This window comes from Centrocercus urophasianus, unplaced genomic scaffold, assembly GCF_019232065.1.
Source record: "Centrocercus urophasianus isolate 14NV4802_14NV808 unplaced genomic scaffold, USGS_Curo_1.0 seq_17, whole genome shotgun sequence".
Taxonomy (NCBI): domain Eukaryota; kingdom Metazoa; phylum Chordata; class Aves; order Galliformes; family Phasianidae; genus Centrocercus; species Centrocercus urophasianus.
This window is the reverse complement of record NW_024884722.1, coordinates 31,581,718-31,653,049: the sequence shown is the minus strand read 5'-3', so window position 1 is coordinate 31,653,049 and position 71,332 is coordinate 31,581,718. Positions and strand designations below refer to the sequence as shown.

The following is a 71,332-nucleotide window of genomic DNA, read 5'->3' as shown; positions in this document are numbered from 1 at the left end:
GACTTATTCTTCAGGTTACTATCGTACAGAAAGAGATAAAGGGACACAATATGAGCTGTTCTATAAGAAGATGGATGGCATGGAATACAGACATGTCACGTTGTTCCGACCGTTTGGACCCCTCATGAAAGTGAAGAGTGAGACTGTCGATATTTCTAGATCAGTCATTAACATTATTGTCCCTCTTGCTGGAAGAACTGAAGCATTTGCACAGTTTATGCAAAACTTCAGGTGGGTGCATGAGATTATGTCGTGAGCTATGTTGCTGACTTCAAGTATTTCATTTTCAGAATGATTTTCTATTCTGATAGATTTGTGACAAAACTAATGATTCCGACATTGCGTGCAGCTGCCTGGGGATGTTTGTTAATTGATCCTGTTGTATGGAGAAAATGTTCTTTCCAAAAGGAATTGAGAAATTGACAAGCATACACTCTTGGAGTGTATGACAGGGCTGTTGTGAGCCTGGGCACATGTGTTATTGAACATCATTGTGTTGACGTCAACTTTTGAGCTCCTGTGTATTGGATCTTTCTGGTTCAAACATAAAAATGGGGGAAGACTTGGGAAAAATTCTTTCTTCAGTCTGACCAGAATACATACATCTAGTAATACATCTAAACACAATAGTTTTAAAGCATCTGAGACATCTGTAACAGGGCAAGCCATAATTAACATCAGCTTATCTTCCTGCTTCTAGGGATGTATGCATTCATCAGGATAAGCGTGTCCACCTCACAGTGGTGTATTTTGGACAAGATGGTCTATCAGAAGTAAAAACCATTCTAGAGTCTGTATCTAGGTAAGTGTGTCAATACAAACATGTCAAATCTTTTAGTTTGAGATGGAAACAATACAAAGAAGAAGCTTGCTGTCAGTTACAGGCTAATAGGAAAATAACTTCGTTTCAGTGGACATTTTACAGCTGAAGTTGCAAAATTCTCCTGAAGACTACTAAAAATCAAGTTTAACAAATCAAGACTAGCAGCAGTGGCTTTGAAGTTTCACTCAGTCTGAAAAACTACAGGGCTGAGTCTTGCTGTGAATATTCAGTCATAACAACAGACTCATAAGAATTGAAACTTTTTTTGAAGTGAACTCTGTCTGGATAGTTGTTTCATTGGAAAATGGGTTTTTATTTAATGACAAGAAAGAAGAATGATTGGCGTCAGTAGTCAAGGGAGGCTGGTCAGCTGCAGACTCTTAGGAGTTGAGCTTTGCTCTCGGTCCTCCAGGTAATATGTAGTGAGTCCCTTTTCCTTTGCTGTAAAACAACTCTAAATGAAGTATTTTGTCATGACTATCAGAGGAAATAGCTGTATTATAAAATTGCTATACGTTGATTTGTTTTGGTTCCAAGAGTAAGTAAAATCAGTGAAATAACAGACCTGCCTCACCTTTGGGTTGGTTAGTAGTGTCTGTAATGTCTAACTAAGGAGCCCCTGCTCTGGCCTGAGCTGCTCTTCTTTGTTCTGAGCCCATGACAAATGTTATGAGCCCATAAAGTTTGTGAACTTAGAATGGGCATAGACAGCATTGTTACTGGCTTAAAATGTCATGGTCACTCGATCTGGCATGCATGGAAATTTTTTAGGAAGCAAGGAATGCTTCTGTCTTACTCCCATAAAGCCTGCGTGACACACAGCCTGTGGAGTGCTGGCAGTTTCTGTTTCTGGGGCACTTTCTGTCACCTGCTGTGTTCCCTATGAGACTTGCTGTTCCTCTGACAACAACCAGTCAGGCTCTGAGTGGCAAACTCACAAAGCAGGTCATTACCTGATATCTTTTCCATAGTGTTACTGTTTGAGTGTTTTCACTCTCTTCAGGAATTTTCCTCTGAATCAGACACACGCTTTGCCTGAAAGCATTTGTTCCTCAGATGTATTTCCAACCCCTCACTGCTATTCCTTTGCTCTCATACAAAGAGCTTAAGCATGCACACTGCTGGTCTTGAAAAAGCAATGAAAAGCCAATTGACTGGGTCATGGTGGCATTGGTATATAGATAACTTTTTGTCACATGAGTTTGGTGGGAGGCTTTGTCCTTCTCTCAGACTTGGTGAGGATGTTAGAGGAATAGACAGAGCTGTTGCCTTATGAATTTGAAGTAATATCAGTTACCAGAAGGCCTTTTAAATCTGTTTGAATGATTGTTGTGAAGTTACAGAATAAGACTTGTTGCACAGTGTGCAGTCTGCTACTTGAAACACGCAGCTACATGGAACTGATATTTTTTTTCTCATCCTGATGATATAATTAGGTTTTTAAAACAGCTTCCGGAGCGGCGTTACTGTGAAATGCTCACAAAGTATAAATAGGCCCTTCTGACCCACATAAGGATTAATTTTGGGTTTGGCTTTATTTTCCTTCTAGAGAAACTAACTTCCACAATTACACGCTCGTCTCTTTGAATGAGGAATTTAACCGTGGCCGGGGACTGGACATGGGTGCCAGAGCCTGGGAAAAGGGCGAGGTCCTGATGTTCTTCTGTGATGTTGATGTTTACTTCACAGCTGAGTTCCTCAACAGTTGCCGCTTAAACGCTGAGCCTGGTAAGTTCCTTTGTCTTGGTTAGCTTTGACTGATCTGAATTGCATGCGCAGAAGACAAACTTGAATGATGGACCTTAATAATACTATGCACCTAGGAAAATGAAAAATATTCTATGCACAAAAGAGAAAACGATATTTGAGGGAGAACTTCTTTACATTGAGGGTAATGGAGAACTGGAACAGGCTGCCCACAGAGGTTGTAGCATCTCCTTCTCTGGAGATACTCAAGTGCCATCTGGACACCTTCCTTCCTGTGTGACCTCATGCAGGGAACCCGCTTTAGCAGGGCGGGTTGCCCTCAATGGTCTTCAGAGGTTCCTCCCAACCCTTATGATTTGGTGCGTATTTAGACTGAGAAATAACTTTTGCCTTAGGGTAGCTTGTCTTCAGAACGCATTGTACTTTTTTGTACAATGTGAGCAGTTTTCACATTCTTTCAAGATTTGGCAATCTAAAAGAAAGCTGGACAATTGTTTTAGCAATCAAACTGCATGTAAACTTGTGACAAAATGCAGTGCAGGGCTTATTGTGGAAAGTGATTTTTTTTTGTTGTTGTTGTTGTTGTTGTTGTTGTTGTTGAACTAAAGTTTCAAACAAGCTTTTCTCACGTCAGTTGTATTGCTGAGACACATCGTGAGTGCTTTACAGTAGAGCCAAATAACATGCTCCTTGCAGGAACTGAGCTAGGGCTCTGCATTTGCCTCCTAAGTTCTGAATTCTTCTGACCGCTTTACCCGACTTAGAGACTTATTCTACAAGCTTTTACAAAGACAGATAAAGCTTTCTTGAGTTAAGAAGCATGTTAGTTAAGGCCTTCTCATGTCAAATATTGGTTTTGTTTCTTAATGCTTAACCTTGTTCCAGATTTCTTGTGGCCAGAAAACTTTCTCCAAATGTCAATTTGGAGTGAACTGGTATCTTTTTCGCATAATTCACAGACAACAGACTGCTCTAAGGCAGATGCTTAAGTTCTAATTGTTCTTTTCCTCCTGTTTCTGTACTTCATTAACTGAATTGTATTTGTAATTGGAAAAACTTGGGAATGCCTCGTGAGCTTTCTCATGGAAGGGATTTTGAAGGACTGTTTACCAATTTGTGCTGACGGTTTGTCCTCTCTGCTTCAAGTGAGATCTGAAAACATTTTGTCCACATTCGGAGCTAATACTCAAACCAGGGTTCTGAAAATTCCCGTGGGCTGTCACTGTTAACCTTTAGATGACTGGCTTAGCAAGAGATTTGTGAAGAACTTTATCAGGCTTCTGGAAAAAGCACAGAACTGCTGTCATAGTGTATTCAAGATATTCAAAATGTTTATGTTCTTACAAAGAGCATCCTGGAAATATGTGCCTTTATTTGCATACCCTGCATTTTATGACCTTGCGTCTTCGCAGATGTTACAATGTGATTTGGGCTTCAGTGCTTTTGTAGATTTAACCATTGTTGCAGGGATTTTTTTTTTTTACGGTCTTCCGATGTGTTGATGTATACATGCACAGTCGTCATGTGGAGACTATATATAGTTGTACATAAAGATGTGCATCTAAGTATAGATGTGTACATGTTTTCCTTAGCCAACCCCTCTGCCTCTTGCTCACAAGATGCCAGACTTCCTGAATGGAAAATCCTAGCAGTTTGACCTTAGTTATATTTGTTTTCATGTGGTGGATAATAACTAATTTTCCTGTTTCTTCCTGCCTTCAGAAAGGGTGCTCACAGTGAGTAACAGTTACCTTTTGACTTTTAGGAAAAAAGGTTTTTTATCCTGTGGTATTCAGCCTCTATAATCCTGCTATTGTCTATGCTAACCAAGATATACCACCCCCTGTGGAACAACAGTTGGTAAGTAGCATGATTTATTCTGAATGGGATCAATTGTGCTTTGTATTAAAACAGAATTAAATGGAGCCTAATGGTCTGTTTGGAATATCTTGTAACTTTGAGCAGAGTATATGTATCAGCATTGTTCTCCATTATGGGCAAAGCATTTTGGAAGATAAGCTTATCAAACAGTACAAAACTCATTCTTAATTGAGCTTGGAGTTCTATTTAAATCTTAAATGTATAATTAATCAAGTGAAGTTGGTAGCTCTTGACCTGCTTCTTATTACTGGGTTTGAAAGTCAATACTGCAGGGGGTGGGAGCATAACATGGCAGTAACTTTCCTCCTGTGCTCCAGCAGATAGTTTAACTGAAAGGAGGAAATGATAAATACTGCTTTATAAGCTTCTCTTGCTTCTTAACTGCAGTGTCAGGAAGTGTGCCGTGTAATTCACGGTAGGAAAGGTGTCAGTGGCTTCTTCTCATGCTGTGTGAAGCTATATTCACTACAACTTGTTTCTTTTCTGTTGTTATCCAATTCTGCCGGAATCATTGGATGTTATACCACTAATTTCATCTTGCTTTTGGTATGCGAAACCTTATTTCTAGGGAATTTTTAGTGTAAATAATACACAAAGCTCACAAATACTCGGTAGAACAGATTTAAGAATAATGTGTACAAGTGTTGTCTGAATCTTTGTTGCCTAACAGTGGAATGGCTGTAGAAAATGTCTGTGCTTAATCTATTTAAAGAGGATACACAAGAGGAAATGGGGTTTAGCAGCTGGGACTTCAGAGGTTTAAAAAAAAAAAAAAAATTCAAAGAGGGAAAGTGAAGAGCAACACATCTTTACTGAATGTAATTAGTCCTCCTCAGTGTTCTGGGAAGGTAAGTGTTTTCTGGAAGCCTTCAGAAAGTAGAAGGAAAGTTTTTGGCCTCAAGTAGTCACAGCTGAAAGTGCATTTCTTGCTTGAAAGCTGTTTTATTTGCTTATTCCAATCCAAAACTTTATGGTAACTGAATTCAGTAATCTTAGTTGTCTTATCTGAAGGGATAAATCTAGCATAAGAAACTGAACAGGAATTGCAGTCCCAGGAACAGACAGTTTGGTTATGGGCTATCAAAAATTTACTGCTTGGTCTGACTAGATGCATAGAAAACAGGTGTGCTAACACTGAGAAGTACAAGTGACAACTGCAAGGGAATAAGTGCTTGGAATTGCATGGGAAGAGGTTAAGTAATGAGAAAAGTCACGTGCTCAGTATGTGAAAAGACAGAAGCACTAGAAGCATGACGTGCTGTATCCTGCAGCGAACAAACAATCAGAAGAATTTAGGGTTCTGCTAAACCAGGTGTAGCGTACATCCTTTGGTGCATGTTGCATTTCAGAAAGCTGTTGTGTTAAAATTGTAGGTACACAAGAAGGATTCTGGTTTCTGGCGAGACTTTGGCTTTGGGATGACTTGTCAATACCGGACAGACTTCCTAACTGTTGGTAAGAAAAAATGGGGGGAGGTGTTCAAAAACTGATTTTCTGTTCTTATCTAACTGCAGGAAATTAATGCAATCTTTCCCAAATCCAGCATTCCAATCTACTGACTCTCAAACTAGACAGAAATCAGATGTTTCTAGATTTTCTGTTCCATCTGACTTGTGTGCTGGGAGCTACAATATTTGTTATTATCAATAGTGTTTCACTCAACTCACACTTTTTTGTACTGCATGTCTGTCTGAATCAAAATCACAGTTTAAGAAACACATCTCAAGTTAACCTATAGCAGAAAAATATTGAAATTCTTTCTTTTAAATAAGCTTGATTAGTTAAATATTCAAGACTTTACAGATGTGCTTTGGCACCCTCTTGTGGCACTCTGTTAAAACTGAGAACAGCCTGACATGATTAAAGGCTCTTGATAATCTGCTAGGAGGTATAATGATACAGACCTATTGGCTGTATGATGATTTGCATGCAGGCTAATCTCTGAGAACAGGCACACTGTGTATAAATTTAATGAAGACTTGATGAGTTTCGATGATTTGTATGCAAGTGTGAGCTGGTTTTCACTGTGGTCCTGGAAAAGCAAGAGAAATGTTGAAAAGGTGGAGTAGATTGCTTTTTTAAAACAAACATTCTGTGTTGTGACCTGTGGAGTAATTGCTGGCTTTTTTAGAGAGGGCTTTTGCTATGATGCATGACTGCCTCAATTTCCAGCTGCTGAAATCCGTTATGATTGCTAAAAATAACAAACAAAGCATGTCCAGCATGGTTTGCCTACGATTTTCTGCAGCTGTCACATGGGTGTCATGGTTAATGTGATTTGGGTGCTCTCTTGGAAGGGGCTCTCTGAAGCCAGCAGTGCATGATCTATGTCCTGGGCAATACCACCACAAAGAATGTTGTATGTTTGAAGCTTTCAGCTCTCAATTTGGCATGGAGTGGTTGTAGTTAATTGCTCCAGAATGTCTGGCATGTCACATAAGATTGCATAATACGTTATGTGGGGAGTGTTGCTCTTTTTACCTTGGGAACAGTTTGTGTGTATAACGTTTTCTGATACTGTTTTTTTAGGGGGTTTTGACTTGGAAGTGAAAGGTTGGGGCGGTGAGGATGTTCACCTTTACAGAAAATACTTGCATGGTGACCTTATTGTGATCAGGACACCGGTCCCTGGTCTCTTTCACCTCTGGCATGAGAAACATTGTGCAGATGAACTCACTCCAGAGCAGTATCGCATGTGTATCCAGTCCAAAGCCATGAACGAAGCCTCTCACTCGCACCTTGGGATGCTGGTCTTCAGGGAGGAGATTGAAACTCACCTCCGTAAGCAGGCTTACAGGACTAACAGCGAAGCAGTGGGTTAATTGGAGCCCTGAGACAGGGTGAAAGCGATGACTTCGAATGAACCAGCATCGTTTTACAGCCTTAATTCAGCTTAAAAATGCAGTGCCTCTCTTTTTCAGTGAAGAAGAGTTTAGGGTTTTTTTGGTTCTTGTATTTGTTTTCTGAGCAATTGTTTGACTGATACTATTTCCCGCATATCTTGCAAGTTCAAGCACCTCAAATAAGAAATTGGAAAGTGTATGTAGTTCAAAGACAGCATCTTCAGTATCGACCGGAGAAATGTGTGGAACATACTACTCAACACTTCACCACATGGTACATTTTGGTTCTTACGTTTGTGTTATTTTAAGAATTAAATTAAATCTTTTGTGTTATCTGAGTATTTTCAGTCTGTGTGGCTCGCTGCGCTGTGTCTTTGGAAGGATATTATACTTACACTCCGTTGTAGAAATGAGAGGTGTGAAAAAGAATCTCAGTAAAAAAGATACACAGCGTAGGCTAATTGGTCTGCTAACTGTTCCAGTTGCTGATTTGACAGCAATACCAGCATACTGCATTTTCTGTATTAACCAATGTTCACGTTGTTGAACACAAAATACTCCACGTGAAAGGGCATGGAAACGCAAGCCTTTTAAAGTGGAATTCTGGTGTTTAGTGGAATTTCACATTGCTGAAGACACCACCACCTTATCTTGATGATGGATCAAAGAAGTTGGGAAGGCTCCAGTCATGCGTTTCTGGCTCCAGTCGTTTCCCACAGTAGTTAATGCATCATAAAGTCCCTTCTGTTAACCAGCTATGCTATGAAATGTGTATTTTAAAGATTATTTTTTTTTTTTTTGCTCCATTCCTTATTCAGCGGCCTTGCTTCCTCATTTCAGCCTTCAAGCTGAGGAACCATCATTTCATTGCCGTGTGTATTTATTAGAGACCTATTTGCTGTTACATCAATGTTGTCCCTTTCTTTCTCTTCGCTCTGGCATTTTCCTGACGTTTTCAGAAGGCAATCATATACTCTTAAGCTATTACTCAGACTGGAAAAGCAAGTGCTGTTTCACAGGATACTTCCTGTTCTGCTGATTATCCCACATAGCCTTATTCTTTTTCAATTGAAGGTGAGGGAGGGAGTTGTTTTCTCTTTAGTTTGTTTGTTTGGATTTTTTTGGAGGAAATGGAAGGGGTCAAGCATGCATGAACAGAATTATGCCTCATCTGTGTCTTGTACAATGGCGCTACAACTTTACTGCTTCCCCTTCAGGTATTCTGGGATGTATAATCAGTTTAAACACAGGGAGGTCACTTTTTTCCATGTTGTCTTATATGCTACCATATGGCATGCCTCATTTTTCAATATATTTCTTTTCAAAATTAGTGCTGAGAATGCTAATTCAGTGGTTAAGCTATTTGCTTGGTCTCAGTTTAGAAATTAGGTGAAAACCCTTCTCAAACCAGGTGTTTAAGTTCTGTTAATGAATTTGATTGAATTCAGTTTGCTCTAAGAATTCTGAAAGCAATTAAAGATCTAAATGGATTATGTTTCTGAATAGCAGATGCTGTGCAAACAGTTCTGGGCACTGATCCTTTTTTTATGTACATAACATTTGCCTTTATGTAACTTATTGTGGAGAACAGTGTACTGTATTGTACTTAGAGTGAAGAGAACACATTGCAAGGCTTCTTGCAGTTGATATTCTCTGTATAATAAACGGAATAACTGCATTTTAGAAATGGTTTTAAGCTGTTTATTTGAAATAAGGTGTTTTGCAATAATATCTTCCCTGGTAGATGATGCGCCAAATTCAAGTATGTTTATTGAGAAGTTCAGTGATCTCATTTTTGCATCTCAAATGGGCATGTATCAGATAAGATATGAAACTTAAATTTAAAGTAGAAGCTGTTGTACTTCAAGATAATCTGGTGGTGGGTCCTAACAAAATAAGATGGCAGTAAGGAAAGGATCAAGTATTGACATGTGAGTTTTAGGAAGATGTATATGGGAACTTCTGTTGAGACTCTGGCCCTTAAAACTTGGGCTGCTGCTGCTGTCCTAGCTCTCCTGTCACAAAAGTAAGCATCAAAAATGCCTCTCACGTGGCATGCACTGGCATGAATACTGAGGTTGTATGGAGGTGTTAAGCATTGCTGTTGATCAGCAACGATTCTATAATCAGCATCCAGCTGAGTTTTCCTGTTTTGCCCACTGCAGAGTGTTGATACTGATAGCCAGATCTGAGTGATTGTACTTAATCTAAATGGCTGAAATGGGAAAGGAAGAACTGTTAGTAATGGCTTACGGCAAAGCTGGATGTAGACATAAGTAGTGTCCAAATGACTGAGGATTTGTGAACTTCCTGGAGACCTTTCAGCCTGCACTTTTTTCTGTCTCTTTGACATCATTACTTCTGCTCTGTTCAGTAACTGTTGGTGTGAAGATGTGCTACGGTGTATTAGCTCACAAAGAGCACTCTCATGCTTAGTTACAGAAGCCAGAGATGCTAGGATGGGATGTATGCTGTGTCAAGTCAGTGCGAGGTACTTACGGTACAAGGGTAGCAACAGGAGTAATTTTCAGCATGGAGTCTTCTCAGGTTCTTTTTGCTACTCATTGGTACTGGATTTGGTACACACATCTCATGGTCTGCTAATGCCTGCTCTTCTGTAAGGTGATGATCTTCCTGCTCACAGTGTAGAACATGCACAGCAGGAAAATGTTTTATTTCAGTGGTGTTTTACAGTTCTTAGGGTAGCTTATTAATAACTACGATAGCAGAAATTAAATCAGTTACTTAAATTAAAAGCTCATAAGATTTAAAATTTGCTCTTCCAGGGAGGGAGTCGTTAACTAATCATCTGCACCTCACGTTCCCTAATGATTTATCACTTACTATTTTTTTTCTTTATTAGTGGAATTAAATTCAGAATGATGAATTAACTACCAGCTTTTCATGAGATCCTACAGTTGGTCTTTATTTTATTCTCAAGAGTTTTTGAATTTTGCTCTAGGGCTTGAATAGGGCTTTGACTTACAATAAGTAAAACAATCCAAATTAAGATTGTACCTCAGTGATTTAATGGATATTCTTTCCAAAATACACTGCAGTGGTTTTCTGTGAGCAGGGGCTTCACTGAAGAGAATCAATTGATTGAGTATTGCACAGATGGTTTTGTTTATTTTAACAAAATTATTTCTGGATTCTCCAGAAGAGGATGAGATGCTTTTTTTTTGTATCCCTAGTATACCAAAACAGAAAGAGAAAAGGTTAAGACTTACAAGTTGCAGGGAGTCTGATTCTGCAGCAACACAGTAAACAGAAGTTACTCAGATGTGTAGCATCCGAAAGTCCTAAAGTGCCTGCTGCTTCCCTGGGTCTGCTCTCCTGCTTTTCACCATTCCTTTGGACTTTTTCTGTTTCCCCAGAAGCCTGCTGGCTACACATTCTTGGGAAGTGCTTAACTTTTTCTTCCTTCTCTACCTTAGTCTTGGGAAAGGGTATAGGCAGAGGCCATTTCAGGGCTCAGATTTCGCAGTGAAGCATAGTCACTTGACTAATAGGTCAAGCAGCTTCTGTCTGGCTGTGGATGATAGTGATATGTGAGTTATACACGTGTGCAGTTAACACAGAGCTAAGTCACTGCCCAATATCTGGCAGGTATATGTGCAAATCTGGAGAGCAACTCCTTAGTAACATAAATAATTGTGTGTTATAAATATATCCTGAAACTTTGGATGACTTACTACTTGATCACTCAGTGCTGCATTATGTTACCCTGTTTTTTTCTTCCTTCACAAGGTTTTTGTTTGTTTTTCATCTATCCCTAGTTATTGTCTTTCTTGTTGACCCATCCCATTTATTTCCCTTTTTATGCAGCTCCTGTAGTTTTTTCTGCTTCTCTGCCACAAAGATGATGGCTTTTCACCAGCTTCTGTCTTGGCTCTTCAGAAACACTGAGAGTTGGAGCCACTGAGCTACTGTGAGGAGGAGTAGTGATGAGTGCTAGGAAAAGCCAAATGCTAGGATGCTGGGAGCAGGACAGGAACTCCAAGGGTGTACAAAACTACTTTCTGCTATTTACTGGCTTTGAAATAGGGCTTTAGTCCACTGTTTTTTCTAATTATTCCTGTATTTGTCGTAGTGTTTCACACTGAAATACAGTAAACTCTTTCAACAATGTATGGTTCACAACAAAGAGCAGAAGTTGAAGACAATTGCCTATAACTGGTGTTTGTGCAGCACTGATTCTGTTCTGTAATGAAGGAAGTGGTAGAACATCCCTTCATTACCAAGTGAATTCCAGATTGTGTTCACTGACCTGAGCATGGTGAACTGGCTGCTTTCTGCACACACCAGTCTGTGATACAAGAGCATTGTTTACATTCAGCTTGCAGCTGAGAGAGATTTGTTCTTTCCCAATGAAATTGTGACTTTTCAAAGGTGTTTCCTAACCTCATCCACAAAAGGGAGGAAATTAACCATGTTTCAAGCACAAAGTCTCTCTGCATGTTGCTCTAGGCCTGCATTTGGTTAAAAGGCTGGAAAACGTTAGCTAAGGGTTTAAGCCTCAGCCTCCTGACTCTACTACAAGACTTAGGAGATAATGTTATACAGGGTTTAGCAGTTCCATTTTGAGCATGTGAAGTGCAGCAGCTGTAGTGCTACAGGAGCATTTTCATCCCTTTGCCCAGCCATGCCCCAGCTCTGCTCACCTCCATGTCCTCTCCCTTAAGATGTAGCTGTGAGCAGGCTGTGCTGGTAGCAGGGAGTGTTGCAGTACTACCAGGTTAGGCTGAGCTCCCCATTCTGGCCACAAACACCCTCTGCTATTAGCCAGGGCCAGGCATTGGCTCAGGGCTGTGGTCTGAGTCTGCTGCATATGATGTGGGTGAGGTGTGATGTGAGTGGGGTGGTTTAACACTGCTAGCCTGCAATTCTCATCTCTATTGATAAGAAGCTGCTTGCTGCACTGCTGTTTCCTCAGCCTGCTCTGGGAGACTCTTGTTTTGGCCAATCTTTGCTTTAGCACTGAAGGTAAACGTCAGATGGGCTTCCTTCTACAGAGCAAGCTCAGCACCTTGATTATCATAAGCGTCAGTGTGGATAATGAGGTCACACAACCATTAGCCCAATCCTGCACAAAAGCAGAAATCCTTCAGCAGCCAGGGCCAAGTGCCTCAGGCAGTGCTGCAGGGAGTCTGAGGAGCAAAGCAGAACAAGCGGGGCTGATTCCATTTGTCACAAGCACAGGGAAGCAGTGGTGCATGGTTTGGTGCCAGCCCTGTGCCGTTGCAGGTGCTGTTTATGTGACACACTGGTTCCCGTTTCTAAGCTGCACGTGTGGAAAGCCAGCTGTGTTTTCCTGGAGGAGTCATTGTGTTTTAGTATCAGAGCTGTAAATATAGTAACATTTGTTTAAATACGAACATGCTTCATAGAAATGAGAAGTAATGTTTGTTGGCTTTTCCAGCCATTGCATGTTATATGCATTAATTGTCATATTTCCAAGAAACTAACATCTGTGGAAGGAGGGGGAAGTGTTCGTGATTAGGGATGTCCAACTGAGATTAGTGTGATACACTTTCATGTTAGATGTTGTACAAAATGAAGTCAGGCTTTTCTTCTCAGTTCAGGCCTTGCTGCATGCTGGTGTATTGCATTTATGAATGAAGTGGCCTTTTCCATGGTTAGATTGGTAGATTAGAAAATAGCTGCTTGAAAACCCTGCCGTGAGGGGTAGTCCTTGCCACAGCTGTGGTGATTGCTTTAACGATGGCAGCTGTGTGCTTAATTAGGGCTGCGTGCAGTAACTGCCTGATCTCGGTAGGAGTCTGAAGCTGGTAGAGGAGGTTTCTTCTGGATGATGTGGTCTATGTCTTGTGTTAAAGTAGAGTAAACCTTTGCTTGTTTTACTGGGATGGATTGCTTTGAGTTTGAAGTTAAAGATGGGAATGGTCCTGGTTAGAATAGGGAGACTGGGGTGCTTCTGTGGAGGGTTTGTGCTGGGTTTGTAGCTGAGATCTGTAGGCTGTTACTGTAAAGCAAACCGTACTTCTGAAATTAAGACTGTTAAATAGAGCTATTCTATGTTTGAGTCTGATGGCACAGGATTGCCTTAACACACAGCCCTGTCTGGGGAGTGTAGCTGTGCTCTGTGGTAAGTAAAGCATGTTTGTCTTCGCTGGGAAGAAAACGCTTAACTTGGTGTTGTCAGTGACCTGGCTGGTTTGTCCCCACCTTCATTTGTAGGCTTCGTTTTCTCCCAATTGAAGGGATAACTTGAAGGAAAAAATAAAATCACTGGGGTTACTTTGTGCTCAGGTAAATTCTGAAGAGGAGGTCAGGCACAGATGGAGCTTAGGCTCCTCAGTGCATGTGGGCAGCACCTGTCCTCACCAGGCAGTTATCAGGAACAGCTGTGTGCTATTGTGGCCTACAAACGCTTGGAGTTGCTGTGTAATTGGTTTGGTTTGGTTGTTCTTCTGGTTTCTAAATCTCTTTGGATTAGGCTTCTTGGCTGCTGAGTTCTTGTGAAGTTCTCTGTGGATGCTGTGGAATTTCTGAGAGGGGAATTGAGAAATGCAGGGAAAAGTTTGTGAGTTATTGATTATTATTATTGATTCGTATTGTTCATTTGTTTGAATTTTATGCTTAAAAAGCATTTTAGGAGAGACTTCTCAAACTGGGACTAATTATTTAGCACTGAGTACTTAAGACTTCAGACATGAATAGTTCAGTATTTTCAGTATTTTGAGTGCTGTAAATGTTAAAAGGCTTCCATCAAATACGTGACTCACAACTGCATGCAAGCAGAAGAGTTAAAGGAATGAATGCATTTGTAGTAGACAAGTTGGCAGAGCTCAATTTCCAGTAATCTGGGTTTCAACTGCAGTCCACTTATCATCCCTAATGTAAGTCTGAAGCTGATGGCTCAGTGGGTTGTTTCTGTTATTGGTTTGGTTGTTGTTTCTATGTGAGAGAAATTTCCTTTTCTCATTTGGATTGGTTTACCATGCTGGTATACCCTTGGATTCTTACTTTGGGGGATATTAGCAATAATACCACCTTGGAATTGAATATAAACAGGGATATTGTTTAAATATTAAAAGGGAACTTTCAGTGTTGGATGTTGATGGAAAGCAACTCTTTCCTATTTAACACACCCTGGATTCAGGAGAGGCCTCAGGATGCTCACATGCCAGATGTTATCAACTACTTTGATGTTTGTCAGTATTGATTTTCAGATTAATTAAAGCAAGTATCTTAATTTGTTAGGCAAAATTAAAAAACATCAGGTTACTTGCAAAGAGACCTCCTTTGCATCCTGCTTTATTGGCTTGGATTTGTGGTTTTTTTTTGTTTGTTTGTTTGTTTTTTTGTAGTTAGTACTGATAGTTTCAAGTAATCGTATACTGGAATCAACAAATACTGCTTTCTACAGCCAAAGTGCCCTTTGTTATGTGTTAGAAGCCTAATGCCACAAGTTGTGTATTCTATTGGGTTGGAAGCAGTACAGTTACTGGCTTGTTATTTTGAATTTCATGTCGCGTTTTCTGCTGGTTTGAATTTCTTTCTTATCACATCTGAGGAGAAGGCAGGACACATCTCAGGCTGTGTAAGCACTTCCTGCATGACATGTACCTCGATCATATTTCCTTATGGAAACATGCCAAAACCTTAAAGGCTGTTTTGCAGCTGCTAAACGTGTCCGTTTTCTGCACAGAAGCTGAAAGTGGTGTCAAGGAGCCTTAAAAGTGGTGGCATGAGAAATTTCAGGACTACTTAAATCCTTTTGCATTCCAAGCGAGGTGTTGGAGATAACTATGCTTCAAATGCACTGCCAAACTGATCCAGAATGTACCTTTATTTCATACTCACCTTGGGGTGTACCTGTGTGTGTAGTGCCAAGAGATGATGCTGTTGGGGAAGCAGTGGAATGTTCTGCAGGATCACTGAGCATCTGTTGGAGATGTGCTGAGACTTCAAAGCGTGCCCAGTTATCTCTGCCTTTCAAGGGACAGGCATTGAAGGGAGAACTTGGAAGTAGCAATTGTTAATACTTGCATGCTCACTGGTCTGGGGATTTCCTCTACAGTTGTACTAGTTTAGGATAAGTGTTTCTGACTTTTTAATTCTCTCATTGTCCACACAGGCTTATATGATGGCTGCAGAGAGCTTTAAGACAAAACATTTTCCATACATTGTTTTCAGGCTTTTCCAATTAGATGGGAGGCTGGAGTGGCCTTGGTGAACTTCATTACACTGCAGACTGAATAAGATCTTTCTTACTATTTTCAGAAAAATTATGTTTTATATCCCCCAAGTATGTTTGAATATGTTTGAATATCTGTTATCAGCTGAATTTCGCTGCCTGAGAATTATTTGCTGAAAGAAAGCTGTTTTTTTTAGCTTGGCTTTGAACTATTAACTTGATAAATGAGGTTGCTACTACTATTGCTAGAAACATCTTGCTGGCAATCAGTTGCTGTTTACTGTAGTTGTGTTGTTCTCTAATGGAAGTAAAGCACCTGGAAAACCATTTTATTGTTTCCTCCTATGCCTGTGTAAATAGCTAACTTATCCCAATGATATCCCAAAAAGTTTTACGGAAAGGGTTGTTAAGCACTGAAATAGGCTTCCCAAGGCAGGTGGTTGAGTCACCATCCCTGTGTGTGTTTAAAAACCGTTTGATGTGGTGCTCAGGGATGTGATTTAGTAGAGGGTTGTTAGAGTAGTATGGTTAAGCTGGGGTTGGACTTGATGATCTTTAAAATCTTTTCCAACCTGAGCAGTTCTATGACTGGATGGGAAGTAGCTGGAAATGAGTTTTCAAGGCTGTAATGGGCGAATTAAGAGTGTGAACTGGTCATCAGGAATCCTGTCTGCTTGATCCTCTGAACATTGGTAAACATTATCTTTTCTAATGAGCCACGATGACTGAAAGTAGTGCTGTTCTGCTCTGTCAGTCTGTCAGCTGTGGATGTCTGGTTACCAAAACAATTTCCACAGTGTTTTTTAAACAGATGAAAAATGCTTAGGGGATCTCCAGAGCTCCTATAATTGTGAGGTCAAACAATTTTTTTAAGGCTTATATCCTTGGGGTAGGAGGTAGTGTGGTAGGACTGTGGCGAAGCATTAGGAAGGCTGGATTTCCTTTGCAGATCGGGGCTTAATAAGTCAGGATTTAAATTGCAGTAAAAAAAAAAATTCTTTGCAATGATATTATCTTCCACAGTTGGTTCACCACGTTCACACACTGGTTTGTTGTGTCGGTTTGCAAGTGGAAAAACAGCCACAGAAAAAGTTGGGTCTTGTTGAAGCAACTCTTTTTTATTAATGCAAGCACATCCAGTCAAACACAGAATATCCTGCTTTATGGTACAGCTTTATATTTAGCATTTCAGCTCAGAATAGCAAAACACAGTATTTAAGGAATGTATCAAACTGAGGGAAGAAAAAGAAAAAGGAACCAATGTGGATACTGCATTGATTTCAAGTATATACTAGGACTGATTGACCAGTGAAGTGCACATTCATGTGAAAGCTTTTTTTTTTTTTTAATACATTTACAGGAAGTGTTCTAAAATTGCATTTCAAATATATATTTTTTTCTTAAATTTTAAGCATCCCTTTTAAATCTCAATTACATAAACAAAGCTGATATACAATCCCTTTTATAGTGTCCAACAATGTTACTAGCTAGAACATCTCTGAAAGTGCAAAACACTGTAATAATACAGTATAAATATTCTTACTCTAGTCCAGGACTGAAGGTCAGTACTTCAGCACAGGAAAAATAGCAGCAGATCATAAGAATTATCCCTTCTCCTTTTCTGGGCTGTTCCTGGCAACAGTTCTACTTTTTCCTACTTCTGCAAGGCATAACTTGCTTTTCTTCCTCTTTAATCCCAATGCTATGGGAATAGCAAAATGTTAATTTCTCTCTGCTACTACCCCAACTCACTGTTGTAATTTTAAGTATTTAGCAGGGGGCAGGAGGGAGAATAGGGAGAGAGGGGGAAGGCTCTTGAATATTTCACTGTAGTGCAGGGCCAACACAGCAAACATTTTCTGTTAAGTGTGTACTGATGCTACGTGAAACAGTGGCGCTGCTCGAGGCTGTAGGCACTCAGCAAGAAGAGGCAACTGGACTGGAATAAACTTGACCCTCGCTCCAGCAAGTCTTGTACCTGCTTCAACGCAGAACAGAATAGGATACTACTCAAAATGGACCATTTTTAACTGAAGTGGTGCAGAGATCCTCTGTGATGATCTATGACAGAAGTCTGTAACCACAGCACTTTAAAGGGCTTGTGAAGAAAGAAAAGTTCTAATACAACAGCCCAGCTCAGTCTTCGTTTAAGAATACCTGGCCCTCATGCGAGGGCAGAGAACAATTACTGGAAAGGGTAGTAGATATTCACAGGTAATAATTCACAAAGCAAAGTAGTTTTCAATCTGAGCCTATTTTCTTTTTTTTCTTAACTTGACGTTTGGGGAGAAGGGGAAAAAAAAAATATTGAAATATGTAACATTTTTTCTGAAATGGATAGCTTAGTCTTAAGCTTCTCATGCTCATCTGGATAGATAAATAGGTATAAACTTAGGGTGAAAAGGAGAAGTTGGACGTGATGGGCATTACTTCTAGCTATCAATGAGTTTATAGATCATCTCTAACCTTGACGTAGATCCAAAGGCTTGATTAGTTCCTTATATTGTTTTCCTATAGATTTCAGTGGGTCCTGCCCCAGACTGTCATGGCTTGCAAAACACTAGAACAAGTTCATGATGTAAGTCAGTCTTTGCTTTGGTCTTGAAGTCCAGACTAGCATTTTTGAAGGAACCAAGGGGTTTAAATGCCCAAGTCAGTAGAGATGAGCTCTTGACCCTCTTTGGCAATTTTAGCCTTAGTTGGACATCTGAGTTAACTTCCCTCTCCTTTATTTGTGCATGATTATTTTTTTTCTGTAAACTGTTGGCAGAAATACATATTGAATCTGTTTTGCAGAGATAATCTAGGTTAGACATCATTCTCTTTTAAAAAAAAAAAAAAAAAAAAATTAAAATCCCTGATTTTGGAAAGGAAAACACAAACTATTCTGACAATCAGAATTTGAAGGATTGTTCCCAGAAGACGTGTGCGAAGTCACACATGCACACACATACGCACACACAGACACACAACCCTCAGTAGTTACCCCGTCTTCTCTTTAAATCGTGTAACAAAAATACGTTTGCTGCACCATCAATGTCACAGGCAGGTATACTCTACCTCACGTGTCATATTCTTCATTTTAATTAAAAAGTACGTTGTGGCTGGTTTTGAGACATCCATATTTTTATTTTCCTTGCTTCCAATCCAGCGTAATAGAAGGTACACTACACAATGTCAGTACCTTGTAAGGCACTATTTTCTGATGTAGGAGAGGAACAGGCTTACTGCAGATGTCTAAGGCCTTGACTCTACAAACACTCGTATGTACGATCGCTCTCGCCAATTGGAATGAAACCACAGGTAGACACACAGAGTGTTGTGTAGGCTATTGGTCCAATGGAGTATTTAACACCGGCTCTAGCTGAGATGTGTGTTTTAACTTTTGTTTGTTTTGGTGGAAGTAATAAAAAATAAAAATTTGGATGCTGATAGAATAAGGTCTCCCCAGGGATCCCACCTCCCATGATACGCTTCATCTCTGAGAACAGGGCCCTGCCCTTTTTTTTTTTTTTTTCTTAAATAAAAAAACAAAACCCTTCACTTAAGTGCCTTAAGGTTGACATGTGAAATATTTACCACATTTTGTTTCATAAAAGGTACTGTATATACAAAACAGACCTCAACCAGTGAGGTCATCTTAACTCAGTCCAAGTCTTTCAGGTTGTAAAAACACATTCATTCTGTGTGCTTTGTAGTCTGCAGATCAGATCCAAAAATCTCAGGCCCTGTTAAGCAGAGTAGTCCTAGAGAAAGAAGTAATAGAAATAAAAAAGCTTTGTATTGTGATAGTCCTTACAGTTTTGGTAAAGGTTGGCAATGGACCTGTCTTTCTTCCATAACTGGAAGCCTTTCTTCAAAGGCTGTTTATGGGGGAGGAGTGATAAGAAAAGGGGGAATGGTTTTAAACTGAGACAGAGGAGGTTTAGGTTAGATCTTAGGAGAAAGATTTTCACCCAGAGGGTGGTGAGGCACTGGAACAGGTTGCCCAAGGAGGTTGTGGATGCCCCATCCATGGAGGCATTCAAGGCCAGGCTGGATGTGGCTCTGGGCAGCCTGGTCTGCTGGTTGGTGACCCTGCACATAGCAGGGGTTTGGAACCAGATGGTCATTGTGGTGTTTTTCAACCCACGCCGTTCTAGGATTATATGAAAGGGTTGATTTTTCAACAATTACAAATTAGTTTATCTCTCTAAATTCCAAAATAATACTGACTTGAAATAAAGATATAACCTTTGTAGCCTTCAGAATGTGCTCAGGCAAGTGACATAAGTTCCCTCCTCGTCTTCAACTATTGCTTGCAGTACAATAGAGACTCAAATACAGACTCTAAGACTATGTTTGATAGCCTGAACTGAGTATGTTCTCTCATGGTCTCAAGCAGTGCTCTTGGAGCCTGAGTTGACTAGAGAAGTTTTATCAGAATTCTATATAATTTTTAATCGGATTTGAATTTTGAAAGAAATGAAGTACATTTAGGCCAAAATGGAATTATTTACTGGATGGACATGCAAATAGGCAGGAATCTTTTCACTTTTTCAAAAAAGTTTCTTTTCACTTTTTTTTTTTTTTCCAAAAAAGCTCACTCTTTTGTACCTGTTTTTTGATGTTCTCAGGCTGCAGATAAAGCTGAGTTGAATGTGCGACAGTGCTTATGAAGAGTTCACAAGCATGTATGTGTGTCTGTAAAAATCTCATGCTGAGGAAGAAATTTTCTTACCTGAGTGTTTTCCAGCTGTCTTTTTCCATGTGGTTTTCTGGACCTTCACTTTCAAAAGATGCAATAAACAGAGCTGGTAAATAAGAAAAAGAACAATTGGATTCTTTAAATGAAACCAATATAAAATAATATAACATATTGCATATAACATATTTCATATGTTATATGAAATATATATATAACATAACATATTTCATATAACAGTTGTAATTTAAGACTTTACTAGTGAGGTTTACTCCTATCAGGAGCCAATGTGGAACTGATAATACATGCTTATGAAATACTGTTCTTGTCTGCTAACTGTTCACTCTGTACTTTAAATAGGAAGACGATATAATGTTCAGTAAGGGTTTTTACCTTCTTCACTGTAAATGGGTGCAGTGAGTAGATAACTCTGGATCTTCTTGTCCTTTTCAAAAGGACACTCGACCTGCTTCCATGTCAGGAAATCATGAATCTGTCTTGATATTTCCCAGAATTTCTGCATGAGGTAATTTAAAAAACTTTACAATCACTTTTCCTTCAAATACTGATTTCTCTCTGTAACTTCAGAGCCTCTGTCTCATTCTCATTCACGTTTCTGCTCTTACTATCCTTTATTCCACCTCTTTCCTTGTTATTCTTTCCTATTACATTTTTAAGAAGAAGAAATTTCTCTGTACTGTGGCCTTTACATAGCTTTCAAAGTTTGGGGTTCTGAACGTATTTCAGGAGCACAGCTGGGGAGTGACAAATGTTTACTGTTCCAAACAATTTTCTTGTATTTGCCTTTGCATTTTTTATTTAATTTTAAAACTTGCACGGGTGTAACCGTCCTTGAAGACATCTCCCTTCTCAGTTGGCAAAGATAAGATTATTTAAGTTCAGTTTTTAATTGATTAACTTTTTAACATTTGAGTTTTGGCTTCAAAATTCTTATTTTTCTTATCCATCTTCATCTATCAGTTCTTTCGTTACAAATATGATTTCACCTCCTTTTGTATTCATGCAGTTCATGGTTTGCAGTGTGCTTTTTTCATTTCATAACTAACAGAAGTTAATCTCTCTTTAACTCTGTTTTAAAACCCTACCTCTTAACTGAAGGCAATTAAATGCCAGCAGTCCTGTGGATTCTCTTCTACACATGCAATTGTGTGTGGTTCTGCTGGACACAGAATACAAACGTAGCAACTGCAATCACTGGTCTTTCACAGAAACTTGGTATTGAGACCTTAATATCACTTCCCCTGGATGGTGGTATCATTTAGTCTAGTTGACAGCAATGCTTAAACATCTTGACACTTGAAAACTGTAATGCACAGTGTTTGCCTAAGCATTATAGATCTTACAAAAAACCAAACCCTACCTTGAAGTTTATCTGCCCATTGGGTAAGCGGTTTGTATGTATTTTGTGCAGGAAGTAGATATCTTTGATAAACAGGTTGAAAACTGGGATGACTATTTTCTCTCGATTGCTGTTGGCAGTCTGAGATCGCTGTGCTGCTCCTTGCAGGGCCGTGCGGTAATTGCAGAAGTTGCTGGATGGATCCATGTGATGCTGTTTTTATGGGGGGAAAGGCAGTCGTGTCACAAAAATGACTTAAATATTATTAAAAAAAAAAAAAAAAAAAAATCACCAACCCTGATATTATCGGAGTACATGCTGTATGATTTCACTGGGTACCTTTTAAGCTTATAAAATATAGTACCTTATGTTGTAATCAGGTCTGGATTATCACAGAAATCACAGGATGGCCGGGGTTGGAAGGGACCTCAAGGATCATGAAGCTCCAGCCCCCCTGCCACATGCACGGCCACCAACCTCCACACTTAATGCTAGACCAGGCTGCCCAGGGCCCCATTCAACCTGGCCTTGAACACCTCCAGGGATGGGGCATCCACAGCCTCTCTGGGCAGCTGTTCCAGCACCTCACTACTCTCTCTCTCTCTCTCAAGGAATTTCCCTGGATTCAGAAGTTTTGTTTCCTAATTCTTGTCTTGTTTGAAAGGAGGGTTACATAATAGCTTTACTCTGTGTTTTCATTCCATTGCTAACACAAAGATGAAAAGAAATAATAAATGACTACTGGGGGGTAAGAAGAGGCAATTATTTCGACTTGCTGTCGTTAATCTAACGATTGCAATTAAATTTAGTTTTCATTCAGATTCAGGCCACTAGATGGAGTACTCTAATCAGTTTTATGGGATGCAAAAAAGCATTCACTTGCATGAAGAATGTAAGGTACTTTGATGCTGGGGGGGTAAAGATATGATAGGTAGCCTGCAGAAGATATGATAGCCTACAGAAAACATACGTTAACTCTTTTGCAGTTAAGCAAGAGTTTTGGAATTCAGGAAACGCTCTCCCTGATGTTTATATGCAGGTGACCATTGACAGATGTCACAGATCTGTGAGCCTCTGTGATCTCTGACTTGATTTAATGCAGACCATCACTGTGAAATTACTATCTAACGGATTTCTAAATCAAGTCTGACCTTTACACATACCTCTAACACGTCGAATTTGGCAGTTTTGACCTTGGACCAAGTTTTCTTTAGCCGTGCCACAGGACTCAAGTTCATGCCAGCTGAATGGGGAGAAAAGACACAAGCAACTGAGTTGAAGGAACATAGGGTTAATACATACTTTTATGGCAGCACTTTGCTTATACTTTGGAAGGCAGTTCAGCTTGACAAACAGAAGAGGTAGGTAACACCCTACCACCACACACAAGCTTTCCTCTGTCACTGATGCGTACTGTGCCTGTAGAAGGGCTGGTGTGGTGTAGTCAGCCAGCTTAAGGCAAGTATAAGCGTGGTCCTGACAGTTGGTTGCAAAATGTGGTGCCTTTTGTCATCTGTGTTCAGGTTACTTACAGATAATAGCCATCATTGAGTTGAAGTTTCCAATGTTGAAGCACTCTCTTGCCACATCAATGAAAAATTCCACCATTCTTGTACGCTGTTTTTTCTTTACAACCTGGAAAAATCAAGATCTGTTAAGAAGGAAGGGGTGGTCTGAATTTTGGTTGGCATTTTTGGTTGAAGGCATTATTACAAGCTGATTGAAGAGAGGCTTCAAGGCTTTATCTAGTTAAGCAATCTGAGTATGTAGGCCTGAGGATATTTTATGAAGATATTTTTTTATTAAAATAGTATGTGAGGCCATTACCAATTATTTGCCCAGTTGTGGAAGAGTGTAATTCAGTTCCATGTCCTAGTGAACTTGTATGAACAAGCCGGACACCTCTCAGCTGCTTCCTATTTCTGGGAAAGGGGCACAACATCAAGCTGCTATCAGAAGTATCTATGTCAAAACGCTTAAACCTAAGGAGGCAGCAGCAGACAGACTTAAGAACAGGGTGTGTAGCCTGGATGTAAAGAGGAATAATGGCCATGTCTTGATATTCTTTTCCCCTTATATTCTGTATAGATGCCTATCATAGAAATTCATGCATGCATTTGAAAATAAATATATAACAATTTTAAACTTCCAACTCAAACTCCATGCAACTTCCATCTTGCTACGTGTCTGTTACTATGGGAGCTACCCAAAACTGGAGAACACTTGCAAGGACAAATATAGCTGTGAACTCTTAATCTTCTGCTCTTAAACAAAAGCATGCAAATAATTTAATGCTTGAATGATGCAATTATCTTTAATTACATTGCTTCTGTTTGAATCTCTTTTAGACCACTACCTAAAACTTGTGCTTAAGGACAAGATTATTTTTCAAGTTTATCTTCTGCTCGTACCTACCCTGCAAATTTCAGTGGCCACCAGCATGCTAAGACAGTTGAACCAGTTGTCATAGGCCTCCAAATTGTAGGTTTTGGTAACATCGCCTCGGCACTGCAAGAGAAAAGACCATGTATTTATTAATCTTCATTGTGATGAGGTTGGTATACCAAGGGATACGCTTTGTCTTGTTCAAAATCTTATTGGTTTTTGTTTAAGGCACGAGCTTAAAGAAGGTTAGAAAATGAAAACCCTTCATGCACAAAGCATACAGGAATCCTGATTAGTCTTTACTTCTGTTTTTCCCTGTACCCCTTCGTGTACCTTGTGATTATCCAGAGAGTCCATGTGGCTGACAATCTGCATCAGATCTTCTGGGTAAATGTTGCTCACCCGTTCCTGAGTCAGAAAGATTAGAGATTGTCACTGTACAGGCAGACAGAGTTCAGTGCACCAATAAGACCTAAGTTATTAGGCAGTTTTATAACTTTAATATTCTTTAAGCTTTCTTTACTCATAAATACCAAGTGTTTATATGGAAGTTATCTAGATGTTCTCATTCATCACTTGGTGTATTATTTAATGAACGCATTAGGGGCTTTCACTGAACCCTGCAGCAAAATACAGCGAGTAGATAAATACTTAATAAATGGAAAACAAAATAACTCTCGCAAACTTATGTCTCACCAGTTCAATATGGGTTAGCTGTTGTGCCAAGATCAGAGGGTCACAGCACACACTCAGAATGTCCTTTTGAGTAGACTGTGGCTTGGTTTTGAGGATGGTGCCTTTGTCCATAGCAGGTTGCCGGAATTTCTCTTTGATTTCCTGGTACTGGCTCCGTGCAGAGAGAGCCATCAGGAGATTCTGTGTCATCTGGCTAATGATCTTTTTCACTGTGCCATTTTCCTATAAGAAAGCCAGACACAACTTCTTATACCATATAACTTTTGCATACATTTATATGCTTAGGAGGGATATAAACAGGAGGGGGATTGACTGTTTACGAGGGTGGATACTGATAGGACAAGGGGGAATGGTTTTAAACTGAGACAGGGGAGGTTTAGGTTAGATCTTAGGAGGAAGTTTTCACCCAGAGGGTGGTGAGGCACTGGAACAGGTTGCCCAAGGAGGCTGTGGATGCCCCATCCATGGAGGCATTCAAGGCCAGGCTGGATGTGGCTCTGGGCAGCCTGGTCTGCTGGTTGGCGACTCTGCACATAGCAGGGGGTTGGAACCAGATGATCATTGTGGTCCTTTTCAACTCAGGCCGTTCTAGGATTTAAATGAAAAGCCTTCCCATTCTGATCAGACTCCCTGATGATCAAGTCTACTTGGCAAGTGTAGAATCCAGGGAATGCATATCACATCCAGAAATATAGCCCTAAAATATCCCCAGTGTGGATTTGAAAAATTAAACCCTCCACCAATCTAGGCATATCCATGTTCTTTGATAATTTAAAATGCTCTGTGCAGGTTTTATGTCCTTATGGATCCAACACTTAGATTGGTAAAGCAAAAAATATATAATCCACCCAGTCAGGTTTGGTTTTGTTTGATAACTAAAACCACTGAATTATTTTTGCAGCGGGCTCTTTGTGTCCTACAGACATTTCCTTCTGAAGTCAACCCCAAGGAGCTAACCTTAATTGCATTTATACTCCTCTGTCCTTCCTGCTGCCTCTTCAAATGACTTGAGTTCTCTAACCTTGCACTCTCTGTTGCTGGAAAAACTAATTGTTAACAGTCCTTTTCCTTTCCATTATGCTGTTGTTCTCCTGCTTTTGTGCAAATTATTTCTCTTGAAATTAGCCACAGGTTGAGATCTTAGCTTACAATACGCTGTATTGCTTTCTGCCAGTCAACTGGATGCACTAGAAAGAGCTGCAATGACTGTGATGGTTCAGAAAGCCACTAATGTGCAGTGATAATGGAAATTATGTAGCAGATGTGAGAGAAGATGACTACCAAATACTTGTATATTGCATGTTATAATTAAGCAATAATAGTGTCAGAATGTTGCTTTACAAGGCAATAATCCAACTCTCAAGTGGAATAAAATGAAAAGCTGGAAGCAGTGTAGCTCATCTTGATGAGCAACTGGATTACCACTAAACAGCAGCTGGCTGGAGCCATTTTGGATATTGTGCTACAAGTGCTTAGAAATGCCAAGGGAACATGGTAGAGGTCTAAAATAGAGAGCTAATTCTGCTCTCCCCTATACTGAGCTTTCTGTTGAAATCACTTGACCTCAGCTGCTGTGCCCAACTTGCCATGCCTCTGTGAGGAGAAAAACTTTCTGGCTTTGGATCATAGGGAATCAAATCTGAAGACAGGTGAAATTCAAATATATACTGGGTGTAAACGTATGAAGAAACTGCAGTGATGTTAAAAACTGGGTTACTTAAGCTACTGGGAATTTGTCATACCTTAACATTTAGACCAAAGCTCTTAGAGAGTTTTGGCTGTTTTCTTCTTTTCCTGGTCTTACCCTAAATTTTCTCATAACTTCAGAAAATAAAGCTGAAAGTTTCAGCTGGTCTGAGCAGGTGTGACATGGCGTTTAATTTCCAGTGTCAGTGTGTTGAAAATAACTTGTCCGTGTCTGTGTTCCAACAGTCCTGTGCCTAACTGATACGCAGCCTTGTATTATGAGGATGAGTGTGACTGCTGTGTGTCAGTTCTTGTTTGATTCTGCTATCATCTAAGTGAGAATAGTGCTCTACAGGGATTGGAAAAACTTTAATATAGTAACTTAAAAAAGAAATCTGAATCATTACCGTAATTCCTTGCTGAAGCACAGTATGGCTCTTTTCTTAGAACAGGAAAGAAGCAACAAATACTGAGAGCAAGAGCTGCTTTTATTTTGTCAGTATCGCGTTCTGTCTCCTAGAAGACAGAAGTGCATAGCTCTTTCCTGATGAACTTGCAGCTTTGTGAAGGGGGTAAATAATATGATGCTGTAATTAATGAACATCATCCCAGGAGCTTCAGACACCAGTGTGCTGAGCCATTCTGAGGTGTTTTCTCCTGAGTGAGAATTTATTCATACATACAAGTGAGAGGAAAGGGGAAAAGAAGGAAAGGTCACAATGTTTTTCTAGTTTAAAATGGTGGATGAATAAAATACCAAGATATACATGCTCAACAATCACTGTTTTGCCAAGTTCCCTCTCACAGTTGCATGTCTGCCAAGGTACACCTCTCTGTCCTGTTTACAAGGGAATAGAAGGCATAATATAATCCTATCTGCTTTTCTCTTACTAAGGCAGTGACATTTAGCAGCAGCCAAGTAAACAATTTTGCTGATGCAACACAACTGACATATTTCCTTTTGGCAACCTGGTAACGCCTGTCACTGCCCTACCACTGATTCACACAGTGCTGAAAAACCTGTTGCTCTTCATTTTCTCTGTGCTTGGATCAACAAAAACAGCTTACAGTACAATTGTCTTCCCATTTCCTGCTAATTGTTCTCAGGAGTATCTTGAAGTTTTGGCCTTCAAAAGAAGGAGAAACTTCTGCAAAGTAACCCTTCGTGTTCACACAAACACATTACAGATGATTCCCTTGCCCTTCTTGGGAGTTCAAGGGTGCTTTTGTTTCCCCATCCTACCCCCTCCCTAGACTGTAAACTCAGACCTGGTTGGATTAATGACTGGCTGGCTAGCATAGCTCAAAGAACATCCTTTGTGAAAATACTGTGCGTGGCACCCTAGAAGTCCCTCATAAGTATCTTTTTGAGCTGGAGGACACTGACCTATCTCAGGTGGTGAGGTGCTGGAAGAGGTTGCTTGGCAAAGTTTTGGATGCCCCATCCCTGGAGGTGTTCAATGCCAGGCTGGGTGGGGCTCTGGACACCCTGATCTGGTGCCTGCCCATGGCAGAGGGTTGGAACTACATAATCTTTAAGGTCTCTTCCAACCCAGGCTATTCTATGCTTCTACAAACTAGTTGATGTTTCTGTGGGACTTGAACGCAGAGCAGTAGCAAAGCACAAAGGATGGCATGTAATTCAGTATGCAAGTTAACTACATCGTGCCATTAGCATCACTGTTCTTTCCTTTCTCCTTCTGCATCTTTTTTCATATTGCTGTGAGTTTTGTCTCTTACACTTGGTGATTATACATAGTTCTTGCTAATGGACCATTAACTTAATTACTCAGCCTTTGTCCTGCAGCCACAGGGCAGCCTAGTAGCTGCTGCTGTAGTCCATTCAGAAAACCCTGTGCATAGGACCAACAGTTTGTGCCGTGATGAGTCACCTGTAAAGGTGGACACAAATACTGTTTTCCAACTTAACGTTTTTTCTCCTGCCCCTCCATCCCTACCTCATCACACTGGGTGATCCTGTGAGCAATCTCCTTCAACTCCTTCATGGATTTTTCATCTTGGAAATCGTAGGGGAAAGTTTCAGTCCATTCCTTCAGGAGCTGGATGATTTTGGCAGCGAAGGACTTCAGCTTTGCCTAGAAAGAAATACGGAGTTAATTACTGACCATAGACCTTTCTGACAGCAGAACCTGATGAAGGCTTACATAAATTTAGACAAGCTTGAAAATACTTTGCACTCGTGGCAAATGAAAGGGAGAAAAAAGAACACACTGAACTTGAACCATACTTCTGAACAATATGATTTAGCCCCCGTTCAAGATAGCTTGGTCATGTCTCTTAGCAAGTGCTTTGAAGATATTTTCAAGGTTAATTGTATAGAGCCAGGAAGATGACAGGATAGTTTAAGCATCTTATTTGATTAAAGCCAATGGGACTTGAGTTTGATTTCTGCCATCTGGGGCAGTGGTACCTTCATGTTTCATTTCAAATGCATACCTAATGCAGCATGTACCAGGTATAGCTTGTGAGAGAGGTTCATAAAGACACTTCTGTTCTACAGAATTTATCAGACCCTCTATATGAATCTGTGCATCAAAACAGTAGGAAAGGTGGGTCTGTGTTCTCTCCACGACATCCAAATAAAAATGGACTTTGAAAATCAGTATTGACTGTTACTCAAAAATATATCAATGACAGAACAGGAAAGGACAGCCATTTTTTAAGTTCTTCTGTTACTTGTGAATATTCTAAAGCTTTCCATCAGTTAGACCTGAATTGGATGCCAGTAATGCAAGTAGTATAGGTTCACTGAGGCTGCTCTCTCCAACTGAAGGAGCGCTCTTGCAAAACTGGGGGAGAGTGCTAAGAAGACTTAAAGAATAAAAAGAATCAAAACTTAATTCAAGTTATATTTATTTTCCACCCAACTTGTGATACACTGAGGGGAAAATGGGGAAGCTTTCATCTGTTTACCTCCCTGCTTGCGTAAACTGATGTTCCATTACACAGCAGTTCCTTCTCCTTATCTGCAATATATTGTCCTTGTTGCATTCCTCATCAGCAACTTAGGGGTTACAGAAGGTGATTTTGGCATGTGTGTGTAGCTACAAGAAATCAGTGAATCGCCTTCTAAGACCAATAGATAATGTTTTACAAGAACTGATGGAGCTTCCTAACCAAAAACATCATTGATCAGATCTGAAAGTTTGGTTTCTGTGAGTGCTGCTGCTTTGAGACCCAACTTCAACATCTTTCCAGACAGAGTCTGAGCTCTGTATTACAGCTGTCAGTCCACTAAACTCCCATTGTCATCTGCCTTGAGGAAAATACAAGTTATGCTTGTTCACTAGAGGATGTGTGGAGCCTATAATTATTAAAAGAATGAATAATTCTGTTTTGATATAACTAATTAGGTAGCCAGTGTGCTTCCATTCCATCAGAGCTAACAGAGGAGGTACATGCTTACTGCACTGACCATCAAAAGCTGCTTCAAAATTCCTTTTGATGGTATTATTATTTATTACCTTTTGGAATTGAATATGGGAGGATGGGGGAACAAAGATCCCCAAATCCTCTGGCTATGATGTGAGCAGCTCTGTGTGAACACTGACTTCCTATTGCACATAGCAATGCTCAGCAGTCACTGTGATTTGCTTTCTTTGCAGCAGATAGCCAGGCATCCTTTGCAGGACAACAGCAAGCAGTTTTTCTCTTTGGGATTACAGGTGTAAAAGGCTCATTGTTTTATCTGATGCTTTTAATGCTCAGGGAAAGGAGATGTACTTTGAATGCAACACTAAAGCCAGTAGCTCAGCAAAACATGAGATTTCAGTTTCAGGTGCATTCTAATGAAGCCTAAAGCAGCGTGACAGGCTTGCCACTTGCAATCTGTGGTAACCTAGATAGAAATCACAGATACGTGGGCAACGGTGTGTTTTCCTTTTTGTCATGCTTGCAATAAACCTACAGCTTCTATTGCTGTGCTTCAGATGTCAGCCTTTCCCAGCAAGGCCTGAGTTCTCTGAAATCTAGGGGAATACTTCTCCCAGAAGTACTGTTTTGAGAAGAAAAATACCTCTGTTAAGTACTTTGGTCATCAAGTAATACTGTACAAGGGTTTTTGTTCTCTGTGACCATCTTGTTTGAGTCCCTCTAATTTCTAACATATTTCTAGAGAGTTCAGCTTGACGTGAAGGGATGAAATTTAACTTGAGCGTAGCTATAGTGACAAGTGTATGATAATTGATATCTTAAACTGTGAAGCCCTTTGTTTTTATGTTTGTCCAGAAGGGTGCCAAGATATCCCATTTTTCTTTTTAATCCGCTTTTCTCTCAGCTGTTTTTCTTCTGGACTTCTCTGTTAGCAAATGATGTCAAAAACAAATGATCAGCACTGTGGTTCCTAACCTCAAAACCTGGCTCGTGGCCACTTCTCCAGCTCACACACTACCCGGGCAACAAGTCAGCCAGCTTCTTGTCTTAGTTTGTTTATGCAAACCTCTTATCAGACATGATCAGAGCTGCTTTAACTACTTCTGCCAGCCATTTCCTGCTTTGGAGCCACTTAATTAGAAGGTGCTGGTAGCTGATGATACTCCAGTGAGTTATGACAGTGAATAAGTAGAATGGCTTGGAGCTGAGAATTTCCATGCTGCATGTAAAATGATCTTGTATTTGTTTAAAAACAAATGTTTGCAAATGCTAGGAGCTTTTTATTTCCTGTAAAACATACAGGTGCTTGCTATGGAGGTCTGCAAAGGAGTGATTTGATTGGGATGTCAGAAATCTTAGGTAGTATTTTCCAATCATGTTGTGTTTAGTAAGCAGGAAAAGACTAGAGTTCATACTAAGGGGGTAGAAAGGAATCAAGGGCATAACAGGAAAAGCACCTAGAAAAGCATGTAAATTAAGGTAGCCTTCCAAACCTTGTGTTTTATTGTCACCTTGCTGTTGGCTCTTCTGTAGGGCTGTTTCCAAACTGCCAGCAGAACGTCTGACATTGTGGATGTTTTGCAATATGAGCAGCTCTATTTCACATCCTGTTGTTAGAATGTAATGCTATTTCGTGTCAGTGTGGAAGCCATGATGTTTCTTAATACATTTGCTGAATAGCCACAATCACACTACTTTAAGTTATCAGAGGGCTGGAGCACCTTTCCTGTGAGGGAACTGAGCTTGTTTAGCTTGGAGAAGAGAAGGCTCTGGGGAGACCTCATTGTGGCCTTCCAGTACTTGAAGGGAGCATGTAAACAGGAGGGGGAACGGCTGTTTACATGAGTTGATAGTGATAGGACAAGGGGGAATGGTTTTAAACTTAGCCACAGGAGATTTAGGTTAGATCTTAGGAAGAAGATTTTCACCCAGAGGGTGGTGAGGCACTGGAACAGGTTGCCCAAGGAGGTTGTGGATGCCCCATCCCTGCAGGCATTCAAGGCCAGGCTGGATGTGGCTCTGGGCAGCCAGGTCTGTTGGTTGGTGACCCTGCACATAACAGGGTTGTTGGAACCAGATGGTCATTGTGGTCCTTTTCAACCCAGGCCATTCTATAATTCTATGACTTATTGCCCAGCTTCTCTTTTGGTTTTAAAACTTTTAAGTGTATTATCATTCACAGAAGAGTTGCATCTTGTAATCCTTTAATATTAAATCCAAGTATTGCAGATGATATATTTTGATACTAACTACAGACAGCTGTCAGTTGTCTTCACTTTTCTGTAGATAGCTTTACCCCTTGTTTCAGATGGTCCCAGAATCTCTTGCAAGTTCCTACCTCTGCTGTTTAGTTAGGCAGAGCTGAGGAAACACTGCCATTTACAATGTACCAGGTTTGGGGTGGTGAGTTGTGAGCCTGTTGGGGGTGGTGATGGGAACTATACATTCTGAATGCAGAATGATAGTTCTTGCATCTGTCCTCCCTGACCCCATAACCAACATAGCTACACAGCTGCTTAATGAGTGGATGAGGTAACCGACCTGCATATAAGTCAATCTGCATGAAGTAGTTTGTGTTGTTTTTTTTATCCTGTGGAGGAATGTTGTGATATAACATGAGACTGCAGAGCAGGAATAAAAGAAAGAAAGAAGCCCTTAGGTCAGTACTGATGTCAAAAACTCTGTTGCCAAACTTCAAGGGCTACTTTTCATGCTCCCTACTTGGAGTCTTGCTGTTACAAGGAGAAAAAGAAATGGGACTATCAATGTGCTGAGAATCAGGAATGTGAGCTTATTATTTCTCATAATAGAAGAATGGATCTAAAATAAGCACAGGATTTGAACAGTTCAGATCTTTAAGTATTTGCTGATTTCATCCTTGTTTCTGCCACTTATATTTGCATCCCAGCTGGGACTATTCTGGTACTTCATCTTTAGTCAGGTCCTTCAGTGCACTTTCTCCATATGGGGAGACTTAAATGGATATCAGTGCATATCATAAACTCACCCAGTTGGGTTTAATCAGTTGTGGTAAAGCTGTGTAATCAGATGTGCAAGCATAGGCTACTATTTTAAGTACTGCATCCCTTAATTTTCATCAGATGAAATTTCCTTATTTACCATCACGCTGACTTGTAACGCTCCATCAAAAACAGGTTTTATGCACCTACAGCAGAGCTTTCAACTCTGAGAACATGACAGGGTGACTGCAATAAGATTCCAGACAGAACTTGCTTGGCAAAAGCCCAAACAGCTTGCTGGGCAGGTCTGTGGCAGATACACATTGCTTTAAGCTGCAGGTCAGTGCTGCATGCTGGAGCAAAGTTGCATTATTTCCAATCTGAGCTACTACACAACCTACATTAGTAATTCTCAGAGAAGCAATAGAGCTTCAAGGAGGAAGACCCAAATAAAAGCATATTCAGCAATAAGTGCTGATGACGATTTCAATTTATTCTTTATCAATCTATCTAGCTTTACAACGAAAAGGAAAGGGTGGGAAATAAATGCCACTAGCACTGCCAGCTGCAGTGGCTCATTTACCTTTTCTGCCTCGGTCCCGGCTTCCAGCTGCTGCTTCTGTTTAATGCAGATCTGTCCCACTTTAGCCAGGAGCTCATGTGGATGAATGAAGACTCGGGAGCTCAACAGGAAAGTGAAGATGTAAGTCCTCTGTGGGAGCAGAGAGGGGAAAAAGCAAGTTTGAGTAACCAGTGAAAATCATCTGTCTTCCCTGGAGACTTGTAACAAAAACTAGTCTATAAAACAGGAATGTAGCTTTCTGTCATTAAACTTTGAGTAATTTTTCCCTCTTTCAGAGATGTCGTGGTGTTTTCTAGCTCTGCATTTCTTCTTCACAGTAGACTTTAAGAGTGCTGCTGTTGTTTTCAGAATTCCAAACGTAATATGCCTAACTAGTTATCACTCACCAAAAAGACAAATGAAATACATCCAATGTAGGATGTTTATGTCACACAAATACTGTTATTTCTTGATTTCTTCGGAAGTGATTGCCCTCCTTCAAGCAACAGAAAGCTTTGTGTGTGTTCCAAACCACAGATATAATTTTTTCATGTATGGTTTTTTTCCTTTTTCCTCACAATCATTGACACAATCTGTACCTTAGATTGAGGCCGTATGACAATAATTCAGTTTTAGGCGTGACTTAATCGGTATGGGGCCTGTTTCAGACTCTCTTCAGCATGAATAGTGCTAAGAATTGTCAACAGTTATTATTTCTCATTAGAAATAACCTGTTTCCATTTTAAAAGCTGTAATGCGTTATATTCCAAATGATACTCTATGCAGTCATGTTGATGTGAGAACGAATGCCTTCACGTCCTGATCTTGCTTCAGTGTTTCAGACTTGTCTTCTGTATTGGATGTAACTAGATGATTGCTAGAGTAACAATAGTAGCATCTCAATAAGGACTTCTGTCTTCCTATTGAGGCTTTCTGACAAAATCTGTAGTTGGGAAATTGTAGGGCATCTCCTTGACTACAGATTTCATTTACCCTATGTTACATTTGCAAAGCGTGCTGTTGCTTTGCCATCTGCACATGGTATATTAGAAGTGTGACTTGGCAGACCGCAGCCAGGTGTGCCAACAGTCAGTGAACTACCTTGGATTAGGCAAGGAAACTTAGGCCAGATGTCTAAAACATAGCACCTGTGCTATTAACAACTGAATTTTGCTGCTTGTAGTCTCTATAGCACACTTATAGATAAACAGTGATATCTCGGACTCCAGAAAAGACTACGGGGTTTCTCTTTAACTACAAGGAATTGCTATTAAAGGAAAATATTTCAACTTCTCAAGTACCTACAGCATAATTCTAACACTAAAATATGCCAAATATCAGAAGGGAGGGGAAAAAAAAGTGTTTTTTTTGTTGTTGTTGTTTTTGAAATAAATGAAGTTAATTAGAAATCAGTGTGTTGAGAATGTGCGAGTGCAAGAAGTGTGTAATAGATTAAGCACACGTCTCTGGAAAATCTAGCTCTGTCCCAAACTTGTGGAGGAAGCTAATGAAGAAACAGACTGTGATACAGCAGAGGCGTTTAAAATATGCATTCTGATTTGAACATCAGGCTGAAGAGCTAAAATGATTCGCAAAACAAGACACTTATCAACATATCAGAACCTTTTATGCTGATGTATGTGAGAATGATCTTCAACTGATACAACCCACATTGGGAATTAAAATATGAGAGAGAGCAGTGTTGGTTTTGGGGGAATAATCTGTACCTGGTTATCTTGACTTCTTTTTAGCCAATTTCTGTGCTTGTTTCTATCAGTGCATCCCTGAACTTGGAACTGTGAGTCTGGCCTATCTGGGAAAGGAATTTAGCTGTTGGATACAGCAGCTGTTGTGTGAAAATGTCTGTTCTGGAAACATGAAGCAGCTCTTCATAGCTTTTACCCTATTTTCCATTTAAGGAAGAAAGAGGTGAAAAAACAATTATGGACTTGTGTACTTTCATCTCTTCCCCATGTTCATGTGTACTTGGGAGTGTGGAACCCTGACAGAAAGATGCCCGTACATTGAAGTGGCGAGAAACAGAAATGCAAGCTGCCCTGCCCTGTCAGTGACCTTAGCTCTGATAAACTGGATTTTTTTTTTTTTTTTTTAAGGAAAGATATAATTTTGCTTGTTGTACTAATTCTAGTGTTGGTCTTCTTGGTGGGAGCCTGTTTGATGTGGCATAGTGTTTGTTCAGAGTAACTGCAAGAAAGCCCTGCTCAGAGTACATTCCCCTGTTTTTGCACTGTAAGAAGAGAGCAACCTAGATGACCTATACTTCTTTTTGGTCTCTGATAGTGCTGTGTATGACGTCCAAAAAAGTGCTGAATTGGAAAGACATGCGAAGATACGTGGCCATAAAAGCACAGCTTTCCGTTCAAGGCTTGCTTTCTCTCTTAATCCATGGCATCTGCACTGGACATGTGCAGTATTTTTCCAGACCACACTGAACTGCTAAGTTTTAGAAACAAATTATCATATTTCTGGAACCCATCTGCTGTACTTTCACTCCACTTTTCAAGTCACATTGCTGGGACTGGTCTCAGTTTGTTGGCAAACGAAATTGTTCTTCTATGGTCAATTAAAACACACTGGTTTACAATTCATGAGGATCTGCTCTTATTCTTCATTGCTTTTCTTTTTCGATACTAGTGTTGCCTATGCTGGTTAACAGCAAGTAAGAAATGAGTTAAACATGTCCTAGAGCAGGGCTGAGCCTCATCTCTGCCTCTCTGCTAATAACCACTTCCGGTCCAATAAGGAAAATTGAGGCTGAACTGAGCCATGCATTGCAGCTTAGCAGCAGGTCACAGTTGTTAGGAATATGGTTGTAATGGACAGCAAATACTCCATACGAATGTCAGATGTCTTCTCTAGATCATGGATTTCTGTTACTTGTTACACCTGTACTCCACTGTAGGCCGTTCCATAAGTAATGCCTCTTATTTATTTCCATGGAAGCTACAACAGATATGAAGAACTCAGTAACACGATTTGATAGACACATGTTCAGCAAGCATCAGTGAATGTCACCAGATGCCATTTTTTCCATGCAGAGAGATTCAACAACACACCTTTGCTTCATATGCGCTTCCATGTCAGACACTGTTCTGTCAATCTGCCCCTCTGCTGCCATCTGTCACACAGCAACAAAATATAATGGAATATTGAGGGGAAGGTTCAGCCTCTACTGCCATACCACCAACATCTGATTCTGGCATTGTGGGTCAAGATAATAAAATAGAAGGCATTACTTTCAGAGCAGCCCTCATATATTAGCAAGGTGTTATAACAGTGTAAAGACCCACACTCTTCTCACAGGCAGTCTCTCGGATGTGAAGACGGTTTGGAGAAGGCAATTTAGCTAAGAAGCAGGCAGCTTTGACAAAGACTGATTAAAAATGCTTCCATAAGCTGTGAGACTGAAAGTTAAGCTCTGCTTACCCCATAAAAGTGACAGGTATTTGAGAGAAAAGGCAAAAAAAAAAATTCCTTTCTGCATTTAGAACAACTTAGCTGCCACAAAAAGGGTCTTGTGCTTTACAAGAGAAAAAGAAGGCGGATTCCTTTAGTGCCTAAAGTTGTTGCTAAGAGATGAGCTGAATTATATTTAAAAAAAGGCAAGCACGCAAGACTAAAGGAGGAATTGTTACTCTCTGACCCAAGAATGTACTGCTGTTGTCTGGGGAAGGAAAAAAAAGAAAAAAATCCCTTTGTGCGCTCATTGCTCAGTCTTATGTTTGTGAAATATTTTCTTAAAATGTTTTTTGCTTGGGCACAAGAGTTGCAGACTGATACATTCCATTCCTAACCTCTCGAACTCCTCTGTCTCACAAGTATACATTTTCCTGTGAGCTGAGCAAGTCCCTCTACACAAACAAACCTCAAAAGAGCAGTATACAAATGTAGGTCCTTATCTTTCCTGTCCTTTCTCGTCTGTCTCTTGTCCTGTCAACATGGCAAATACATTTTTGTTTTGCTCTGTAACGAGAACAGAAAGATACTGTTTTGCTTTCTCCTCCACCCCCTTTTTTTCCATCTGGAAGGTGACTACAATCTTCAGCTTTGTGTGCCTTCTAAGCATTGCTTTCAGCTGTATTAATCTGGAAATTTGCAGCAGTACAGTAATTTATAAATGTGTTTCCCTGAAACTAAAGGTAACCTCTGCTAACACACCGAATATCTTCTCTTGATGGAACTTAACTGCTGGTGCCTTGCTATCCTTTTGTGCGTGTGCAGCCAGAGATGTGAAGCTGGGAGGTGTTTACACCTTCCTCTTGAGCAAAAGGTATTAGTCCCCCTACTGACAGCACCTCGACACTAAATGGCTACCGCTCTAACTTCCCTAAAAATAGAAATGGGCAAGAAATTAAGTATAAACAGAAATCTGAATTGAAATCCAAAGCTTGCGTTTGGAAATGACTCAAATACAGTTCCATCTCTGTCATTCAAAGCTTATTCATCCACTTGCTGTCAAATTAATTCTTTTGACTAAATTGGGTGATCTGATTTATCTAAAAGAATGTGTCCTGCTATATAGGAGATGAATTTGGTTTAATACCATTTTCCAGCTGCCTGTCCCATGAATTCCCTCGATTGCTTCTGCTGTATCACTCAGCTGTCAGTTTGCTGTCCATTTGAACTGCAGCCTCCTGATGGGCTCTGTGCTCACATGGACTGTGATGTTCCCTTGCACAGGTTATGTGAGAGCACCATGGAAACCAACAACATTCCAAAATAACTCACAGATCCCTTAAGTAACGCTAGCTTTATGGAACCATTTTCAGACTAGTAGTATTATATATAGATTCTATGTTACAATAAGGGATGTACATTAACAGCTACTTAAAAAACTTAGTGATATTCCAGAAATCCAAGCAGCAAGTAACTACATTAACTAGTATTAAATAAAAGGAGCTGGAGCTGATTCCTTGGAACGTTTGCCTTTGGCAGCCTAAGGCTGTTTAACTGGTATACTGAATTTTGTGTTTCTCTTTGAGCTCTGCCTTCTTTCTACCCCACGTACTTGGGGGTGGAGGGAAAGTCAAGTGGAATGCCTAAGTATGGACATTCCTCTGTGCCTTATAGAGCATTTGGTACTTAGCATCTATTGAAGTTAGTGCAATTGTACATAAGCATAATTAAATGAGAGCTTTAGGATTGAACCAGAACATTAAGACACCCTGATTTTCTCCTGTTTTTATCTCTCACCACTAATTGCTTGGAATTCTGCTGCTTATACCACTGAACTCGTGGGGGGTCTCATGTGGAAGGGGAGTGTATTTACTGTGTATAGTGATTGGAAACTGGGTGGTGTGTATGTGAGAGCTTAAGTAGGTTTTATTGTGACCAGTGTTAAAGCACATTAAGTTCTGTGCTGATGAGATGGAGAAACGTTCCATGAGGTACAGGCTAGCATGGCCTGCTCTGCCACAGTTAAGTTCTACATAGCAGTCAACACTGACTGCAGACTCCTGTCACTCTGTCAGTCCTAGAATGAGTTGGGTTGTTTCTGTCATGCTGCTTTTTCACAGGTCAGATGGAATATACGCTATATAATCTGATTTTTGGCAGTTTGTTTAAATAATGTCTTTCATTGATGGGTACAAAGGGACATTTTAAGTGATAGTGTGATCACTCAGTAGTATCACTCATTCAGAATCTTACATCATGCCCTAGAATTACCAGCAACATTTACTTTGGGGGACTGCAGTGAGGACATCTAATCATTGCCAAATCATTTCTAGGCTCAAAAGTGTTATTACAGCACTTGCTCGCAGAAATGTATTGAGAGAGACAGCATTTTAATTACAATCAATGTGTTGTATTATTATTATTATTTTTCTGATGATCTAACTAGGAGATGCATAGAAAATTTAGGGGAAAACAAAACAAAAAAAAATCCCTAGAGCTGATTTCAGCTGAAAGAATTGGTCCACTTCCCTAGGTAGGAGATGGTTAGACGTTAATCTTGGCTGCATTAGAGGTAAAGCAGCTTAGAGGGACTGAAAATTGTGGCTAATGCTGCTTTTAATTGGCTCTCAGGGCACCCATTTGGGTTCACATGGCTTTATCTCTCTAACAGGTGTTCTTATTAAAAGGCAGAAAGGAGCATCCCTATTGAGTAACATATTTAGTGAATGAGTATTGCAAGCAAAAGAAATGCTTCTTTAATCTACATCTTAATCATGATTTGGATGGAGGTAGAATTTCTTGTGTTTAGGATTCAGATTGGTGCTATCTTAGGAAAACTAAAGGAAGAAAACAAACCTTTCAGTGCCTACTTACATCTGGATAATAGTCCATGGTGGGTACCAGGCGCTCTATCAAGGCCTCCAGTGATCCAGAAACAATGTTCCCATCCTGATAAACAGGGTCCACGCATCTCTCTGTATCAGGCTGCACTTGTCCACTACAGCTGGAGCCAAGCATGCTGGAAAATATTGGCGTCTGGGGCATAGTTTCCTGTGGAAGTGGCAAAAGGAAAAAAGAAAAAGACAAGGTTGTTTTGAGTATGTTTACTGCATGGGTTTTACAGAGGCATACATTACACACAATTATATACTTGACTTCAATGCACCCTGGACATGAGAGCTGTGTTCTGAGTCCATACAGTCGCACACAATTGAGTTGCATTTTGGGTTTGAAATGCTCATGAAACTACAGCACTAGGGCTTGTAGATGCAGAAACTGTAAAAATTCTCCTCGCTGTGGTCAATTTTCCTTTTCTCTCCTGTTTTCCCTTGGCTCCTTATGCATAAAACAGGGATGAAAACGCAAAATGTTTTCTGGACTCTGCCTTACCGAGCAAACAACAACTGTGATACAGCATCTCTCTTCCTACTTCTTTGAGGTCATCTGTGGGCAAAACACCTGACTCACGATAATAAATCTTTCCCCATTTCTGTAGCTGGATGTCTTTGCAGAAGGGCATCTTCTGCTGCACATGGATATTGCTTGCAGCAGCAGGGCTGCACCTTTCCTCACACCATGCGCTTCGTGGCACTGCGTGCTGTAATATGGACTGGCTGTAACATACAGCTCTAATAACAGTCTCTTTGGAGATTTTTGCTTAGGAAACAAACCTGCTGTCGCAACACTAAAACCACACAAAGCCTTGGGGTTTCCACCTCCCTCTGCTTGGCCGCAAGTTATATTTGTATCCTGTAGTTACCAACGGCAAATAAACTGTGGGCTTTGGGGTTTGTTTTAAGCTGACTACAAGCTCAATATACCCAGATGGCCCAACAAAACGTGCAGCCACTGCATGGAAAGATGGAAAGAGCCATTATGTGTCGTATCACGGCTGTTCCCCCCACGCTGCTGCGAAGGTTAAGCGAGAAGGGGGCAGGGGGAGCTGCTGGACTCTCTCTCGCCCAGTATGAAACAGCATGCACCGTCACATTGGGAAAAGCACCGATGTAGACGAAAGGGATGAGGCGGTGCTCGTACGCTAAGCTGGGTTTTGCGGCTTCACGGCAGAGCTCGAGGCGGGCATCCGTGCTGCTGGGGCAGCACTGTTTCGTCCAGGAGCAGCACCACGATGCTGAGTAGCGGGGCTGCGTGCCTTCAACTTGTCAACAAACGAAACACGAAAGAAATGAGAGCTGCCGGTTCAGCCCCGGCAGGTGCTGAGGATGCTCGGTATCCCGCAGCTCTCCCTTAGGCTTGCAGTGCGCAGGAACGTGCCGCAGCCCCGAGCCTCCGCAGCAGCGCTCCTCATCCATCTACAGACGCGTTTTTTCCCTCATAAGGACCGCGGCGGTCCCCCCGCCAGCTCCTACTCGGGGTGTAAGGCAAGCCGACTGCTGTCTCAAACCCCCCATCGAGACGCTCCTCGAGGCGCCGACCGTGCTGAAGCCCTTTATCGGACGGGGCTCCTACCTCCCCCCGCTCACGGTGCTCCCCGCTGTTTACAACGGGCGCGCCCCTCGGCCGGGCGCGCCGCTTCCGCCAGCCGCTCCTACCCCGCCGGCCGCCCGCTCCCCAACACCGGCACCTGCCGCCGCCCCGCCGCGCTTACCCTCATCTTCCTGGGCGCCGCGCACATACGCGAGTGCCGGGCGCGGGCCGGCCGGCAGCACAGCGCCCCGCTCCCGCCGCCCGTGACGTCAGCGCCCAGCGCGGCGCCCGTTGGCTGAAGAGGGAGCGTGGCCCGTTCAAACGGAGCCGTCGGCAGAGCGGGGGCGGCTGTGCGAGCGCGTCCGTCCGTGCGGCGGGAGGCGTCCCGCCGAGGTCGTTCTCAAAGCGCCCGTTCCCCGAACGCCCGTTCTTCACGGCGCTTTCCGTGAGAAAGAAGCGCCCGGTCCCGACAGCTTGGCGGGAGGAAAGAGCTCTCCCGCCCGCTCGTTTACAGCCCGGTTATTAGCGCCGTGCTGACAGACGGCTCCGAGCCCTCCCTGTTAATCGCCGGGCTGGTTCCTCTCGCTCTCACAGGCGCTTCGCGTTACCCAAGCGCAGCCGCTCGGCGGCTCTGCGGGCGGATTGCCTGCCCCCGCCGCACGCCCACCAGCCCCGCAGCTCGGGAGTAGCCAGGGCTTTCCGTTCCGCAGCTTTCTCTTTTCTCCCGTAAACGCGTTTTTCCCATCCTGCTGTTTCGTTTGCTTGATTCGGGATGACTTAGAATTTGTCCCGTGGTCTCCAGGCATTCATTCGTTTCGTGTTGCTTATTATCGGTGTTTATCTGACGGGTCCGGCTGACTGTAGAAGGCTTCGCTGGTTTCCATGGTGATTAACGTGGGAGAAGCCCTAGGATGAGAGTGCCGGTGCGGGCAGGAACACGCATTGGGAGGGTGCCCAACCCGGGCTGTGAGGAACTGCTACCTAATTGCTCCATCCCTGGAGGCATTCAAAGCCAGGCAGGATGTGGCTCTGGGCAGCCTGGTCTGCTGGTTGGTGACCCTGCACATAGCTGGGGAGTTGAAACCAGATGATCGCTGTGGTCCTTTCCAACCCAGGCCGTTCTATGATTCCTCTTTTCCCATATTCAGCTCAGGTAGCATGCAGTAAGCGAATCATTTTACCATTTTGCTTCGATTTCTTTTTCTGCTAAGTGTGAAGGGTGGCCTTTAGCTAGCTGTATTCTAAATGTTGACATCTGGGGATACAGAAACTCTCCAAGGTTTAATTGTTTTCTGTAGTTATGTAAGCTCTGTTCCTCAACAAATTGCTTGCATTTTGAAGATGTTTTCATTAGGCATTGCCTCATGTTATTGGTGGGTGGACCCTAGAGCAAGTTTAATCGGTGCAGTTTGTACTTGTTCTGTAACTTGCTGGAAAAACAACTTGAGGCAAGGCTGTGCTGGTTCAATGAGGCCGATCAGGGAATCTCTTGCTGCAGAGTGAGTCAGCAGCGCTAATGCTTGCCTGTCTCAATCCTGCCACTTGCTTCAGCCTCATACCAGCTAACGTCAGCATAAAGAGCACAGCATCTTCTATTATCTACTGAACTGGATTGTTTTTTTTTTTTCAGTATTTGGGTTCTGTTCCTGCTGCAGACTTGCTGTCCAAGCTGTCTAATCCCACTGTGCCTTAGCAAAAATCTGTTCCATTCTGTTTTGTTTTTTTTTTTCCTCTCTCTTTCTTGTTTTCAGTGGTCTTAGAAAACAGTATTTTGAAAACTTACTCAAATATACCTGTGTGTGCATCTTAAACACAGGTGTACTTAAGAAATGCAAGTAACTTTGGATATCATTAATACTGATCTGAGGCTCTAACTTGAAGTACAAAGAGATTCTCTCAGAAACGATATCTTTGTAGTTACTATTGTCAAGCTATGCACTTGTTGGTCACCTTCCACACAGATCTAGTTGTTATTATGATTTGGCTTTGTGTAACAGAGTGTGTTGATACGATTTAAAGCCCTAGCATCTGCAGTGAAGGAAGCAAAGAGGGACAGAAACCAAGGAGGCAAGAAGGAAAGTGGGCTTAACTGTGCATGGCATTCTTCACAGAGTCGTTCAAATATGACAATGGGACAAAGCCCTTTGTCTTTGTCTTTTGAAGCACATTTGACTTTAACTCAAACCTGGTTTGTTACTCTGAGTCTGAACTGCTGTCCGGGAATCTACACAACCTTGGGAGTGGGCAGGATATTGAAAGGCTTTGGATTTGCACATTACATTCTGTTCCAACAGTGCGTTATACTTACATAACGCTATGATTTTGGAAACCATTTAGATATACTCATTACAGGCATAGCTATAGCAGTATATTCTTGGCTATTACATTTTAGAACACTTTGATGTATGTTGCCTAATACTGGCATTTAGAACATGGGAAAAAGTGGTGAATTAAATATGCACACGGGTTATGTTTGTGGGTTTTGTTTACCAATGGTCTTGGCTTTTGACTAAACACTCTACCTGCATCTGAAATATGGCATTTGTCCAGGAAATGCCTTCAAACTGCACAAGCAGTAATAACAGTGGTGTCAGATGGGGCTTTTGCATGGAGTATTTATAAGAACTTAAGAAGCAGAATGCAGGTAAAGCTTCAAAGCCTCCACCAAACATCTTTGCGGCACAATAGATTTTTAGTCTTATTTGGAGGGCTGCACAGATGTTCCAGGTTTCCTTGCTGCATACATATTTTAAGATTTGAAATTTGTTCTCAAGTAATTTTTAGGCACATTTGAACAGTCATCAGTTTCAGAGAATCATGCTGCAGAATAACTTTTTGGCACATTAATAACTTGGCAGCAGATGGGAGTGGGAGACGAGCTTCTAATCACGGTTCTGAACTGAGCCAGGCTTTGTAAGCTTGGAACTTGAAGTGGGGTTGAGTGCTGTAACTATCAGTCTGTGGTTATTATCAACCATACCTCTCTGACCTGAGACACAATGAATCTTTCCACACAATAGTTTTGTCAGAGCCAATGAAGTTTGTAGTTGGAAATGGCATTTTCCTTCTTTTGAATTGTTTTCTTGAATAGGTCTTGACCAGCTCTACCCCAAGACATCCAGTAATTTTCAGAGCAAACCAAGCCAAAAATAAGAACAACTTGAGATGTCTTTCACTGCTGTATGCTTTCTGTAGTAACTGAGATAGAAAGCTAGTTGTAAAAGTCATTCACCTACATGTTGAACAAACTTTCCTTGGCATGAGGTCGGCTGGGTGACACATCACTGAGAGTACCTGTGTCACTGATGCTCAGTTCTCACTCTTGGATTGAGATGAAAGCTATTCCCCAGGATTTAGAGAGGGCATGTGCTTATTCCCAGCTTTTTGTGCCTCTGCCAATACAGCGAGCTTAACATAATACAGCACGCTTTCACTGTGATACCGATATGGCTGGTAATAGCAGCTGAGATGCTAGTTGCTATTTTGGCATGGTTGTCTAAAGAAGCTTGCTAGCAGCAAGTTTGGTTCCTGATTTTCATGCGTATTTTGTTCTTAGAATTCTGTTCTTCATAGGAATTACCCTGCCTGCTAACTTAGATTTGAGTTGCATTCAGCTGGGAGACGTCACTGTGATGTATGGTGGGTGTCTCTGTGTGCCTAGTGGTGGGGATGAATCAAGTTTGTTTAAGAAACAAACAAGAACAATGAAAAACAGTACACCCATTGACAGGTGCACGAGTATAGATGAAAAGGGATGATAATCATAGAGCCATAGAATGGCTGAGGTTGGAAGGGACCTCAAAGATCATCAAGTTCCAATCCCCAAACCTCAGGTCATGTAAGTGCGTACTAACAGCTAGTCAAAGAGTGAGTGGCAGACAAAGATCTTGGAAAAACATAGTTGGCTTAGCCAGCTCTACTTGAAGGGCTGCTAAAACATGTCATGCATAAATGCCACTTTAGGCAGCCAGGGTGTAGCTGAACAGCTGCTTCTACTACAGTTGTAGATTTGTTCCATCCCTATTCGTGCTGTGCGTTTTCTGGAGATGTGGGAGGCTGCTCAGCATGTCTAATGCCTCGTTTTCCAAGAAAAGATACAAGAAGCACATACAGGCTGTTTTTTAGCATTTGTGAGTGGTTTGATCTGATTTTGACACAGTGTGGAAGAACAGTATGTTAATGTAACATGCACTCTTTTTATTAGTTTTCTTAGATTCTTCTAAAACTGAATTTGCAAAAGCAATTGATAGTCAGTTTTAAATTGGGTTCAAGCTTGGCTTCAACATGAAGCAGCCCTGGCCTAATTCTAGCTGGTTTGCCCTTGGCTTGCATATTGCTGCTTGCTACTGTACTAGCTATTCCAAGAATATGCCACCATGCAGAAAGTGAAAATCAATTATGCCAAGAAGGGAGCATGTACATGCATCAGCATTTTGGTGCCCAGGGGAAGAAAAAACTGCATGTCTGCTGATGTCAATCTTCTTGATATGGTATTTTTGTCAATGCACGTGGGTAGCCTTTTTCTTTTTTTTTTTTTTAGAAAATAGCTTAACAAAAAAAGAAGTTTATTTTTAACATCACGATTAGCTGATCAAAATTGTCAGTCTGGAAAGTCAATCTTCTAATCTTCTGTTTGCTTTGGCAGAACCTGTTACAGCAACACTGTTAGTGTGCTCAGTTGTATTAATGTATATGTATATTTGTTATTTTTCTTTTTCAGTCTCTGGTTTTACATGTCTTATTTTAGATTTGATGGTGAGAAATTCTGGAGTGATGAGATAATTTGCAGTAATTCACTTGTTTGTATAAAGGTACAGCTGCAAGCAACATTCCATTGAACACATGATGTATCTGTCTTACCTGAATTACCACGAGTAACTCAGTTCCCATGCACATCTACTGCTGGGATTCCTTCTTCCTGATACTGACAAGAAGGTCAGCAATTATGAAGGAGATTTTAGAGCAAGCTAAAAATCTATTCTGTTTACAGGCTAACAGCTGTTTACAGTTAACAGCTGTTGGTTTTGTTCTGATGACTTTGGAGCAGAACCTAATGAGGAACCTCAAAGCGTGAGCCGTAGTAATATTTTGAATAAAATATAAAAATATTGAGAAAATGAAGCTAAATATGAATTAATTGCAGAAACTTGTCATCACCATTTTAAGCATTCAAAAATGAACTTATTTTTTATGAAACCATTTTGATGACCAAGGAGAGCTGGCAAATGCTTGTCTGACTCTCCAGGACTGCTTAGAAATGCACGTGACCTTTAGATTATGAGCAACACTGAGTTTCAGTATGGTTGGAGGCATGTGGAAAGGACTTGCCCCGTTTTATCTCAAGCAAACCGAATAAACAAATGTATGTTGATTTGATGCCAAGTAATACAGGATAAGGGATATTGTACCAAACACCCGTGTATTTATCTTGTCTTACGTATTGTAGGACACAACCCAGACTATCCAAAAATAAATTTATAACATGAAATGCTATATATGATGACCCTGTGTGGTCAGTTTTTGTGCCAGAAGAAGCTGAGGACTGATCTGCAAATGAATAGCCCCCTACTACACATGCATTGAAAGTAATATATATATATATTTATATATGTGTATTTTGTGATCATAGAATGATATCATAGAATGGCTTAGGTTGGAAGGGACCTCAAGGATCATCAAGCAAGCTCCAACCCTGCTGCTGCAGGCAGGGCTGACAACCTCCATATCTAATGCTAAACCAGGCTGCCCAGGGCCCTGTTCAACCTGGCCTTGAACACCTCCAGGAACAAGGCATCCACAGCCTCTCTGGGCAGCTGTTCCAGCACCTCACCACCCCCGTAGTAAAGAGAAGATCATATTTTTATTTTGTTTTCTCTTTGGCTGAGATGGAACACTTGTTTATTTTGATGTGGGTAGGGTTGTAGGTATCGAAATTCTCCCTCATTCCTTTTCCTTTTTCAAGTTTGTTCTGTCAATACTGAAGATCATTAGGGAACCTATTTTAATTTTATTTGAAAGCTATGATTTCTATTCTCCAGCCCCATCAGAATAAGGATGATCAAAGTGTAAAACAGAGAGTACATTCAAGAGCCCAGAGTTCTGATTTGCCGAGTCTCACCCTTACTGTTGCTGTTTACCTTACTCCAATGGTGACAAAGAGCTGTCACCTCAGCAAGCAACTTCAAAGGGGATTCCCCAGGCATGAACGTGTAGGAAACTTAAATCTGATGTTGTTTTCTGAGAGGAAGCGCATTCTTTCTCATGCTCTCTGATGTTCCTCCTCAGCTGTTTGGTCTGCAAGAGCTGTACACACATTGAGTAGAGTCTGTTGTAGTCCTAGCTGTGTCTTAGCTCGGCTTTGGGGATGTTTTAAATTGAATTTTTAAATTTATAGTGGGGTTTTTTTGCTTTTAAAAATGTTGTCACTTGACTGAGGATGCCAAATCTGGAAAAGTGACCTCCACTAGTTCAGGAGAATGCGCTCATTCTAGTTATTTAATTTTCCTTCCATAAACAACCTGGTATCCCTCTACATGCAATATGAAATGTTATCTTAAGCTCTCACTAATATATAGTAGACGTTGCATAATTTTTAAAAAGCATAGCCAAAAATTAGTTTTAAATTACTTTGCATAGGAAGAATGAAATGGATTTTCCCTTTCCCTTTGCTGGTGCGCTCTGGCAGCTCGAAAGGCAAATGGGATCCTGGGCTCCATCAGGAGAGGGGTGGTCAGCAGGGACAGGGAGGTGATCGTCCCTCTCTACTCGGCTCTTGTGAGGCCCCATCTGGAGTACTGTGTCCAGGTGTGGAGCCCTCAGTACAAGAAAGACATTGAGATTTTGGAAAGGGTCCAGAGGAGGGCGACTAAGATGATCAGGGGGCTGGAGCACCTCCCCTATGAGGACAGGCTGAGGGAGTTGGGCTTGTTCAGCCTGGAGAAGAGAAGGCTGCGGGGTGACCTCATTGCAGCCTATCAATACCTGAAGGGAACCTACACCCAGGAGGGGAGTAAACTCTTCAAAAGGGCTGACAACAGCAGGACTAGGGGAAATGGATCCAAGTTGAAGGAGGGAAGATTTAGGTTGGATGTTAGGGGGAAGTTCTATACAAGGAGAGTGGTTAGGCCCTGGAACGGGCTGCCCAGGGAGGTTGTGGATGCCCCGTCCTTGGATGTGTTTAAGGCCAGGTTGGACGGGGTCCTGGGCAACCTGATCTGAATGTGTGTGTTTGGTGGCCCTGCTAGGCAGGGGGGTTGGAACTACATGATCCTTGAGGTCCCTTCCAACCCGGGTGATTCTGTGATTCTGTCTGTGATTCTGTGAATTCAGTATGTTTTATAGATATAAGCGCTTTATAGACATAGCTTGGAGAGTTATCTACTAGAAAAGGAGATAAATGATATTGTCCTGACTTCCATGTTTCTCATTCGATCTGCTGTGCTCCACTGGCGTAACAATTGGTGATATAGGGGGATTGCCATATGCTCTTGGTACACAAAGTCAGACACTTCCTGCCTCTAACATCTAACATTGAAGCAAAGAATGGTTTCCTCAAGTAGAACCATTTGATTCTAGATTGAGTGGTAATTTTGAGGCAAAAGGTGAAAAGCACTGTATGTTAATGGTTTATATTTGTAGCTTTTTTCTAAAGTAAATGAAAGCCTAGAATTGCCCTAGCATGTCATGCTTCAGTAGATGATATTTCATAATAACTAGTACATTAACTAGCTTCTGTACCAGATGTACTATGAATTTGTTTATTGAAATGTGTCCTTTACTGTTTTGTAGTTCCCAGTGAGTCTATTGACTGATACAATTTTTATTGTTGTTAAAACATATTTACTTCTGCTGAAATCTAGGGAATATGAGGTTGTTTTATACAGTCACTTCATTTTTATGGTTTGCAAAACACCAACAAGCATAAATTGAACTCAGTGGAGGAAAGCAACATAGGATTTTAGCAAAGGTTAAGAAGAAAAGAATGGCACACATAACTTTGTATATAAACAAGGAAAAGATCTTTGTGACTCTGGGCAGCCTGGTCTGGTGATTGGTGACCCTTCACATAGCAGGGGGAGTTGAAACTTGATGATCATTGTGTTCATTTTCAAACCAGGCCATTCTATGATTCCGTGATTCTATGATCGTCTCTTGCTTGTTGCCACTTGCCCTTGCCAAGGGTGTTACTTCTCAGTGCTAACAGTGCCCAAGTGCCAGCCATTGCCTTACCAGAAAGGCTTTGTCAAGTTGCTCACAATTATAGAGAACATGAGACATTGGGGTAGACAGTGGAAAACCAAGTTCCTTTGAGGACACAGCATGTGTGTCCTCCCATTCTTGCACTCTACAATATTGTGATCAGCTTCTGTGATCCAATCTTTTTCACAAAATCCACAAAGGAAAGTAGAATTGCAGTAATAAAAGACAGTGCTGGAATGCTTACTGGGACATTTACCTGGTAATCTAATACAGGCATCCAAGCAAGAATAGCTCACGCAAGTAGAAGCCTTTCTACCCAAAAATAGTTTATGCCTTAATTGAAAAGCTAGATTTTTCAGGATATTGGTCAGCCTGTTTAAATTAATGGAGAGAGACTGTTTAGCTTCCTTTGAGGATCTGGCTCAGTGCGTGGTGGTGCTGGATAAGGAGCCTCCTGGGATGCGCTTTGACTTGGAACCAACTTGTAGCCCGCCATGGCAAATGATAATGGCTCTGACACGCTTTTTACAAGAAGTTGTCTGTATGGAAGAGTTAGAGGAAGTTTCATAGGAAAGTTAAGCTTCTAATACTACCTTGAAAACATCAGGTACATGCTTGAAAGCGATCTACAATCTGTCACCGAGCTCTGTTTTGACATATGTTTTGTTAATTGAACTACTGAGGATGTGGGACTCCAAACATATCTGTTTAAGGAAGCAGTGTTACTTACCTATTTTGCATTCTCACAGGTAAGCTAAACTTTCATCTTTATTTTACTCAGCATTACTGTTTCTACTAAAACCTGATACATTATTCATAACTGCTTCTAATTTTGGCCTAACTTTGAACTGGAGATAATTGGAACGTCTCCAATTGCTTTATGTGTTCACACATCAAAGAACATCAAGTCAGCAATCAGCATTGTTCTTGTGGTGTATGTATGCACATTTTAAAGAATGAGGAAATGGTTTTTGCTAGTGATATAGGGACATTCCCCATTCTTCCTTCAAAAATGAATCATAATGATATAATTGGAGAGGTGACCTAGGTTATCGTGTTTGCAATGTATCTTGGTAGAAAACTCATTTTAAGCAACAGAACTAATCTGAATCATGGAATATGCCAGGTAGGAAAGGCCTCACAAGGACCATAAAGCCCCAGGGAAAGGCAGATTGCCAGTGTTACCTGACTACCCCTCCTGGTGCTGCAAGTCTGTCATCCAGGAGTCAGCAGCACTTCCACAGATCCACTGCTCTGTGAACAGCCTCTCACTAGCATGTGCTTACTAAGACCTGCAGTGTATGAAAATCATAGAATCATAGAATGATCTGAGTTGAAAACAACCACAGTACTCATCTGGTTTCAACCCCCCTGCTATGTGCAGGGTCGCCAAACACCAGCCCAGGCTGCCCAGAGCCACATCCAGCCTGGCCTTGAATGCCTCCAGGGATGGGGCATCCACAACCTCCTTGGGCAACCTGTTCCAGTGTGTCACCAACCAGATAAAAACTAGCAAAATAGTTAAAACTGGATTAAGACATCCATAGACGCAGGTAGGACTTGCAGCTATAACTGGAAATTTAATTCCTTGTTTTATAAATATATCCTATCTCTTAGTTATTAATTCGGTAGGTTTATCTATTGCTATGTAGCACTTTGATTTCTTACTTTGCGTCAAAAGAGATCTTTTGCAGTTGATTTTTGAAGCACTGAAGTGGTTAGAAAGGGAGAGATGTTTAATTATCCTCAACTGCTCTCAAGTACACTTTTGAAGATGATAGCTGTAATTCTTCTTTTTTTTTTTTTTTTTTTTTTTTTTTTGTGCTACTGTTTTCATTTGTGTAAATTATGTGCCATCCTAGGTTTTATCAAACTTTGGGCTTGATCCTGAGCACGCAAGCATCCTCTTGGCCACAGAGCTGCAGTACTTATCTGTTTGCCTTTATTTGGAAATTTTGTGAATGCAAATCAAATTGCATCCTCAGTTGGTACAGTGAACTCTGGTCTGAGAAGTGGTCTGAAATGTTGCTGTAGGATAAACTAATCTACCATTTGTCTTCAGGGAAGAAAATAACCCTTCCCCAGAAGTTCCCATTAAGGGTTTGTCCGAACACTGCAATAGCAAGACTTCTTGCTTCAGAACATTTGGCTACAAGGGAATGAGTTCAAAGCATTTGCTGTAACTGCATAGCTTTTGAAAGCTTTGAATATTAATTCAACCACTAATAATTTTATATCTTGTAAAGGCATCAATCGGGTCTTTAAAATTTGGTATTTTACATGTTGTGTTACAAAGGAAATATACAGCTGGAATGGTAATTATAATGATATTTCATACAATTTAAGGCTTTTTTATTTCACTACAGACAATTATGCCCAAGTTATTTGAATGCACAATTCAAGGTTCTGTCCTTTCAAAGTAAGTGTCAAAGCTTAGGGGACTTGTTGGTCTGCTGCAGCTCACAAGTGAGTAAATACCATGAGCCTCTGTCACAGGTGGGAATTTATTTCAAGTGTATTTCTTGCCTTTCTTTTCCTTTCTGTCATATCATTGTAATGTATAACAGAAACAGCGATCTGGCATTGCAGTCCTCAAAATTGAGCTGGCTAAATAATCCACTTGCATTCCTGATTGCTTTGAGGAGCATTCCTGTATGCTTTATGGCAAGTGTCCCAGCCACCCGTGTATTCTGCTGCCCATCTCCTCCTCCCACTGCTCCATTCCCCTCCCTCCCCTTCCCTGTGCCTTTACTAAAAGAACAGCAACTGGGAGCCTCCAAGTCACAGCCTCCTGCTTTCAATCAAAGCAGAGCACTGAATAGCTCCCACTCACATGGAACTCAGTGGGTCCATCGTAAGGCCCTTGTGTTAATGGGAGAGCAATCTGCCCATCTTTGGAAACGTTTCAGCACTCTCTGAAGCTGCCTGGACCACACAGTTTGCATTTGCCATAAATTTCCACCCCATTTTCCTTTCTCTCCTTCATCTCTTGAAAACTGAATGTTCATGGTTATTTCTCTGCTCTTGCACAAGTAGATCCTTCACTTTCTGGTCTTTATTGGCTCATTAGGAGATGCTCCTTCAGATTTTCTCCTTTCCCTGCCCCGCTGATTGCAGTGTGAACATTTAGGATAATTTAGTTGGACTAGGAATTACAGACCAGGAAAATTAACATCTGTGTCAGGCTTGCCAGGCGAGTGCACAGCACAGGTCCAAGCACTGGTTTTGGGTCTCAGGCTCAGTGGTTTCCGCTCAGCCTTTTGACGTAAGCCTCTTGATTCAGTTCACACCCAAGGAGTTTCATTTTGATTTTACAGGGGTTAGAATGAACCCTGAAAATCCAAATACCAAGCTCTAACATAACAACTGTTGTTGTCTGATCTACTTTACCAACTAAAGCATTCTGAAACTTAGCTCTGGTTTAGTGAAAACTTCATTAGCCTAGCGTTTAATATTTCAATGAGTCATTATGGCTGCTTGGCTTGGGGGGGGCAGCAGTGTTTATTAGCTGATTCTTTTTGCACTAATTCTCTCCCATAAGTATTATTGTGATCTTACCACTCAACCACGTCAGGAATTATATGTCTTAAGCCATGTGTTGTCAGACAAGGAGTGGCAATCTTTCCAGTGCAGCAATGCACAGGTGCATTGCGAGGTACCTGACGATGGCCCAGTTGTAGAATAACAGAATGGCCTGGGTTGAAAACAAACTGGATTTCTTTACAATAACCTCAACCAGCCATAATGCATCTTGGGTAGCACTGCTTATCTATATGCTGATCATGTCTGTAGAGATTGTGCTGACTCACATGTATGTATTAGCTGGCTGTACTGAAACTTTCCAATTTATATCCGGAATCTAGTTTGGATTTTCAGTGAGTTCAGCCTGGGGAAAAGAAAGCTGTGGGGTGACCTCATTGCAGCCTTTCAGGACCTAAAAGGAGCCTACAAACAGGAGGGGAATCAACTCTTTGAAAGGGTAGATAACAGCAGGACAAGGGGAAATGGTTTGAAGTTGAGGGAGGGAAGATTTAGGTTGGATGTCAGAGGGAAGTTCTTTACTGCAAGAGTGGTGAGGTGCTGGAACAGCTGCCCAGAGAGGCTGTGGATGCCCTGTCCATTCCTGGCAAGGCCAGGTTGGATGGGGCCCTGGGCAGCCTGGTCTGGTATTAAATGGGGAGGTTGGTGGCCCTGCATGTGGTGCGGGATTGGAGCTTCATGATCCTTTAGGTCCCTTCCAACCCAAGACATTCTGTGATTCTGTGACATGTCATTTTTTATTACTTTCTGCCATATCTTTTGATCTTGCTTTTGCCACAAAACAAACAAACAAACACACCACCAAAAAAACTGAGAACAGTATTTGCATACTTAAATAAGAGGGGGAACTGGAGTCTCCTCACACACTTCATCTCTGAAGGTCTTCAGGAGGAGTAAGGATGAGTAGTAAATGAATAGCTGAAGTTTAAAGAACAGGCTGTAAGCAACTTTGCCTCTTGCAAAAAAAGTAGTGTGATTAGCAGCTCAGGAATTATATCAGGCACCATGGCATTTTCTGTAGACTGATGATACCCAGGAGTAAAGAGTCTCTGCTTTGAATAAGAACATAAAATTTAATTTGTGTAGCCTAAACAAATAAATAATAATCTCTTTATATAAATAGATCTCTTTACAAAAGCAGCATCTTCCCACTTTAATCACAGCTGAGATGGGAAAAAAGTACATGAAGAAGTTGGGCAGTCTTTGAGTGTATGGAAGGAAAGGAAAGCCTGCAGAAGGCAGACCTCTTCAGAAATTAACCATGGCAGACAGACATTGCATCTTCCTGGCACCTTCCAATATGTGACTCAGAACCACACCATGGAAGCTTCTTACACTGCTAACAGCTCCTTTCTGAAAGGGCTTAAAGGGAATACTGGTCTAGTATTAAATGGGGAGGTTGGCAGCCCTGCCTCCAATAGCAGGGGGCTGGAGCTTGATGATCTTTGAGGTCCCTTCCAACCCAAGCCGTTCTGTGATTCTAAGGGAGACTTGCCAATAGATGAGGAAAGGAGGATTTAGAGCTTCAGTTACTGCTCAACAAACATGACACCTCAGAAACCTCTTGGGCTGTGGGGCTTGGCCCACCTACTTGGCGTTTCCTCACCAAGCAGCAATGCTCTGGGGAGTGGCCTTCATTGGACAGAGCCTAGCAGGCTGCTGAACTGCTAGAGAGGTGCAATAAATAAACATATCAAACAAAACCATTGGGTACTGGCCTTCCATTATTTGTAAGGAGCATATAAACTGGAGGGAAAATTATTTTATGAGGAGGGAAAGTAATAGGACAAGGGGGAATGGTTTTAAACTGAGACGGGGAGGCTTAGGTTAGATATTAGGAGGAAGTTTTTCACCCAGAGGGTGGTGAGGCACTGGAACAGGTAGTCCAAGGAGGTTGTGGATGCCCCATCCCTGCAGGCATTCAAGGCCAGGCTGGATGTGGCTCTGGGCAGCCTGGTCTGCTGGTTGGTGACCTTGCACATAGCAGGAGGCTGAAACCAGATGATCATTGTGGTCCTTTTCAACCCAGGACATTCTATGACTCTATGATTGCATCTGTTACCAAAGACTTTGGTTACCAGTTTAAAGTTGCTTTTTGTTGTAAGGCAATCCACTACTTGCAAAAAAATGAGTGGTGGTAATTCTGTTGCTTGCTGTGGTGGGGTGCCTGTTTGTGATGATGAACATTTACAATCTCTGAAAGCAAATAAAGTTTTGGCCAGACTCTTCCTAGACTATGTTTTCCTAACTTCTCACCCTCCAGTGGCTAAATTATATTGGGTTTGTGTCTTGTGAATTGCTTTTATTTAATTTTAAGGCCTGCATCTCCTTCTTAAAAAAGGATTTTAACTCATTTTTAGAATTTGAAATCTGGTATTTTTCACTGTCAGTTTCCTAATCTATTTCCTTCCTTAAGGGACTTAAATATATGAATTTTTAAATAAAGAGATGTGCACTTTTTTTTTTTTCTTTTCTATTTCAGGGAATTTTTTTAGTGTTTATAAGGCTGGAGTTCTGGAAATTTCAAGCCCCTTCCATCCTCCAAAATGTCAGCACTTTCAAAGCAGTGGGTTCCTCTGCACTACTTTATATGTGCTCTGCTGCACTCCTCAAACTTGACTGCAAACTGTGCAGGTGAAGGAGGGGCATGGGCAGGGTGTGAATTTACACCTTGAACTGACAGAAATGGGCACTGGGGAGAGCCAAGCACCCCAGCACCAACAGGCTGGTTCCAAGTCAGAAGCATGGCATTGTTTTTGCATTTCCATCCTCTTAATTTTATTTTTTTTTCTGGCTTCCCTCTGAAGTTTGTAAACTGCAAATGGTTGCAGCACACAGCCAGCTGGATCTCTTTGCTGGTGTTTCTCAGTCCTGGGTGATAGATCACCACAGCTGGTAGAAGTGCTGGTCTGTGAAGGATCCCACTATGGCTCGTGGCTGGCCTGTGCACACAGATCAGCACACAGGTGGGCAGGGAATGAGAACAAACCCTGCTCCATGCAATCAGACCCAGCAGTTGCAATGAGGAGGCCAACAGCTGCTGGGAAAAGAATGGAATTGAGAACAAGGCAACAAATCCAGGTTAGTGAGACAGAGAGAGAGCCTGTATGTGCTGGTGGGGACAGGGGGAGAGATGGATGAGATGGGAAAAGCTGCAGATGCAGGAAAGAGAATGAAGTAGGAAAGAGGAAGCAGGACACAACAAGTAGTGCAATATTTTTTGGCTTGAAAGTATTAAAGTCCTTTAAAACTTGTCAGCAGTTATCCTTGTTGCCTCTGTGTCAGATTATATCTTTGGTCAATGGTTGCTTTTTTCTTTTGCCTAACTTCTAACTTGTAGGAGCTCAGCTGCTGTACTATGTTAATAGGGTGAGTAAAGACGTAAGTGGAACATGTTTGGTATAATCGGGGAATGTTGTTTGACCCCAAAGAGGTCAAACATTGTTAGTGTATTTCTTTGAGAGACATTCCTCCAAGGAAACTCTTAATTCTAGCAGAAACCTCCCTGCAGAATTTTCATCTGCTGAAGCATAGAAAACTGGCTCCTTGTCATCAGGCAATTCTCAGAAGTTGTTTTCTTCACGTTCTCAAATCTGAAAACTATGGTTTGCACATGTGAGGGCTATTATGAACCTTAATAGAAGTCTGCATGGAAGCTGGATGGTGGTGCTTTGCTGGTGGCTGCATGTTGACTGGCCTCAGTCACTGTTCCCAAGCCTGACCAATATTCTAATATTTTCCTCCAGCGAATGGGAATGCTTATTTTTTTACTTACAGGGCGCTGATTGTTTTGCAGTGGTATTTTGTACAGCAGTGTGAAGATGAGGAGGAGGAGGAGGCAAAGAAAGGAAAAATCAAAGCATCGTTGTGGTGCTGTCAGAGTTGTGGGTGTTATGTGTGGGAGGTAAAGGCGTGGGGAAAAAGAATGACATTTGTTGACCTTATTGCTAAGGTTCCTTGTAGTTCAGCTGCATGTGCTGATGGTATTTATAGGGGTAACCTCTGTATGAAAGAGGGAAAAAAAAGTTTTTATGCTTAAAAAAGGAAGAACTCCCCAGTGTCCATGCTGTGTAAAATACAGAGCATATTTAGCAATTCAGAGCAGTCCTTTGTGCCTGCTGAACAGTCAAATCTGTCACATACAAAGGATGCATCAGTGAAAGGACAGGTATTACGCTGGCATTGTTTAATGGCAGCGAGTAAAGCCTGTTGAAACATAAGGACAGGTACAGGGGCTTTGAGCTGTGTGCTGCTGTGGTTAACTGAGGGCTGCACGGCTCAGCTGCACCATTCTCTGAGATGAAACGTCATCACCTAGGCTGTGAGCAGCCTAATACCTAGAATGGAACATACTGCAGAAGGCAGTTGATATAAAGTTCCACAGAGATTGATTCTGCCAACTTCTTATTTGCTTTTTGAAATTTTGCTGGGCAAAATGAGCTGAGGACTTTGCATTGTTCGTATTTACTCTAGAGAACAGAGTAAAAATATTTGATGCGTTATTTTGATGCTGTTAAGCTCCCAAAAGCTTAGTAGTTGGTGATGTGATATTTAGTGAGTCTGATTTGGGATTAATGGATTAGGATGCACAGTTTGTAAAAATCAACACTTGTCATCACACCCAAGTCAGTCCCATGAGCTATCTCAAACACCTCTGTTGCTGTTGTCATTTCCAATTCTGTGTCCCGCTCTGCAGAATTTCCCTGGAGATGTGATGGGTCAGTAGCAGGCCAAAGATGGGCTTCAGACCTAATCTAATCAATATTGTGACAAATGTAATGAAAGCAGCTGTGTCACCTTGGAATCCCAGCACATTTTATCAGCTCGCTCCTAATGGGATGTGACAGTGAGGTTGATCTCTGCCTCCTTAGGAGGGGAGAGAAAAGTGGTGCAAAGGCTTGTGCAAGGATGGCTGTGTGACAAAGGGCAATCTACCTGTGTTAACACTGCAGCTAAAGGTTGAAATGAAAGGTCCTTACTCATACTTCAAACATTGACCAGTTATTAAAATAACCCTTAATTTACCATGAAATATTTATATATTAATTTTTCAGCCCATCTAACACGTCATCTGTCTTAAAAGAGATGGCTGCTTTTTCTGTTTCAGTAGAAAGGTTCTGAAATTGATTTCACCAATTAGAAAGCAGCACTCATTCACTTTGTATGTATTCCAGGTAAAGCACTTTCACTTTGGTCGTTTGTATTTTATTCTGAAATATTACTGTTATTTTTTTTGCTTTAAAATACAATTGGATTACTTGTTCCTCCAGTCTTCCATAACTTTAGCACTCTGGTTTCTTCTTTTTGCTACCTTGGTGGTCTTTAGCAGTGTCTTTTTGTTGGTGTACACTTGTCAAAACCTTGTGCCATTCTCGTTGAGATTATGGCTTTGCTAAAGATCATTTTTATAGAACCACACAATGGCTTCGTTTGAAAGGGACCTCAAGGATCATCAAGCTCCAACCCCAAGCTGCAGGCAGAACCACCAACCTCCCCACTTAATACCAGACCAGGCTGCCCAGGGCCCCATCCAACCTGGCCTTGAACACCTCCAGGGATGGACGGGGCATCCACAGCCTCTCTGAGGAGATGATACCCTCACCCTCCATGCTAAGGGTTTTACATAGCATTATCAAATCTGACAGTTTGTGCTCCCAGTTCTAATCAGCCTAGTTTCTCCATTTGCTGGATTCATCCAGACCCTTTGTGTTTTGACACCTCTCATGTATTGTCTAAAGTAGTGTTGTCCACATACTAGATGATACCTGTACCATGTTATTCTCAAGGTGTTTGTTTGCTTTGTCTCTCTGCACTTAACTTTCCGCCATGGGATGAATGGCAGTTAGTGTCAAAATGATCTCATGCTTAGAAATTCTGTGAACATGTGGACTGTAGTTTGGATATGCAGAGCTTGGCAGAAATATTACTATCATAGTAGGTTTTACTGTTGGTCAAGAACCTCTAGTATCTTACTCTTTTCCTCGGTGAGATTACGTTTAAAGTATGTCATGAAAATTTATTATTCTTCTCTACATGTTATATTTTAACATTAAAAAAAAAAACAAAAAAAAACCCAACATAACTTGTCCTTTAACTGAAGAGTAAGCTGTTTCTGAATCTCATTTTCAATTATTGAAGTTTTCTGTGTGAGGATTTCCATAAATCGCCTTGACGTGTAAATAGCAGAGCAAAGCTGCCTTATGCTTTTTACTAATCCTGCAATTATGTTTGCTGTAGAGCCTTTTTACTCTCCTTGATATGAAACTGAACCCTCCTCTCACCTACTCCTTTACATAACCAACGCACTAAGAATTATGGACACGACAGCTAAATCCAGCTCTTAATTCCCAGGCCCAGCAGCTAACTGTTTCTCTCTAATAAGCTGTAAGCAGTACAATATCTTATTAGTTAATTTGAAAGTCGTTTCTCAAGGGATTGCAGGGCTTATGTGCAGCAGGTCCCTACCAATCCACTTAGAGCTTAAATTCTCCAAACTGATCAACAGTGTGGGACCATGCTGGATGCAGCAGAAATGCCCTTCTCCTAGTAAAGCACTAGGATAGCACTTATGATCCAGCAGCAGTTGCACTGAAAACACCCCTGCTTTGTGGAGAAGTTAAATGTCATGGGTCCAAAAATAAGAGCTCTGAGTACCTACTTGGTTTTGCTTTTATTGATGCAAAACGTGCTACTTTTTGATTGTAAAGAGAACATTCTTCGCTGGGTTGTATAACCCAACAGAAGGATGACTCTGTTGCAATTCAAATGCTCTTTCACTGAGGAAATGTCAGCATTGGTATGGTTTTTCATTTAATTAATTATACTGGGCAAAAACAGGGACTCAGAATGAAACGTGGGAGGCAAAATACGTAACTTTGGTGCATACTGCATCACTTTAGCCCTGCCTGCACGCTGCTGACACTTTGCACCTGCTGAGTATTTGCTCAGATCACTGTTTCTGTCTTTTCTGGTACTCCACACTGAGAGTTACAAAATATGCACCACGGTAACAATGTGAAATATCAAACATTGCTTATATTTCTCCACAACCACACTGCATAAAGCTACCACCATAGAATCAGAGTCACAGAACGGCTTCATTTGAAAGGGACCTCAAGGATCATCAACATCCAAAGCCCCCACCACAGGCAGGGCTACCAACCTCCCCACTTAATACTAGACCAGGCTGCCCAGGGCCCCATCCAACCTGGTCTTGAACACCTCCAGGGATGGATGGGGCTCTCACAGCCTGTTCCAGTGCAATCCTTGTAGATGTTGTCAGCTTGTTTAAGATCCCTTCCAATCTAAACCATTCTATGATCACATATGATCTAAGTATGATGCAATACACAGTGCATTCACCTGCATCACAATTTAAAATGCACCTCCTCTGTAGCACATTATCAAATTGCTGCCTGCATGCCACAGAAGTCCCTGCCTACAGCAGCAGTGCCTCGCACCCAGAAGTTCTCGCTGCGCAGGACTTACCGGGGTTTCTAACAGCATGTCTTCTCACTGCTGGTAACCTGGGGCTGTTTCTGCTTTCTGCTGCTTCACTGTGTTCAGGCAACAGCGTCTGCTGGGGCCTGTGGCAAGTGCTGTGGTTTCCATTACAGTTATACCCCCACAAACAGAAAGTGATAGGGGTGGCAGCACCCAAGAGGAAATTCTGACTGCCCCAGTCTTCCACTACGTAGGTGTCAGGTGGCTCTGGGAACTTCCATCCTGCCTCGGGCGTTATTAAACTGCAGTGAAACCAGGGCTGTTCTGCTGCCTACCCTATATATAGACTTATAGGAACTCACATGCCAGACAGGGCAGTGTACAGATGATGTGAAAGAGAGGAAGTGAGTTTGGGGAAGGAATTTCTCTTTGGCTTGCTGCTTTGTATCATCGCTGCTAAAATCTCTCTTGGTTTGGTTTGGTATGACTTAAGAGCAGCATTTCTCTTGATGTTTCAGCTGGATTTTCTTTTGGGATAGAGATACAAAAGCACCTGGCAATTACAATATTTTCCATGGAAAACTGACAGCTAGGAGGCAATAATCTGGAATTAAATGTGTTGGATTTTCTTTTTCTTTTCTTTTTTTTTTAATCACTTCTAAAGTGACCTTTCTTTATACTTCAGTTTTTCACAGCAATATCCACAGTATGCCATGCACTTTCAGAAGATCAGTTAAATCATAAAGAAACAATGCTAAATGTTCTGATTACAAACCTGAATGGGCTTCCCACATGGTATCATGCTTATCCTTAGCAAATAAAATAATAAAGATAAGTCATAGAATCATAGAATCTAGACATAGTCAAGAATGAATTATCTATATCCACATGTCTCCTGTATTAATTATTGCAAACAGAGGTAAATCAGAAAATAGCAAAAGGAATTTTCTGTGTAGGTGATGTTAATTTGTACTTGATGAAGTTGGCATGTCATTTTGAACAAAATTACTATTTACCATTTGCTTCAGATTTTGTATAATGATACAGAAATAACTACGTAGAAATGAGGAGAACAGGAAAACTAGAAGATGGCCATAGGAAATGAGGAAGAAGACACAAAGGTGTCATCATTAACAGAGAATGACATACTTTGTGCAAACGGATGGTATCCAAGACAAGCAACAGCACAGGAAAGGAAATGTTGGACTTCTCCCAGCAATAGTTGTGTGTTTAGGGGTGATCTAATGAGTCCCTAATGAGTCTCTTCATCTAAACTTTGGGGTGGATTAGAAAGGTGCTGGGAGCAAATACCAGCAACGCGGCACTGTACAGTGAGCCACTGCTGCTGCTCACTGTCATGAGCCTGCATTTCCCAACCCACAGCCAGGCTTTGGATCAGTCCCACTTTCTTTCTGCACCTGCTTGCTGTCGTTTAACACTGACACTGATTTTTATTCAAGTACAAGAATGGCCAGTGTGACTTGGGAGCAATATAAATCTCTAACTAGAAATTAGTCTGCATCAGTGCTTTCAAATAAGAAAGAAGTTTTTCTGTAAGAATTGTAAGTAAAATTATACTTACTTTGCATTTCTTTACAGCAGCATTGCACAGTGGTTCTGCCATCCAGCCTTTCCCAGTGGGTGGACTTCCAGCTATTTCACTCTGTGATTTTTGTCATGCGTCTTGCCTTCTTCCCCTTAAAAAGAGGGATGCAATGGGTTACAATTCAGAACAGACTGTTATTTGCCACTGAAAATGCATTATAGAATCAGAATAAGATTTGACATGCATAGTTTTAAAAGAGATGAAGATTGTAAGAATGAGGAAATGGCACAAATTCCAGTATATCAAAAAGGGGATAAAAGCAAAATTTTTAATACAAGCAAACAAATGCCACCACCCCAATAAAATAAAACCCTCAAGCCTTGTAACAGCCACTGAGAAGTAATACCTAGAATAATATCAATATAATTCATATTGCTAAATTGACTGATTATTAAAGTACATGCTGAAAAGTGTTTAACAAAAGCTTTGGAATTTATGATTTTATTCCTTAGTGCAGTTACCGTGATAGAAGAATTACAAACCTCTTTTTCTTGAGGAGTACAATGGCAGCACAAAGGGAACTGACAGCACAATCATATCTCATCAGAATGATGGATAAATCATTAACTACGTATTTCTACTAAGCCATCTTAAACGTGACGTAAAAATAAATATATAAAGAAACTGGCAACCATTTTGTCGGCACCTACCTGAAATATAGTTATAATAACTATAGAGATAATTTACTGCAGATCAGCTTTGGAACAGATTCTCATTGCTTTTTAGTAGGACTCTGGGCTTTCTTCAATGTTGCTGTGTTACTGAGGTGAACTTAAATTGTGATTCTGAGTTGGGTGCTGGTGTTTGTGGTTTCAATGCATTTCACTTTTTATTTTATTCTTGTTAATGAATCATAGAATCACAGAATGGCCTGGGTTGGAAAGGACCACAATGCTCATCTGGTTCCAACTCCCTGCTATGTGCAGGGTCGCCAACCAGCAGCCCAGGCTGCCCAGAGCCACATCCAGCCTGGCCTTGATGCCTGCAGGGATGGGGCATCCACAACCTCCTTGGCCTCCCTGCTGGCCAGCCCTTTTTCAGTGCAGCCCAGGACGTAAGGAACTTAAAATAGTTTGCCTTTTAAGAGAGGCATGACAAAAGGAGGGGAAAAAAAATCTTAATTTACTTTTGTGTCAAAATAACCTCACATTTTTTTTCTTTTTATTTGGAGATATTTTTTTCTTTTGTCCTCTCCTGATTCAAGTTACTGATGAGTACTGAATTCCTGTGACTATAAATGTAGGTTTCCCTTCTAAAGAAAGCATAGCTAGGAAGAGCATGCCTTTAGCTGCAACCACTGATAAGGGAGCTTGAGGACTGCTTTCAGCAGATCTCTGTTGTGCCTACAAAATGCCTGTGGTTATACAGTTATACTCCAGTAGCTTGTATGTATTCTCTGGTATTAATGTAGGGAATTTGTGCTGTGATGGCAAGTCCGTGTCCATAAAAATCTGAGGACCAAATCTTCACATACTAGCAACTTCAGGTCTGATTTTTCCACAGTGGTTCATTGTCGCCAATTAGCTTTATTTTCTGTTTGCTTAAACCAACTTTTAAAAACTCTCTGGCCTCTTGTGGTCTTTCTTTTGGTAAAATTAAACCAACATTTCTGTCTGCTTTCCAAGCAAAATATGATTCCCTTGATTTTTATTATTCAAATGTAAGGAAAGGTACAAAATGAGGAAGAAAAATGAGAAATGCAATTTTGGATTGGATGTACATTGTACATTGTTCTTTAGCATGATCCAAGGGTTTGCCTTGTTAGCAAGATGAGTGAAGAAATGCTGCTTCAATTCCATGCTAACAGCTGCAGATTTTGCCTGGAAGCAAAGTGAAAATGTGATTTTGTTTTTTGGTAGAACTTTAAGGCAGGAAAATAAAAGTAAATCAATAACTATGTTCCTGACTCAGGAGAGCTTCTCTAATGACTTTGAGGATGAAGATGACTTCCATATAAATAATTCACTGATGTTCTGGCAAGCCTGTGTCAGCAAAAGCCATCAGAACCTAACGCAGTAAGAGCACACATTTGTATTTAGGTTGTGTTAGCAGTAAGTAAGCTTTCTCAGAAGCCAGCTATGTTTATGTAGCTTCCTTGTAAAGACTTTTTGCTTGGAAAACCCAAGTGCTCTAATGCCACTCATACTGACTTTCACTGAGGGGAGGCTCTTCCTGCTGAGGATGACACTGAAGAACCTCAAGCAGGACCTACTGCAACTCACTTGAGAATCAGATAAAACCTTTTAATACCATAGCCTACATAAGATCCACAAGCAGTTCTAGAGCCGAGTTGGCCCTGACCTTCAGCTAGTGAGAACTGACCTGTTGTGGTTGCTGCATTATGAGTTGGGCATGTGCATGGATGCCACCAGTACTTGCTCTGTCTTTGCTCATCCTGCCTCTTGTAAGCACGCATTGCCCTTGAAAACACTGACTGAGCTCAGTTTTGATGGAAGCTGGGTCTAATAAAGAGTTAAATAAGGCTGTGACTTAAGAAAAAAACAGCAAAGGCAGCCGGTTTCCTTTTTGGTAAAGAGAAAAGCTTCCTGCTAGTACAGACACTGCAATATACCAGCACTCAGAGAATGCGGAAACCCCCGTCCCCTTCAAAATGTGATGTAGTGGAATCTCTAACAAGTGTAAAAACACAGCGATATGCATGTTTTTAGAGAAGTGGGAAACTTCTGTGGGAGTGAAAAGTTCTCGTGCTTTTTTAGTTGTTTTTTTTGTTTGTTTGTTTGTTTTTTCACCATCCTTCCACTTACTTGAATATACTTGGCTTGGGGGAAAACAAAAGCAAATAAAATCCCAAGGGAACTGCTGAATTTTGGGGGATGTTTTTGAAGAACTGAAGATAATACTTAGTATTAGAGAACACAATACCAGTGGCTCTTCTGCTGCAGCTCCCTTCCTGAGATATTACAATAATGTAAAAAACAATTCCCCAAATAGAGTCTATAAATTCACCTGTGCTCTTCAATGCTGAGAGCAAACAGATGTGGGTTTTTTTCCTGACAAAAAAGACCCATGTATGCTGCAAGCTTAAAATTAGAATTGTATACCTCCCAAGAAAGCTGTTAGACTCATGTTGAACAAAAGAGGTGTCTTCAGTAGGCAGGTAGTGATTAATACTTCTCTGTGGGAACACAGAGAAACGTTTTTTTTTTTGCCATTGGATGTGCCTGGCTTTAGAAGAATCATTTTTTTTTTCATGTGTGAAGATTGACTCTGTGTGTTTGCCAATAGAGTTCAGGTCAGAATGTTACTGTTGCAGTTTAGTTTTGATAGCGCGTTATCTTTGAGCAATGTTAGGGCACAATGCCATATGAATATAGATTTCATTGCATTTTTTATAACTACATAGCGTCTATATTTTGACTTGTACTTCATTATGATGCTAAAAGTTATCCTGGTGTCACCTCCTACACAGTGCTGGTTTGTTACAAAGATTCCTCAGTGCTATAGATTCAGTAGTTAGAAACAGGAAGGCAAATAAAACTTCAGGAAAGGATGAAAAGTCCATGGAGTTGAACAATTTTGTGTTTCGTAGACTTCGCTTAGGTTGAAAGGGGTCTCAAGGAACATCAAGCTCCTACCCTCCTTCTGCAGGCAGGGCCACTAACCTCCATATCTAATAGTAGAACAGTGAGTTTCCAGTGAGTTGAGGACTGTGAGCTGCTGAATAGCAAAAATTGTATTGTTTGATGGGCAGGAAGTTATCAGAGTTGGTTTCTTGGAAGTCCAGCAGGAAGAGGGATGGAGTGGATGTGGTAAATACTGCACAGACCTTTTCTGTCAGCTGGCTGCTGCTGGGGAAGACCTTCAAAGTTCATAGCCTTCTCTGTGATGGAGTGGTTGTGTTCACAATGGCTGTGTGCTATTGTAAATGACAGATAACACCGTAGCCTGGTGGCTGCTGTATCCTACTGATCTGCTGTCACTCTAGAAAGAGGGTTGTAAAGGTTGAACTGTATTTGCACAAAGCATTATTCTTGTTGAAACTTGTATCTTATTTTTAAAGTCAACTTGGACTTGTAAAATTTAAAGTGAAAGGCACAGTCATGATACGTATTCAGTATGCAAGAAATCTTGTATTTTTTATTTCAAACAATTTATTTTTTGAATTATTTTGAATAATGCTTGTCATCTTACTGGAACAATTTCTTATATATTGTGAATCAAACTGTGTTCCCTTTCAGCTTTATTTAAAGTAGGAAAGCAGAAGCACTCTAAAATAAGACCCGTGATATCATTACATGACGTCTGATTTGTGGCTTTCTGAAGATTACCTTTGATTCCTCGATGGAACTTGTCATTTCAGAGAGAGTTTGAGAAAGAGTAGTTTCTGAAAGAAAATCCCTGTTAATCCTAATCATCATGACAATTGGATTGGAACTAAATTTGGCTGTCAGTCAGACTTCGAAAAAACAATAAACCTGGTGTTGCACTAGGAAAACATGGACTGTCACTGCTACCATCGTAGCCTTTCCTGTAAAATGGAGATGAATTTCTCTTTACCTGCATTGCTTACAGGATAAGGCCTAGCTCACGAAGTGGAAGCGTGTGATTTCTCTAGCTCTTGTTTCATGCTAGAAGTAGTTTTTAGTCCAGCCTCTGTTTCATCCTATTTCGTTACATGCTCAGTTTTTACAAACACGGACAGAGAGAGACCAAAAGTCTCCTCTTCCATATGGCTTCAGTGTGAGCTCCTTTATTTTGTTGTTACTAACAGTCACCACAGACTAAGAAATTCCCATAGATTTTATGCAGCTTGTTGAAGACATTTTTTCATATCACATGTCTTATTGTGGCATCGTCACAACAAGAATACTTTTCAGAATTTTGCCATGTAAAATGAAGATGTAAATATTAGGTCCTAACTTGCATGGTCCCATCTCTGCCAGGGCCCATCAGGGTTAGGCCAGGTGGTGCCGCACTACAGATGCCAGCTATATGGATGCAACATCTGGAGAGCTCTCAGGGTGGCAATGAAAGTTTTGGCCATCTGAACACAGAACAGCTGTGTGCCACTGATGGCAAAAGTTTGCTGCAAAGGCTGTGGACCCCTCTTCAAGTGTTGCAGAATTTGTTCATTTATAAGAAGTACAATGTTTAATTAACCGTAATAATTGCAGAACATGCAGTGAGACACGCTGGCAGTTAGACATAGATATCCTGGTGCAATAAATCTGACTAAATGTAATCTTCGCATTGTCTGAGGAAATAAGTTGCATCAAGTCCAGTTTCCGAACACCCTTGTGGAATAAGATGGATGAATATGGCTGTGTGTCAGCTTCTTTCCCTCTGATTCACTATCTGCAGCTATATAGACATGGATTTTTATTTCTTATTTTTCTGGAGAATTCTTGGAGAATTGGAGGATGGAACATATATTTTCTTCATTTATTAATTACAGTTTCATTTTCGTGTCCTAGCAAACATTTGGATTTCAGTACTGAAAAGTGGAACAGTGCTAGGGCTGTGTTATGCCTATGTTCCTGTGTTTCATCATGTAGAAGTCTTATGATCCTGAATATGGAAGTTATATTCCTTGTATTGAGTCTACCACTCTTTGTTTTTAAAGGGATTCCTGTTTGCAAATCAGAAGGGGAGCTTCTGGTTGCAGAACTGCTGCACTCTTCAGGAAATGAGCTACTGGGGATTTCCTTGGTGAAAAGGATTGCTTGGCATGGACTCAACGTTTGCAAGTTTTGAGTGAGGCAAATTTTCAGGACAAACAAATTTTCAGGAGGCACTATCTCCATTTTTGATCATTTTTCTTAACACAAATATGTATACTTGTATCACAGTGGAAGATTATTTGCCTCTAAAACCAAATGTAATCACTCGTGAATTACTTTATCTTTGCATTAATGACGAACTATCTTTTGTCTATTACTGAAATTCAAGATGAAAAGCTGTGTCAAAATGTAGTGGACGTTTTTGTTTTATTTCTGGGGAGTTCTGCTGGTATGTCCATTCAGTGGGAGTAATCAGTGTATGACCTCTTGCACTCAGCTATTCCCTCTGGGCGTAGCCTTTCAATGTCCTTCAGAGCAGAATGAGGATCCACAGAAGAGAGTGGTTCTTCTGGCAGTCACTTCACATGACCAAAGCAGAAGCTGTGGAAAAAAACCAACTATGGCTATTTCTGAAAGGAAAAACCCAGCAGCTCAGCTGAGAAAAATCCAGCCTGGAAAGCACCAAATGATTTCTTCAGCATTTCCAAACTCTTTGCTGGCAAAATTATTCCTATAGATACAACACAGGAATTAATACAAAAGGTGCCTGAAAGTGATAGTGTGGAAGAAGGTGAACAGGTTGAGGCTTCATTCCAAGAAAAAAGGCAGTATGAAAGAGGATGCTAGAACACTTCTGGAAAAAAGGGAGGCTGGTGCAGCCAGGATGCTTCACTGGACTGAAGTGAAAGGGAAGTTAAGAAAAGCCTGGACTTGGCACATGTTGTTTAGCTGCGAAAAGCCTGGCAGAGTCTGAAATAGCCTACTAATAAAATATTGCCCTGCTGGTAATACAAACTTACTAAATAAGCACTGGCAATTTGGGATCTGGGCCGAGGGCCAGCAGGCGGTGACCTCTGCTTCCAGAATGAATGAGGATGTTGTTGTTGTTCTCAGTGACATGTTGTTTTCCTGGTGGATGTAAAAGGCTGATCTTTTGAAAAGTGACTTCAACAAAGTTAAGCTTTGTGACAAATGGGACCAAAAGAACCCTAACACTGCTTGGTCGCCGTTCCACATCACTGCAGAAAATCTGTAGGAAAGCCTGAGCCAGAAGCTCTGTCTTCTTGTCTTTGGGCTGGGCACTGTGTATAGAGGCTTCCAAATCTGTGAGTTGTTCTAAGAGGGAGTAAAATTTATAATAAAGACAGTTTTTGCTGACCAAAAACTGAGTGGAGACCGTTGTTTAAAAGAAATTGCTTTCACTTGCTTGTGCACAAGCACCTACGTTAAAACAAACCAAATGCAGATGATAGGGGTGTCTTCTTTTTTGAAGGGTTTGCTTGCAATCCTGTTTCTGAGAGAAGAATGCTCTGCTCAGGGCAAATCGTCATGGTAAACATGGAGGGATTTTCCTTTGCCTTAAGCCCAGAATGCATCTCCTTCTTTGGACGTCTTAAGTATCCCACATTACAGCTGTTCTTCATTTATTTATTTTTAACAGTGGGTATTTGGCTGTACTCCAGTGCTTTGGGTGTGAAACATCAAGCAGAGAGAAAAAGCAGAGAGAATAGGAAACTGTGCCCCACATATTTCCTCTCCTTCAAGCAATTCCACATCTCTTTGCTCTCCTTTTCTCATAACCAGCGGGTGACAGGGTAGCTTGTGATTTGATGCTGATGGCTATTGAGCCTTTCTCACGTGTCAGCATTTAGTTCTTGGAAAAGTGTCCTATTAGTACTACTGCACACTGTTGCAGCAATCTCTTAGTGCAGCAGCCACCAGCACCCAGTTAGTGGTTATGTGCTTTTGGGATATCCCATAGCGCAAGGTAATGTCTTCTCAGGTTTTTTGTTTGGCTTGTCTTTGTTTTCCTCTGTGCTGTTTTGGTTTTAGTTTTTTTTGTTTGTTTGTTTGTTTTGTTTTGTTTTGTTTTCACTTAGTTCCATGTTTCCCTGGCAACGCCAGCGTGGGAGGCAGCAGCTAGGTGTGCAGAGCACTGGTAGCCCAGTGGTGGTTTCCCAGCAGCAACACAGGGATGAGGCTCTCCTTCCTACCCTGCTGTCTTTGTGCAGAAGAGTCAGCCACAACCTGGCAGTATCTTGATCTTGATTTAATCCGACTAACTTATTTCAGTGGCCAGAATGATCTGGCTACCAAAAATGCATTACCCAACTGACTTCTTAATACATAAGCTGATGTGCCATGTATGTAAGGTAGCATTGGAGATTGCTGCCGTCCCTAGAAATTGTCAGGGGCTCATGTGTATCTTAGTGCAAGGTGTAAGAAGAGTAAATTTCAAAGTGGCTTTTAGAAATGGCATTTTATTTTAATTTTTGGCTCCAAGGAGATGAGAATTTGTGATTCTCAGCTGAACTAAGTATGTTAAATTTCATTATAATTTTTGTATTAGCTGAAAATGAGGCTCAGTGCTATCCAAGGTAATGTGTAGATAAGTGAGATAGGTGCCATGTCTCATGGTCTTACCTGCCACAAGGCTGCAGTTTGAATGACAAATTCTTTTTGTGTGCAGTCACCTATTTTTTGTATGCCAAAATAATAGCTTTATGTGAACCCTCTTATTTCTGCAGTCAGTGTTAACCATTTGTGATTACTACCTTATCTATTTTCAGCCTACTTTAGCATCCATAGATGGTCTGTACTATGGGGAGCTGGACATCATTAGATTATTTTGCAGCAACTTGGTTTGCAGGCTAGATGTTGAATGAGGTACTTAAAGTAGGGTGCCAAGTTTCAGGAATGCTCTTGTAGTACTGTATTCTTTGCACTTCAGAATAACGGTTATTTAGTACTTTTCCTTCTTCATAGAATGTGAAGGAGTCCAAAAACATGGCTGATATCAATAACTTTAATTCCCAAAGAAGGCAGTGGTTCTCTGCTTAGCTGTTTGTGTCAGGTGTTATCCCGAGCTGATGGCAGAGACAGGTAAAGAATCCAGTTCCAACAGCATCCCTTCCTGTGAGTCGTTCAGCTCATTTGCTAGTATCACACCCAGAGCAATACTGTCTCACTTATCCTTTCCAGATGCTTTGGCAGATACAAGTGGGAGGACCCTTTGGCACACAGATTTTCTGTAGAGCTTATGTACCATTTGTACAAATGAAGTAATTTCAATCGCCTCCGCTTGCAAAGAACTCAAAGGAGACTTCATTTAAAGAAATAAGTAAATAATCATAGCCCCTATAACAGTGAGTTTCAATTTCTTATGGACAGTTGATATGGTCTCCTATGGAAGACATGATTAGCCTGTGTTTAACGAGTCTGATGCAGACCCAGCTACTGGGGTCGGTGCCAGGATGCTAAAATATTTTGAAATACTTTTTTGAGTATTAAGGCCTTTCTTATCATCGTTACGTGATACTTAATTCATTTTAGCTATCTTGGAAGTCTGATACATGTATTCTTTTTTTTTTTTTTTTTCAGTAACTGAGAAAGGATATTTCCCTTGGTTACTGGATATTAAAGCTGAATTACTAGCAGAATTCTTTCCTCTTTTTTTTTTTTTTTTTTCTTCTTCTCTATCTTATTATCAATGATAGAAGCTCTCCTGTGATTTTTTTCTGTGTTATCTTTCCATGGTGTATGCTTCTCTGGACTAGAATGTTAGATAATTTATTTCCAGCTGCTTGCAGATTAAATAGTTTTTCATTTTGATTATGAATAACACAGATTATCTCATTAAGTTGTTTTTCTTCCCAAGTCTGTTGGGTAAACCTTTCCACGTTTACATCTATTTTATGCAATGAAGAATTTCAGTGAAGGGATTTGTTTTGCTTATTAGAAAAAGCATCATTAAGACAAGGCCTGGAAGAGACCTGAGATATCACTTAGGATCAACCACAGATGAGGTGCCTCA

General features: G+C 41.0%; 2 protein-coding genes across 4 annotated transcripts in view; one reads left to right on the top strand and one right to left on the bottom strand.

Annotated features, from left to right (window-relative positions):
* The window catches only part of CSGALNACT2 (chondroitin sulfate N-acetylgalactosaminyltransferase 2), a 32,101-nt gene extending 23,164 nt beyond the window's left edge, over window positions 1–8,937 (top strand). Inside the window, exons 3-8 of the mRNA XM_042818690.1 lie at window positions 15–231; window positions 701–802; window positions 2,373–2,551; window positions 4,296–4,390; window positions 5,785–5,866; window positions 6,941–8,937. Coding sequence (XP_042674624.1) covers window positions 15–231; window positions 701–802; window positions 2,373–2,551; window positions 4,296–4,390; window positions 5,785–5,866; window positions 6,941–7,233 — 968 coding nt within the window. The 3' untranslated portion in view covers window positions 7,234–8,937. The remainder of the gene's footprint in view (window positions 1–14; window positions 232–700; window positions 803–2,372; window positions 2,552–4,295; window positions 4,391–5,784; window positions 5,867–6,940) is intronic.
* Window positions 8,938–16,522: 7,585 nt separating this feature from the next.
* Window positions 16,523–60,458, bottom strand: RASGEF1A (RasGEF domain family member 1A). Of its 3 annotated transcripts, none has more exons than XM_042818796.1 (13): window positions 60,217–60,458; window positions 39,436–39,612; window positions 33,166–33,294; window positions 28,188–28,325; window positions 24,544–24,765; window positions 24,181–24,255; window positions 23,878–23,970; window positions 22,995–23,097; window positions 22,626–22,705; window positions 21,484–21,675; window positions 20,496–20,619; window positions 20,139–20,211; window positions 16,523–19,164 (listed from the first exon to the last, which is right to left on the bottom strand). In XM_042818796.1, exons 1-13 carry the CDS (start codon window positions 60,232–60,234, stop codon window positions 19,140–19,142), a joined length of 1,449 nt encoding a protein of 482 aa, XP_042674730.1. In that variant the 5' UTR covers window positions 60,235–60,458; the 3' UTR covers window positions 16,523–19,139. The 3 variants fall into 3 exon arrangements, with proteins under 3 accessions (XP_042674730.1, XP_042674729.1, XP_042674731.1); XM_042818795.1 differs by lacking the exon at window positions 60,217–60,458 and adding an exon at window positions 41,171–41,220; XM_042818797.1 differs by lacking the exons at window positions 16,523–19,164; window positions 60,217–60,458 and adding an exon at window positions 41,171–41,220 and having other exon boundaries at window positions 19,468–20,211.
* Between the last annotated feature and the right edge of the window lie 10,874 nt (window positions 60,459–71,332).

What these genes read in the sequence shown, in the direction of transcription:
- RASGEF1A (XM_042818795.1), bottom strand. Translation starts at nt 41,197, where the DNA reads ATGTGCGCGGCGCCCAGGAAGATGAGG. An exon ending in CCGGGACCGAGGCAGAAAAG is followed by an intron (nt 28,326 to 33,165) that starts GTAAATGAGCCA and finishes ATTTCTTTCTAG; the next exon opens with GCAAAGCTGAAGTCCTTCGC. An exon ending in ACCCATTTACAGTGAAGAAG is followed by an intron (nt 20,212 to 20,495) that starts GTAAAAACCCTT and finishes CTTATTTACCAG; the next exon opens with CTCTGTTTATTGCATCTTTT.